This window comes from Rhinolophus sinicus, chromosome 2, assembly GCF_057876585.1.
Source record: "Rhinolophus sinicus isolate RSI-liver-muscle chromosome 2, RSI-T2T, whole genome shotgun sequence".
Lineage (NCBI taxonomy): Eukaryota > Metazoa > Chordata > Mammalia > Chiroptera > Rhinolophidae > Rhinolophus > Rhinolophus sinicus.
Window position 1 is genome coordinate 107,112,398 of NC_142502.1, and position 72,089 is coordinate 107,184,486.

The window sequence follows — 72,089 nt, forward strand, 5'->3', positions numbered from 1 at the left end:
TTCAAACCTCTCATCCTCCGTAGTGGAAAAGGTCTTTTCTACAGTGAAGGATGGAGAAAAAATTCTTACATTAACAATTGCAACCTGAAGTGAGGTCGTCAAATATGGGCTGGTCATAACAGGAGAGGGGAAGAAACTTCAGGGGGGAAAAATCAGCTTAAACTTTATCACATCAAAATGTCACATATACTTACATTGAAATGAACATCTCAAATTAAATTTAAAATAATTCTGGACAACTCTGGAATCTCTGAGACTACGTATGCAGACCCCAGGGGTACTTGCACTCTGATTAAAGAGAAACTGACTTAAGGGGAATTTAAAGGAAAACCTAACCTAAACAACACATACACAAAAAAATGTGCCTCCAGCCTCTATTTTGTTATAATTTTTGTGCCCAAACATTGTGTTGAGAAGCTTATTAAATTTCTTTGGTGAATATCTGAGCATAATTAAACTCTTTATTACCCAGCAAAGGAAGATAAAGAACCCAAGTAAAAGCAATAAACTAGCACACAAGGGACCTTGGCCTGGGGCGGTGATGCTGGAGAAGGTTAATTCCTTTCTCTGGGCCTCTTGCTTTCTCATCAGGAAAATGAAGGATGAGGTAATTAACATCCAGTCTTGCTTTCGACTCTAAGCCCTATGAGTACTGTGTTCTGGCAACTTGGCACGAGGTGGGCATCCTTATCGTGGGGCAATGTGAGGGAAGTGTGAAGACACACACCAGCTAGACGTGCTGTGTGAGGATGCTAGAGAGTGTCAAAGGGGGCCCTGGCTTTCCGGGGAGAGGCGAGGAGTGCTAATGTCACCATTCTGTCTGCAGGTCTAAAGAACTCATAACTAAACCCAGTCAAAGTCCACTTGTCTGAGTTTCACTTTTCAGAGGCTTGCAGCTGATAGGAGGTGAACATGCTATTCTGACTCTGGAATTTGATTTGCAGAGTGGGATTTGGCTCTCTGTTCAGCTTGGGTGAGGCAGCACAAACCCTCCCTCACCCAAAGCCCGGGCACAGGGCCACCTCTGCCCCATCTGGCTGTCTCGCAGTTCTCACCTGCGTCAACACCCCAGCGTCTGACCTGCCTTTGGATACCTGGGTGTGGTGAACGGTACATCTGAGACTGAGTGAGGAGACCCAGCAGCCGCCGCTTTACCCCTGAAGGGGAGAACGAGACACGTGAGTGGGCTGGAGAGTCCCCAGCGGAGGACAGCCGGGGGAGTTGGGGAGGAAGGCTCAGTAAGGCCAGCACTCTGCGGGGAGACTGACACTCGTCCTAACACCTCCCACTTGTGCTTTATACTCATCCCCACTGTACATTTTTCAAAGTGCTTATGTGAGTCTCACAATGTCGCTGTGAGTCAAGCTGGGTGAGGGAGGGGCACTAAATAACACTCAGAAAACCAGGATCACATTAGTGGTTTGTTAGGCGTGATGTTGTGCTTGTCGCTGAGACTTGGTTGCTCTGTCTGTCACATGGCGATGACACAGCTGGAAAAATGTGGGGAATAATTGTCTTTATCAGAGAGGAGAGAATGGGGAGTTTCAAGAAAGTATGATAAGATTCTCTAGGTCACAGAAGTAAACACAAAGTCACCTTGTCTCTGAGAATTCTTATTTTACTTGGCTTTCTCTCTCTAAAAATGTGTTGTTTAAACATGTGATAAACTGTATCTGCTTTTGCTTTTGAAGTTATATACATATATATAAACTTCAAACGTTGTGAACTGACTTAATGTATTCTCACCAATTAATTACTGAGGTTACTTGGCATTTGAGAATTTAAGTTTTGAGGATTTTTCACTTGGGAAAAGAAAACCTCTAATGACCCATGACATGTAGTAATTTGTACTTTTCTTTGGTGTGAATTTTAATAGTGTATGCACAGACGTTGGAATTCAGAATTGTCGTTCACCTAACACCTAAACACAAACCACCACTCATTACATCTTAACACTAGTATTTCATCCAGAAAAAGAAATGAAACAGGTTTCTGAGATTTGTGACACATAGACATATTAGATCATATCTCTTGACAATATCAAACTTTCCCATATTGAACATCAATGGTAGTTTCAGAAGATTCTTGGCCTACATTGAAATAGTAAAAGGGAGATGTTAAAAACACTTATAATTAAAATGCTTTGTTCAAAGCTTACCCAAAAAGACCAGTTATTTACAAAAAATGTGCCAAAGTGGCAGCCAGGTGGTTCAGGCGGTTGCAGCACCGTGCTCCTAACCCCGAGGTCGCCCTTTGGATTTCCACATGGGCCAGTGAGCTGCGCCCTCTACAGCTAAGATTGTGAACAACAACTGGACTTGGAACTGGGCTGCTGGGAGCCGCCGGGGCGGGGGAGAGCTGCCCTAGGCTGCCAGGAGCTACCATGAGTTGTTGGTGGTGTGAGTGGCTGGCAGCCAGAGCAAGTTGCTGGAAGCTGCCAGTAGCTGCCATGGGTGGCTGGCCGAGGGCCGGCGACCCACTGCCTCAGCCGGTGGAGTACAATGCTCATAATACCAACATGGGCCAGGGGGCTGGGGGGGGGGGGGGGATGTGCCAAAGATTTTCAGCACGTGGACAGCTGGTTGTCTGTGGCAGTGTTTTTCCTCAGCACTACTGGCATTTTGGGCAGGACAATTCTTTGCTGTAGGCACTTTCCTGTGCATTCTAGGATGTTTAGCAGCTACCACCTATGAGATGTTCCCTCCCCTGTTGTGACAGCCAAAACATGTCTGTAGACAGTGCCAAACGTCCTCCAAGGTCAAAACTGCCCCCTTCCCCATCAAGAACCCTGGTCTAAGGCAGTTTTTGTCCTCATTTATGCTCATGCATGGATCTCTCTCTGAGCACCAGTGATGGTTAAAATGCATTTTCACAACTTCCTTCAAAAGCTTCATTAATTTGCACAATTTTTTTTCTAACGTGCATTTGTAGATTCCCCCTCTGCTTCAACATAAAAGACCTAAAGGAACACAGACCTATAAACTGGTCTGCAGCAAGTGTGGGTCCTTCTTATTTCCCATGACCAATCGATGGTGCTTTGCATGTTCTGGCGGCCGCTCTTTGCTCTTGGTGGGAAAAAAATGTTTCTCCTGTCACAAGGGGAGTCAAAGAGGCATCAGCCATTTCCTTCAGCCTAAGGGGAAGTGACTGATACGTTTCAAAGTGCTCAGCCTCATTTTCATGTAAATATGATGGTGCTCTTTCATATCTAGGCATTGTGACTGGGCTTTTATCAGTTTCTAGACGCATTTTGATGAAAGAAAGCACCATTTTTGATAGCAAATAGAGTCATAATAGAGTAAAAACAATCCCCTGAACCACTTGATTCATAGTCTCCATTTTGCCTGCTGGTGATCTCCCCCTGCCCTATAAAATCTTGCCGGTGTCAGTGTCTGGAGACAGAGAAGCAGTAACCATCTTACCATTGCTGCTGAGCACGTTCTTCTACTCAGTGTGAAGCAAGTTTTCTTTCAATAAGATACTTGACACATCAGACAGAATAATTCTCAGGCTTCTTTCAGTCTGGCTTTTTCAGTTTTCAAAACTAAAGCTAGCGTTCTATTATTGTCCTGGTAGTTTTAAAACTTTTTAGCTGTGAAGAAGTATTTTTATAATGCTGGTACAATGGGCGTGTTGGGTTTGCCAGTCTCTGCCGGTTGGGCTATTTCTTTTATTCATTCTTACGTGTCTTCAAGATGATACTGAAGGACCATTTAGGGTTATTTCCTTGGCCATCTCCTTCTGTAGCACCGTTTCCACTACTCACTCCTTCACTTTCCAAGCATCCCCTTGCCTCTGGGTTCTCCTGAGGCTGCAGCATGAGGATACAGAGACTTCCTGCTCGTTCCTCTACAGCAAGGAAACTCAAATGACAAAAGAATTTGCAGGTGGGAATGGGAGGATTAGGACAAATATTTGACACCTGCTCCATCATTTCTGCATGCTCAGAATAGATGGAACTAAGGAGATTTTTTTTAATGTAAATATTATTGTCCCTTTAGCTCAGGTGAGCTTTTTATATCAATCAGAAATCTTCCTTCAGGCCTAAAACATAGTTTAAACTACAACACATTTGGTAAGGGGTCAGAAATGCTCTATAACTGCTGGGAAATGGTGCCGGGTCTATTTTGTGTTTTGATTGCGGAGGCGTTGATTCCTCGTTCTGACCACAGGACCCCTGGACACCATGGAGTGTGCTTGAGGTCTTGCAGCCTCATTTAGGTATGATCATGTTTGCTCTTGTGTTTGCTCCAGGAGGATGGTGGATTTTCCAGGATACAGTCTGTCTGGTGCAGTTGCCTCCTTCGTGTTTGTACTGCTCACCATGAAGCAGTCAGGTAGGATGCCCTTCCTCCCTTGACTGTCCCAATGTCCAAGAGATCTGGCCCAGATGCAGAGGTCCAAATTCAAAAGGGCTAGTACAATATTAAGAGCGGGGGTCCAGGGGCAAAAGCATCTGTGTTCCGAAAAGGGTTCCTCCAGCTGTGTCACCTTTCAACAGTTACTTGAAGATCTCCTACCTTAGTTTCCTCATCTTTGTGATAAGAATAATGGCATGCCTATATCTCAGAGGCTAGCACAGGCTTTCGGGTTAAGAGAGGGTGTACATGGAAAGCACTGAATCACCATGTGGGACAGGTTACCTGATGCAGCTGCTCTCCTGCGTACATTCAGCACAGCACTCTGGGGGCTAGGAAACTGGCTGCTTTGTACCATAAACTAAATAGCATAAAAAATACTTGGAAATAAGAAACTAGGAAGAGGGACTTCCAAGAAATGGACATGGAAATCTCAGTAGCCAAATTTCGTTGGTCAAAATATTGTACCTTGGAAAAAGATTATGAAAATTCAGTGTCAGTGGGTAATATCAGAGCCCTAAGGAACATGCAGCCCAGTGAAGTGGGGAAAGCCCTGGACAGGAAATGGGAAGGCCCAGGCTCCAGACCCAGTGCTGCCGGAGCTATGAGATGTGCAAGGCCACGCTCCCCTCTATGCAGCGCACTTTCTTTCCCAGGCTGTAACAGCTGTCAGCTGACAGTATGACAGCCGTACTGGCTTCATATTTACACTCCATCAGTGAGCAATACAAGCAGATCTCCACTTAAGTTCCACAGGGACCTTCTGAGCAGCAGCTGTCGAGCACCAGCTAAGCAAGATGAGGTTTCTTCTGAGGAGGATTGAATCTGCACAGAGAAAGTGCAGATGGCCCTGGGGCATTGTAGGATGAGAAAGACACAATACACACCATGTATGAAATTAGTAAACACCAAGCAGAATTATTAAACATCTCTTAAATTTGCAGATAATAACAAAGAAGTCAAAATTTTACTGGAAGGCTCAAAATCTCTCAACAAATCACTGCCTTCAACCCACCACAAGACATCCTTGTAAAAACTTCATTGTGTAATAACCACAGTAACTGGAATCTTGCTTGCTCCAGACAAAAAAGAAAAAAAAAAGGAAAGAAATAGAAAGCTCAGTCATTTTACCTAGGACAAGAGCAATCCTGAAAAGTTGAGAAATCTATTGAGTAAATGTATTGCTTTAATTTTAAGAAAAGTGATTATAAAGTCAGTCACTAACAATATAAAGTGAAATCACTATAAAATATAAATCACTAATAAATTTTCCTATTACAAAATGGATTTATACATTAACTTATTTGAGAATAAAAACAACCCAGAAATGATGGTTTTAGTATCTTAAAGATGAAACAAATTGAGAATCCAAATCTCAAATCTCACTGAAATAACAGATTCGTCCCCCAAATTACACAGCTGGTAACAGTTTCAGCATGTTATTTTCAGCACACAAAATTGTCTCTGTAGCAGCCAAATGTGCGAATCATCATGCTGGGCCTCTAAAACATTGAAAATGAAGCCCTCCCTCCTCCGGCTGCCTCCATTTGGATAGGGTGGGCATTCCAAAGCAAGCATATTAATCTTCCATTTGGCATTTCCTGCCTCCTCTTTTTCACTCACTTTTGTAGATGACTTCAGAGTGATTGGTCCTGCCCATCCTATCCTGGCCAGGGTCGGGGAAGATGCCCTGCTAAGCTGTCAGCTGCTCCCCAAGAGGGCCGCCATGCACATGGAGGTGAGCTGGTACCGCTCGGAGCCCGGCACACACGTGTTGCTTGCACGCCGGGACGGAGCTGAAGTGACCGAGCAGCAGATGGAGGACTACAGAGGCCGAGTAGAGTGGATAGAGGACCACATTGCCGAGGGAGGTGTGGCTCTGAAGATGCACAACATCCAACCTTCTGATAACGGGCAATACTGGTGCCGTTTCCAAGAGGGGAACTATTGCGGAGAAACAAGCTTGCTGCTCAAAGTAGCAGGTAAGTATCTGGGAGAAGACATAGGGTCTCAGAGGGAGAAGTATATTAATTTCTGGTAAGCTAATAGCAGGTTGAAGAACTCCCTTTAGTCATCAAGGCAATTCCTAATGCCCCGCCCTCACTCTGATTCACTTGAAAGCAAGCAGTTCTGAAGTCCTCAAAGCAAGCGCACATAAGCAATAGCCTCAAATTCAACTTACATAGTTTTGACTATTCTTGACAATTATTTGAAAACCATTACATGTGGTCATTAGCAATTTTGCTGAGACACAAATTTGTGCCACATAGGCTGGCATGCAAGGGCCAGTGGAGTTGGTTGTTCTCTACCCAACAACAGTAACTGAGACGTAAACACGTAGTGCAGTGCCTCCAGTTAGAAAGCTAGTGGTGAGATGAAGAAAGTTAAGAGCGTTGTGCTTTTACGGAGATTATCTTGAACTGTGTTCAGTGAACTGAGGACCTACAGGTGGTTTGGACATACTGTGAATGACAAGGCCCTGCATGACATTTTGTATTAGCAAAGTGGGAAGAAGGGGATCACTGAAGAAAGGGCCTGCCTTAAGGGAGAACAAATATCTGAAAAGTAAACTATCGTATGGTTCCTGGCAGGAATAACTCCTCCAGGTGCTATAGAGAAAATCAGGCAAATCCATTTACCTTATCAGGGAACTAGTTCTCTGGAGATGATAACAGCTCTGGCTGATACGGCTTCCTTTTTATGTCCCTATGAGGCTGTTTCCTAACACCTTTTTTATTAACATTCATAATTATGATTATTGTTGTTGTTTGTTATGTTCAAGGTGATTCAAGATGGATGAAAGAATCCTTGTGTTTCCGAGATGTGGAGATGGCAGGGCACATACTAAGGCATTTCTGTATCAGGGACATTTGAAAATAGGCCACACATTTTCTAAGGCTCTAGGTGAAGGGAGTGGGTCTCTGTTCCCAGCAAGTGACAGAGACAGAATTACCATTTAGGGAAAATATAATCCTTTTGTTTGAGTTTGAGAGTTGTGTTGAATAGAGAAAGAATTTCATGATTATATAAAAGTAGGATGTCTCAAAAATATTTTCCCATTGAATGGAATATTTAGATACAGGATTTCCTCATGCAGTTTCCCATTTTATACACCCCAGGTGATCTACTTACACCCCAAGACACAACCATCAACAAAAACAATGGGAAGAATAGTCCCCATAAAGGAGATTTCTGACTTTATATTAAGTATGTAATCTATTTAAATTGGATTCAAGATGTCATCCAAATGTCAGACTACGTATATTAGTATTAAGATGAAAAAGGCAGAGTTTGTGGTATGGGGGAGTTCATGAATAAATTATAACACATCTTTGTTTACAGTACTAGAGACATAAAAAAATGTCATTATGTCCTTTGCTCTTATTCTCCTGTCTGAATCTGAAGAAAAACACTGCTTTAAATTTGTACTAAAATTTAAAGATCCAGACAGGGGGGCAAATACAGTGTATGTGAACTCCAATTTGAATGGGAAGAAGACTTTGGAGTGGGTTTTGCTCCCCAAACCCATGAACTCCTGCCCTCTCCCCATGAGCAATGTCACTGGGGTCAGTCTCCATGGGCTGCAGACTCAGGCCTATGTCTTCCCTCCACAGGTCTGGGGGCTGCCCCTCACATCCACATGGAGGGATCTGTGGAAAGCGGAGTCCAGCTTGTATGCACTGCAAAAGGCTGGTTCCCAGAGCCCCAAGTCTATTGGGAAGACATCACGGGAGAGAAGCTGCTGACTGTCTCTGAGTATCAAGTCCAAGATGAAGATGGCCTGTTCTACGTGGAAGCCACACTGATGGTCAGAAATGCCTCTGCAGAGACTGTGTCCTGCTTCATCCACAACCCCACCCTCACTGAGGAGAAGGGGTCAGTCATCTCAATCCCAGGTGAGCGCCTGCCTCTAGGACCAAGACGTTCAGGTTAGCAGGAAATCTTCCAGGACGGTTCCATAGCACCTAATATTTTTTTAATCAAGGAAAGTACCTGCAACAACATGGATGGACCAAGAAGGTGTTATGCTAAGTGAAATAAGTCAGAGAAAGACAAATACTGTACCATTTCACTTATATGTGGAATCTAAGCTAAACAAATGAATAAACAAAATAAAATAAAAAGACTCATAGATATGGGGAACAAACTGGTAAATGCCAGAGGGCTGAGTGATGCGTGGGATGGACAAAAACGGTGAAGGGGATTAAACGGTGGAAACTTACAGTTATAACATAAATAAGTCATGGAGGTGTAGTGTACAGCATGGGGAATACAGTCAACAGTATTGCAATAACTTTGTACAGTAAAAGTTGGTCACTAGACTTCTCATGGTGATCACTTCGTAAGATATATAAATGTCGAATCACTATATTGTACACCTGAAACTAATATAATATGTCAACTATAATTGAAAAGAATTCATTTTCCAGAAAAAAGGAAAAATATCTAACAGTTAGTAATATGTATTAAAAGCTATAAAACATCTATGACTGAAAAAAAATATACACTACATTTTAATTGAATAGTTATTGTTAATGGTAGTCCAGTTATTTTCAACTTCAAGAATCTTTAATCATAAGTATGCATCATGTTGTAAAGAAAATAAAATTATATTCTTTCAACGGAAATATTTTCCTAGGCTGTATCGTGCTGGTTACTTCCAGGAATCTATCATAAGAAGATAATCAAAGATGGCGAAAACTATTTACATAATAGCATTTTAATTACAGCTTCATAGATAAATAGCAACAAAAACAACAGCCAGTACGACAGTAAAGTGTTAAGTGTCGTATGTGACTATAAATTATAGCATTGATTGAAAATGATATTTTCAAATGATTTTAATGATTGAAAAACTCCTCATGTTGGACTATTTAATGATAAAGATTACATCTATTTATTTATCGATCATGTATCTATCTACCTATCTATCTCTATATACACATTTCTAATCATGTAAACAGGTTTGGCTTTAAATAACTTACGACTGCACCAAGATGTTTAGGACACCTTCTATATTTAGATATAAGGATATAAATATATAGTTATCCTCATTATTATAAGTGTATATAGAAAAATTAAGTGTTATATTAATATTAAAATGAGCCTGTGTGTGTGTGTGTGTGTGTGTGTGTGTGTGTGTGTGTGTGTGTATATATATGTATAAATATATATATACCGGGGGTGCCAAAAAATGTATATATGTGGACACTGGTCAACGTTGCTCAAGCAATAGTTCGCCAACATCAGAAGAGTCTGGACGCTGATGGTAACCACTTTGATCAGAAGTCAAATGTGACTTGTATTCACCTTTTGTTATCGGTATATATTGAGTATTACAATTTAATACAGTTTTCCTTTCTTAAAATGTGTATACATTTTTTGGCACTCTATGTATTTTGCAAAACATATATATATATATATATATATATATATATATATATATATATATACATATATATATATATATATATATACACATATATACACATATGTGTGTTTTATCTCTCAGTTTGGAATTATAGATGATAATTGTCTATGTCCATAATTTTTATACTTTCTGTGAATTGATTAAAAGAATATGTATTATTTTTATGACATAATTAAATATCAATATGTTAAATAGCAGAAACAAACAGAATTATGGGGTGGTAGAACCGAGAGCATTTTTGTTGCACAGACAAAAGGAAAAACAGCTGGACTAACAGGTGATCCATGGGAAAGAACCAATATTTTTCTGCATTTATTATATTTTCTTTTCTTATGAGTCAAGCTTTCCAATAAAAACCTAGGACTTGCTTTTATTTTTTTAATATATTATCTCCTTTCCCTTAGAACAAATTGCTTAATATATTCTTCGCATTCTTTTTCCAGAGAAAGTCCAGACTGAGCTCGGTAAGTAGAGCTGGCGGCAAGCACGAGTGTAGACGAGCCTCTACGCCCACCAGGGGGAGGCCGGCTCCCTGCACCACGCGAGCGCGGCTACCGCGATCACCCCGTGATCCTCAGGAGAACCTGAGGACTTGCCCAAGACTCAGGTTCAGTGTCACCTGCCACTTTCAGTGTTCACGGCAACTCCAGTGATCCTCAGATGTGCCCAGTAAGGGGCACAGATATAATCTTTGCCCTGTTGGGCGGAAGGAAAGGGAACTGCCTCACAGTGCGTAGGGGTCAGCACAGGACCGCTGGTGGGCTCTGGGGGGAACTTTTAAAACACTTCCAGTGTGAATGAGGGCAATGTCATCATGATAACTGGAGGTCACCACCCACCACCTCCACCCCCTGGTTCTGCTATGGTTTCTGCACCTGCACCAGTAGGTGCCAACCTCCCCACTATTGGGCGGTTACTTTCACAGATGACCCATTGCTGCCCGCGCTGACAATTTTCCTGGGTTTTGTTGTTGTTGTTGTTGTTGTTTTGCTGTTTGCTTTTTTTTTTACTTAATTGTTGTACTGCAGGTATTATTTTCTGAACCTAAGGTGAGTGGTTTAAAAAATAACCAACTGGTAGTTGAAACTTTCGATTTCTTCTTTACCTCTTCACCTTCTTCCTCCTTTCTGTGACCTCTTCTCCCAGCCCATGACAGCCAGCCTGCTCCCTGCCCAGATGCTTATGAATGTGTAACACTCATTTTCTCTTCCATCTACACCCTGCTGTCCCTCAAGTCACCTGTTACAGGAGTGTACATGTGTGCGTGAGTGTGCCTTCAGCACACTTTTCAGCCCCTGTAGTAGTTTTTTGAGGAAAATCAAGGTCGCAGACACATCCCAATATTGGCCAGAGTCTAGTGTGACACTTTCAACCCCATTGGACCATAAAGATAAAGGGAAGGGCCCCAGGAAGTTCAAAGGTAGCTCCATAATCTGAGAGCAGCACACCTGTGAGCCTTACCTTCCAAGTCAGACCCTCTTCTGTCTCAGCGGCACCTGCTCGTGATCAGACAGAAACCTTAACCAGCAGAGCTTGTTTGTTACAGACGAGAAAGCCAAGGGCAGATTAACACAAGTCTCTGCCCATTAGGAAGATTTTAGGTGAAGAAGTATCTGAACCAACTTGATATGTTCATTGGAGACCCAGCACACAAAATACAATCTGATGTCAGGTAGTTCCTACGGTGTGCTGACCTTCGGGGACCGCAATAAAACAAGTGAAAAGACAGAGCTTCCCTTGGCTCCCTGTCAGGTGGGGGAGGAGGGCTGTGTCCTCAGGAGCTTTGAGGGTGTGCTGTTGATTGGGGAGATGAGAGCTTCACAGCCCCCTCTGTGTTATTCTCGTGAACCAGAACTCAGAGGCCAGGACCCACCACAAAGGGCTGCTGGCAAACGGAGCTCTCTGTGGAAATCCTGAGACTGAAATCCCAGTTCCCACTCTGGCAAATGATGTTACTGGTTTATAAAAATAATGACTAGTTCTTTGAAATATTAATTATATATATATATATATATATATATATATATATATATATATATATATATATATTAATTGTATGTCCGGCAGTATGCTAAGTGCTTTACAGGAACATTTTTTCTTATGATAATTATAAAGGTTAATAGATTTATCCTCATTCTATAGTTGGGAAACAATCTTAGAGACATATGTCTTTCCCAAAAACCACCAAGAAATTGTGATGTTTGCTTTCTAATCTATGTCTGACTTAATAGTGCAAGTTCTTACTTATTCAAGTAAATCATTGGTCCCTATTTTTCTCATCTTTAAAATGAACATTGAATTTAATCTCTAATGTACTGTCAGGTTCTAAGAGTCTAGATATGATTTAATGTAATATAATGTAAGTATTGTAATATAATATAATATACATAACAATATAACTTAGCATATTTGGGGAGTGAGACAGCCCACTTAATTGAATATGCTGATGGAAGGAGGATTATATGATATGATGATGAGATTATCAGGTTTCAAGGAATTAGTGTGTAAGTCGGTGTACTTCACACTCCAGAAAGAATTTAATTTTTCAGTCGATATTCAGAAGGCATTTCAGGAACAGACATTCAATACTCAAAAAGAAAACAATAAATGTGAACACAGATTGTGTATAAGGCTGTGTGCAAAGCTGTAGAAAAAGGAGATTATGCAGAGCTGCTCTTAAGGAGCTCTTAACTGAGTAGAACAGAACATTAATTATTAACGAGTAGGGCTGCATGGTTTTTTCCCAATACTTTAAACTTTATTTTCACTTGGATTCTGGAAAAAAAACGGTAGTTTCATATATCTATAATGCACCTAATTAATTAAATCTCCAAACTTATATTTTTCTTTTAGTCTCCATTAAAATCAATTTTAGCTCTTCATTAACCCATGCCTGGCAGGGTAATTTAGTTTAATATGTACCACGGGTCACGAATAGGGGAAAAGTCCTCATGTCGGTAATAGAGATGTTTTCCTAACAGTCTGTTTTGCTAAGTAATTTACTATAAGATACATGGAGAAAAAGCAGCAAACTGTTCCCTCGGTCATTTTTTCCTGACTCATATTTCTTTTTAGATTTTAACAGATACATATGGAATGGAGATAATACTGTTTTAGGTAAAATTGAAGGACAAAGAAAACAAAATGCTAGAAAGAACTAGAAGTCAAATTTTAGCTAAAATATAAGGGAATAATCTGAAAATTAGAGTTATGTTGACAGCATTTTTTTCCCCAGAGAAATACCTAGCAGATTTTGAATAATTGCATAGTGAGGGCATTTTGCCTTTGGTCGTTGACTCCCATCCAGACAATACACAAATTTATTTCTGTTATAAATGATCATAACATATGTGAAATCATTCCTGCCACTTGATGGAAAAGGATGACTCTCAATTTAGGACAGAGCAAAACTGGTGTGGCGAGGGCGTAATGAGGACCGGAAGCGGATTCAGGAAAGCTGTCAGAGAAAACCTTCCATTCTCTGCAATGGGAAGAGCAGATTCCTTTTGTGTATTCATCGTTTTTTGCATTTTGTGTTTGACCAACCTCCCCAGTTCTTGATCTTATTTTTCTTAAAATCGTCTGAGGACATTGAGCCTCGTGTGTTTAGAGCCCTATGTATGTGGGACCCTGGGGAACTAAAATACGATGGTTGATCAGACTCATAGGATATTATAATGTTTCTTCACATTTCTGATTAAAAATCCACCTGAGACTCATTTTCATCCACTCCCCATTATCAGGGCAGAGGGTGGGATTTTCTCCATAGCCCTCTGGTCACACAGTCTATGCCTCCACACACACTGCATAGTCATCCAAGAGCTTTGTATAGATTATTTTAACTCCAGAACAATCATGATTTTGATAATGGTATTTTTGCTTTATAGTTTGAGAAACTGAGGTATTCACCAATTAAGAAGTTGTTTAAGGTCATGCAGATTTGAAGTGACAAATATTAATTTTATTCCAGGAGTTTTAATTGCAAAATTATTTTATTGGGGTGTAATCTGAATGAACTTATAGTTAGGGGCAGGTGAGGTTTCCATTAGCGATTTTTTTCAGACTGACACACATGATGGGATGGTTCTGCCTTGGGACAACCTCTACATTGATTACACCAAACTTCCCCTTCTCCAAAGTGTGACCTTGAGCTTCAGAGCTCCCCTGGAATGCCCATGGGTTCTTCTTAAACTCCACTTGAGATGTTCCTGCTGATGACAATTTGCTCCATTTTGAGTCTTTCATTGTTTTTTGTCTGTTGTATTTAATAGCTTCCTTAAAAGTGATTGGACCTTCCCAGCCCATTCTCGTCAGAGTGGGAGAAGACATACAATTAACCTGTTACCTGTCCCCGAAGGCTAATGCACAGAGCATGGAAGTGAGGTGGGTCCGATCCCACCGTTATCCTGCTGTTTATGTGTATGTGGATGGGGACCATGTGGCTGGAGAGCAGATGGCAGAGTACAGAGGGAGGACAGCACTGGTGACTGATGCCATTGACGAGGGGACACTGACCCTGCAGATACACAACGCCAGAACTTCCGACGATGGGCAGTACCGCTGCCTTTTTGAAAAACATGGTGTCTACCAGGAAGCCAGTTTGGATCTGAAGGTAGTAGGTAAGAATTCTAGAGAGATGTTTTGGATTCAACATCTGTTCCAACTGTTTAAACATGCTAGTTCCTGGAAAATTTTCCTGGAACCTGAAATTTTTTTTATTAAATTTATTGCGGTGACAGTTGTTAGTAAAATTACATAGATTTCAGGTGTACAATTCTGTATTACATCATCTATAAATCCCATTGTGTGTTCATCACCCAGAATCAGTTCTCCTTCCATCACCACATGTTTGATCCCCCTTACCCTCATCTCCCACCCCCCACCCCCCACCCCCCTTACCCTCTGGCAACCACTAAACTATTGTCTGTGTCTATGAGTTTCTGTTTCTCATTTGTTTGTCTTGTACTTTTGTTATTTTTGGTTTATATACCACATATCAATGAAATCACATGATTCTCTGCTTTTTCTATCTGACTTATTTTGCTCAGCATTACACTCTCAAGATCCATCCATGTTGTCACAAATGTTCCTATATCATCTTTTCTTACTACCGAATAGTACTCCATTGTGTATATATACCACAACTTCTTTATCCATTCATCTATCGAAGGACATTTTGGTTGTTTCCATGTCTTGGCCACCGTAAACAAAGCTGCAATGAACATTGGAGCACACGTCTCTTTATGTATAAATGTTTTCAGATTTTTTGGGTAGATACCCAGGAGAGGGATTGCTGGGTCATATGGCAATTCTATTCGTAATTTTTTGAGGAACCTCCACACTGCCTTCCATAACGGCTGCACCAGTCAGCATTCCCACCAACAGTGTATAAGTGTTCCTTTTTCTCCACAGCCTCTCCAACACTTGTTACTATTTATCTTGTTGATGATAGCCATTCTGACTGGGGTGAGGTGATATCTCATTGTGGTTTTGATTTGCATTTCTCTGATGATTAGTGATGTTGAGCATTTTGTCATATGCCTATTTGCCATTTGTATGTCCTCTTTGGAGAAATGTCTCTTCAGGTCCTCTGCCCATTTTTGAATTGGGTTGTTTGTTTTTCTGGTGTTGAGTTGCATGAGTTCCTTGTATATTCTGGATACTAGCCCCTTATCGGAGGCACTGTTTGCAAAAATCTTCTCCCATTCAGTAGGTGGCCTCTTTATTTTGTCAATTGTTTCTTTTTCTGTGCAGAAGCTTTTAAGTTTCATATAGTCCGATTCGTTTATTTTAGCTTTTACTTCCATTGCCTTTGGAGTCAAATTCATAAAATGCTCTTTGAACCCAAGGTCCATAAGTTTAGTACCTATGTTTTCTTCTATGCAGTTTATTGTGTCAGGTCTTATGCTTAAGTCTTTGATCCATTTTGAATTAACTTTGGTACATGGTGACAAATAGCAGTCCAGTTTCATTCTTTTGCACGTGGCTATCCAATTATCCCAGCACCATTTATTGAAGAGGCTGTCTTTGCTCCATTGTATGTTTTTAGCTTCTTTGTCAAAAATTATCTGTCCATATTTATGTGATTTATTTCTGGGTTCTCAATTCTATTCCATTGGTCTATGTGTCTGTTTTTCTGCCAATACCGTGCTGTTTTGATTATTGTAGCCCTGTAGTACAAGCCAAAGTCAGGAAGTGTGATACCTCCACCCTTGTTCTTTTTTCTTAAGATTGCTTTGGCTATTCGGGGTCTTTTCTGGTTCCAAACAAATCTGATGATTTTTTGTTCTATTTCTTTAAAATATGCCATTGGGATTTTGATGGGGATTGCATTGAATCTGTATATTGCTTTAGGTAATATGGCCATTTTAACTATGTTGATTCTTCCAATCCATGAGCATGGAATGTCTTTCCATTTCTTTGTGTCTTCTTCAGTTTCTTTCAAAACCGTCTTATAGTTTTCAGCATATAGGTCTTTCACATCCTTGGTTAAGTTTATTCCTAGGTATTTTATTCTTTTTGCTGCAATTGCAAAAGGAATTGTTTTTTGTATTTCTTTTTCTGAGATTTCATTGTTAGTATATAGGAAGGCAATGGACTTTTGTGCGTTGATTTTGTAGCCGGCAACTTTACTGTATTCGTTGATTGTTTCTAATAGCTTTTTGGTGGAGTCTTTAGGGTTTTCTATATATAGCATCATGTCATCTGCAAAGAGTGAGAATTTCACTTCTTCATTCCCAATTTGGATGCCTTTTATTTCTTTCTCTTGCCTGATTGCTCTGGCAAGGACTTCCAACACTATGTTGAAAAGCAGAGGTGATAGGGGATAGCCCTGTCGTGTTCCTGAACGTAGAGCAAATGGCTTCAGTTTTTCACCATTAATTATGAGATTAGCAGAGGGCTTGTCATATATGGCCTTTATTATGTTAAGGTATTTTCCTTCTATACCCATTTTATTGAGTGTTTTAATCATAAATGGATGTTGTATCTTGTCAAATGCTTTTTCTGCATCAATTGATATAATCGTATGATTTTTGTCCTTTATTTTGTTTATGTGATGTATCACATTGATGGATTTGCGTATGTTGAAACATCCTTGTGCCCCGGAGATGAACCCCACTTGGTCGTGATGAATATCTTTTTAATGCATTGTTGTATTCGATTTGCTAGAATTTTATTTAGGATTTTTGCATCGGTATTCATCAGAGATATTGGTCTGTAGTTTTATTTGTGCTGTCCTTACCAGGTTTTGGTATCAGGGTAATATTGGCCTCATAAAATGAGTTAGGGAGTATTGTCTCTTCTTCAATTTTTTGGAAGAGTTTGAGCAGGACTGGTATTAGATCCTCTTTGAAGGTTTCGTAGAATTCACTAGTGAAGCCATCTGGTCCCGGACTTTTGCTTTTGGGAAGGTTTTGGATGACTGATTCAATTTCGTTACTGGTGATCGGTCTGTTTAGATTTTCCAGTTCTTCATGGTTCAGCCTCGGAAGGCTATATGTTTCTAAGAACTTGTCCATTTCTTCTAGGTTGTTGAATTTGGTGGCACATAGTCCTTCATAGTATTCTTGGATGATCCTTTGTATTTCTGTGGTGTCCGTGATAACTTCCCCTTTTTTGTTTCTGATTTTGTTAATTAGTGTCTTCTCTCTTTTTATCTTAGTGAGTCTAGCCAAGGGTTTGTCAATTTTGTTAATCTTTTCGAAGAACCAGCTCTTTGTCACATTATCTGCTACTCTGTGCCTTTTTATTGGTGAGTTCAGTCTATTTACATTTAGGGTGATTATGGATATGTGAGGATTTCCTGTCATTCTATCTTTAGTTTTCTGGTAAGGCTGCGTCTCCATTGTTTCTTTGCCTTTTTGTTGTTGTCTATTATTTCTGTGTGGTGGTATTCTATGATGTTTCCCTCTGTTTCTTCTTTTATTACAGTATATATTTCAGTTGTGGATTTTTTTTGAGTGGTTACCCTTAAGTTTATGTAAAAGAAAGTTTGATATTTAGCGTATTCCATTTGCTTCAGCACGCTTACTTTCTCCATTCCCGTATTCCGGTTCAGGCCTTTACTCTCCCCCTTTTTGAGTTGTGCTTGCCACAAATTGTCCCTGTTGATGGTGGTTGAATAGCCTCCTTTAGTATTTCTTGTAGTGCAGGTCGTGTATTAGAAAATTCCCTCAGCTTCTGTATGTCTGGAAAGGTCTTTATTCCTCCTTCATATCTAAAGGATATCTTTGCTGGATATATTATTCTTGGCTCATGATTTCTCTCTTTCAATAGTTTGAATATTTGGTTCCACTCCCTCCTGGCTTGTAGAGTTTTTGATGAAAAATCTGATGATAATCTAATGGGCTTTCCTTTGTAAGTTACCGTCTTCTTTTCCCTGGCTGCCTTGAGGATTCTTTCTTTGTCATTGATTTTAGACAGCTTCAATACAATGTGCCTTGGAGAAGGCCTGTTGGGATTGAGGTAACTAGGTGTTCTATTTGCTTCTTGGATTCGAGGGTCCAGTTCTGTCCACAAATTTGGGAAGTTCTCATCGACAATTTGTTTGAATATATTCTCTGTTCCCTTCTCTCTTTTTTCTCCTTCTGGTATGCCCATTATTCTTATGTTGCTCTTTCTGATGGAGTCAGAAAGTTTGTAGAGTTCTTTCATTTCTTTTAAGTCTCAAGTCTCTTTCTTCTTCCATCTGTGTCATTTCCAGGTTTCTATCTTCGATGTCACTGATTCTTTCCTCCATCTGGTACTCTACTACCTAAGCTGGTTATTTCAGTCTTAATTTCTTCTTTTGAGTTCTTAATCTCCAGAAATTCTATTTGGTTCTTTTTTAAAATTTCAATCTCTTTCGTAAAATGCCCATGCTGTTCTTTGATTGTGTTTCTGAGTTCATTTAACTGCCTATCTGTGTTTTCTTGTATCTCGTTGAGTTTTTTCAGAACTGCAATCTTGAATTCTCTGTCATTCAAGTCACATATTTCTGTATCTTTAAGTTCCTTTTCTGGAGACTTTTCACTTTCTTTCTAGGCTACCTTGTTGCCTTGGTTATTCATGACGATTACTGGTTTACTATTTCTCTTCCTAGACATCTACAGGAGTGACTTCTGCAACAGGTTGATAGGAAGCGGTCTTTTTGTTTTCCAGTACTTGTTGGTAGAATGTTTTATTTTTTCTCCAACTGCAGTTTATTTTTCTTCTCCCACGCGGTAGTGCTATGTTTTCTCTGCACTATTCCAGCTTCTCACACAATGGGGGGATTCCCTGGGAGACGGGCTTCTCCTCTGTTAATAGTTCGTCTAGGTCACAGGGCGCAGTGTCCCGGTGGGTATGCGGAGAGCTTTTGATGTTCCAAAGCTCTTCCAGCTCCTGATTCAGAGCCCGTATGTTTCAGCAGTTCTGTTTACTCCTGCAGGGATCCGCCCAGATAGGTGGGGCCAGGGGCGGGGTGAGTTGTGAGAGGTGGCCCAGAGCAATGGCGGCAACCACCACCACAGCCGGTCCTGCTTCCACAGCTCCCTCCCCTTTGCCGGAACTAGTTGGGCTGCGAATCTGTGTCTGTGGTCCACAGTTCTCAGAACAGCAAATATTCTGTTGTTATGATCTGACACTGCTACTGTTTCGCTTCTAGCACCGGGCAGGTGGGGGCGGGGCGAGCTCTGGGAGGGTAGGGAGGGGGCGGCTAGTCTCAGTGCCTAAGGCTCCGTTCTCTGCTCGGCAGTGAGGGCTTAAACCACTGTTTTCAGCCTTCTTCCCTCAGTCTTTTCTCCGAGGTCTCTGCCATGAGCGTTGGGTTCAGCCGTGTTATATGCTGCCCCCTCAGCCCTGTGGGCCATAAGCAGAGCCCTAGCAGTCCAAGTTCTTCCCTCTCCCGCAGCTGCGGTAGTTCCGGGAAGCAGCAAGCTCGGAGCACTGAGCTAGGTCTGCGTCCTGCGCCCACAGGGCTCCGTCTCAGCACACTTCTCCCTTCCCTCCTCCTCCCACTTGCGCGAATCTCCCACCTGTAGGTGATTTCGGCAGTGGGCCTCTTCGTCTTGCCTGTCTGCTGTGCAGGGAGTCCTTTGTGGAGTTTTTGTTGTTCAATTCGTTGTAAATTAAGGGGAGCTTTACAGAGGCTCACCTCACGCCGCCATTTTTCCAGAAACTCCTGAAATTTTCTTAATGTCCATTCACTCATCAAACTTATATTGAACCCTCAAATGTACAAGAACTGTTGTATATACTTAAAGTCTATGAACTCAAATGGATCAAATTTAATTCTTTGGGTATAGAATTTTTTATCTTTCCAACGATCTCCATAAAGTGACCCTACGTTAGGAAAATTTGAGAATTTTACTCTATAACTTAACTCAGAGCTCATTATTTCACAAACTGTTATAGAAATTATGGGAAATGTGTGGTTTCTAAGAAGTGTAATGATTTGAAGACTAAACTGATCCACATATAAACAAAAATAATAAATACTGACACAATTGGCAGGATGGAGAAAAGACAAAATTGCTCCCTTCATCATAATTTCCCACTGTCTACATCTGTGAGTGAGAATTGATTTTTCCAAGCTAGCAAATGCCATTGAAGTCAGAGGCCAACATCTTGGATATGCTATTTGTTTCCCCTATTGATTTTGTGTCTAAATTAATAAACATATTTAGGAAATATCTACAGGAGTACGTGGTGTGAACTTAAATGGACTCCATCATTTTCTACCATTGGACATACATATTTATAAGATTTTGATCTTTAAGCCCATTCTCTTACTCACTTACTTGCTCACTTCCTGGCCCTGTGATCCATGCCATGGTCAAAGCTATTTTGTTCTCAGGTATAGAAAAAAAAAAGATTGAATTTGAGATGTATTGTATTCCTTAATCTGTCCCTCAATGATTTTAGAAATAAAAAATATAAATAAATAAAAATAAGCAAACAAAACAAACCAAGAAATAATTCTAGCTAGTCTCATCCTTAAGTGGAATATATTTCCCCCACAAGTTTTGCTCTCTTTCCCAAGCTTCTGAATCCCCTTTCCTCTCAGGGAAGTCACTGACCATACAGCCATTGGCAGAGATTGTAGGTTTTGTGTCTTTATTCTGCAGGACTGGGTTCTTCCCCACTGATCACCATGGAGGGACTGAAAGACGGAGAAATACAGCTCATGTGCACTTCAGAAGGGTGGTTCCCACAGCCCCATGTGCAGTGGCGGGACATGGAAGGAAAGGCTATCCCATCATTTTCAGAGGTCCTGACTCAAGACAGCCATGGACTGTTCCATGTGGAGGCATTTCTGTTGGTCACAAACAGCTCTGTTGTGAATGTGACCTGCTCCATCAGCAACCCCCTTCTTGGGGAGGAGAAAATGGCAACTTTTTCTCTCTCAGGTTTGTGCTTCCATGTATTCCTCTCATCTGTGGGAAATAAAAATGAAGACCAGCCCAGACTCACTCACTGTATTGCTGTTTTCTCGTATTTATCTTCATCTCTCTGATGAAGTTTCCTGCAAAGCTGGTGTTCAGGACACCTAGGGATCTTCTCCCTGACATCCCAAACTGAAGCCCTAGGGTTATACTATCATATACTAAATTCTAAGAATTAACTCTATCATCATTGTATCTACAAGCTCTTTTCTTCTGATGTGAAAACAATGGCATCATTTTGTTTTCTTCTGGATTAGAAACTAATTTTCCTTAGTGTGAACTGTGGACTGGGTAATTTTAGTCTTTGCCACCGTCATTATTCCAGTGATTGTGGTGATATAACTGGAAAGAGAGGGGAAAGAATGTGTGTGTGTGTGTGTGTGTGTGTGAGAGAGAGAGAGTTTCTGTGAGAAGCAAACAATAAAGCTAGCATGAATTTTGAGTCTCTACTCAGTGTCTGCAGAGCAGGGAGAAGCAGACGAGCTTCCTCCCTGAGAAGTCCAGTTCTACCCTTCTTTCCAGCTCAGGAGCTTTTCAGATAAAATGGACGATCTTGCAATTTTTCCAGTTTCATGATTTAATGGGGTTTTGGGGTTTTCATTTTAGAGTCCAGGATGACTTTTGCATGGAAGATACTGCTCATTTTGGGATTGCTTCTCTCAGTGGCTATAGGCCTGATCAGGAGGAAGAGCTCCAGAAAAAGGTAAGTTAGGTAAAGAGAAACGGTGTGGAGAACACGTGTGGTGGGAACTTTACTGAGCACTTTCCCTAGCCTCTCTTTTCAGCAGTCACATATGACAGTCATTCAGTGAACATTCAATAATTACTGAAACATGAGAGTCCATGACTTACAGTCATGCAATTGAGGATCCATGCTGAATCAGAATGGTGTTTACAGTGATTATAGAAGCAAAAGCATTAAAAGACAGTAATTTGATCCCCTAGTGCACATTCCCAAGAAACCTAGTTAAGGGAGAGGAAGAAAAAACATAGCCATCCTTGCTTTCAAGGCTGAAAGCCGAGACTTCCCTGGGGTTATGTGGGCGTGAGCATTTCACTGAGACCTTTAACAATATGGTGACTTATTTATTAGTGACTCCTGCTCTGCCAATGAAAGACTTCCGACTTATTGATAGAAAGTCTGTTCTGAGTGCCCTAGAAAGTTCTTTCACTTTAAATTTCTTGTGTAGTTGTAACTGTTATTTGCCTGTTTGGTTGTTAATATCATGAAATTAACATTTTTCAAGACTTCCACCATATTGATTATTATCAGAATGAATTTTCTTTCTCTGCAGTGAATGTGACACTGTATCTAAATACAGTTCACCCAGACCTGATCCTTTCTAAGGGAAACAAGCACATGACCCATGGACATTCATACAACCAGATGTCCCGCAGAGATTGAAGGCTCTCTCAACGTTCCAGGCCAGGAGGGGCTCATGTCAAGGAGGTGGTGGTGAGGAGGGGAAGTTGGGGACAGGACAGGACAGGAAGGGTCCTAGGTATTGCCAAGGACAATGTGAGGGGTCATCTCTCTGTCACCTGAGAATGGTTTGGAGCAATTGGTTGCTATGGACATGAGTACTGGGCCATTACCTCCTCTCCAAGCCTCCTCTTCCTGAAGACGGCCCCAGGATGGGTCAGACTCTCCCTTGACTATGCATTTGGACACCTCTCCTTTTATAACATGACCAAGTACCCTATCTACACCTCTCCCTCAATTTTCTTCTCAGAAACTGCACACCCTCTTCATTCTTTGGTCCCTGAATATAGGTTCTCCTGACACCATTCACACATCCAAGGGAGCTTCTGCAACACCTCCAGGGAAAACAACCTTGGATTCTGGATGCCAGGATTAGATTTCAAGCTCCAGCTTGTTTCTGCTTTCATCTTGAAAGGGAACTTACAAGACCATCCTCAGTCCAGATCAAGGGTGCTTCAAACTCACTCTGGCTTCAAATCTGACCTGGTGACTGATCCCTTCAGAGACTTAATTTATCCCAAGCCCTCTGATACCCTGCCTACTGATCACAATCAGGTATCTGATGACCAAAGACCCTTTCAAAAATCCAGTGGGGAATGCAATTTAGCCTAGAAGAGGACATGCAAAGAATGATTTGATTGGTTTCTTTAAGAAGAACTTGGACAATTAATTATCCTTGTAGGGCTAAGAAAATGAAAAATACAGCTAAAAAAGAATAAGAAAAAATACAGCTGAATATAAGGAGAAAAATATGATCACTAAGATATAATCTAGAAAATAATATGAAGTGTGGAATCCCTGCTCCAAACTTTTTTAAAAAGTTAATAGAGAATGTAGAGTGAGGACAATTTTTAGAAATTCTTGTCCAAGAGAAAAATTTGCATATAATTATGCAAAAATTATATAAAAATGTCCATTTTATTTTAAGAGCAAAATAAAGCACACAATTTAAAAGTAATAATTATAAAATAAATGAACATAAGTAATAAATGCAACACAGTAAAATATTTTAAAGTCATACTCAGTTAAAGAAGAGAAGCTACATGTTGAAGAATAAAGAATGTGAAAAAAGGACAACAGGAAATGTCTTAAAGTTTTCTGAAGTGAGAATGAGAATGCACTCTGCTGCTTTCCAGGATGGCAAACATCACAGAGTTTTCACTGTTTTTTGAAGAATATTTATCTACAGCATTCTGGAGTTTTTCTTTCAGGTCTTTTTTTTTTCTATTTTTGAGTTAATAAATTTATGTTTGAAATTATGTATTATTCTCCCACAAGTATTTACACATTTATTTTTATTTAGTTCTTAATTTTTTTTCAATTGTGGTGTAATACACATGACATGAAATTAATCATTTAAACTGTTTTAAAGTGTACAATTTAGTGGTATTTATATATTCACAATATCATTATCCAGTTCCAGAATATTGTCATTATTCAAGAGGAAACTCCATACCCATTAAGCAGTCACTACCCCTTTTTCTCTCTCCTCAGCCCCTGACAACCACTAATCTACTTCTTGTCACTATGAATTTGACTAGTCTGGATATTTCAGATAAATGAAATAATAAATTTTTTTTTGTCTGGCTTTTTAAATTCAGCAATGTCTTCAAAATTCATCCATGTTGTAGCATGTACCAGTACTTCATTCCTATTATTATTATTATTATTATTATTATTATTATTAAAAGACTATTCTTAAAAGCTTTTTTAGGTTTACAGCAAAACCAAGTGAAAAATCCAGAGCATTCCCATATGTCTCCTCTTTCTCCATAGTTTCCCTACTATTAACACCTTGCATTGGTGTGGTATGTTTGTTACAACTGATGAACCAATATTGATGCGTTATTTTCAACTACAGCCCATAGTTTACATTACAGTTCACTTTTTGTGTCGTATATTCCATGGGATTTTACAAATTATTTACACATATTTGATACATTGGTATACTGTATTTTGTAATGCGCACTGTTTTGCCCAAATTTGTGAGGAAAAAATAAGGATGCACATTATACATGGGTGGTACAAATTCCATATCTAAACATTTTTAATTATTTTATTATGCTTATGAGCTAAAAGTGTAACTCTAGAAAGCAATAACGATATCTATATGCAAAATAATACCCTGGAATACAGTAATCAGTTTTGTTGACCTTACAACAAACTTGCAATGAAAGTCATTTCAGCCAACAATTTAGCGAAATGAAACAAAGAGCAACATATTGTCCACAGAGTAAGTGACTCTGACTTTACAAGATAGATGACGCCTACTTTATTACCAAAGGCGACGTTTCTCTTCATACACTTTAGGTGGGAGCTAGCAATCTAGCTGATATTTTTACAAAAATTATTGGAAAATCCCTTGGAAAATTAAAATGAAAGATTTTTTTTCCCTGAAAGTTTGGGCCAAAAATGTGGGTGCACTTTATACATGGGAGTGCATTATACACGGCAAAATATGGTACCTTTATACATCTTATATATTCTTTATATTTTTAAAGACAAATTTATAGGTAAATATGTTACCTCTGCCTTAAAATATTTTTGACATAACTCTATTTTGATTCAATGTAATTACAAATGCTTTATGTAATAATATCTGAATGTTAACTGTCCTTTTTTTCTTCTGATTTTTTCTTTTTTGGAGGGCGGCAGGGGATATTTTCACCTTCCTTTCCAGTCAATCGAACTCTGTTAGTCTTCTATGCTTGTATAGGCACTATATATAAATATATAGGGTTTCCCTAGGAAAGTATCATGAATGTGCTTTTTATCAAATTCTTTTACTATGTATTAAGAAACACATTTTTCTTTAGCTTCCCAAACTGGGGATTAATTTACTTTCTCAGTTCCAATTTCAGTTAGGAAAACTATAGGGAAGGAGAGTGATGGCTTGAGGAAGCTGCCTCAGTCATTAAAACAGTCACTGTGGTTAATGGATGAGTAATTGCATTGGTCCATCAAGGATCCAGTTCTCTCTTAACTCCTGATGCATAGATAGCTGGCTGTAGTCATGTAAATCATGGCAACTCAGAATAGATGTAAAGATTGGATGGACTCAGTTTCAAGAAGAGGACTGGAGGAAACAGGGAGACTACATTTGTTAACACCTCTGCAGGAATTTTTCCTTACTTGTCAATAGCCTATAAGTTCCATTAGGATAATAATGTTTTTCTTTTTTATGTATCTTCACAACCTAGAAAAGTGGCATAAGTTAGTTGATCAATAAACATTTGTAGAAAGCATGAATAGATTTATAAAATAAGCTATGTATTGAATCCTTATTTGTAGAATGTACTGTACTGGGATCTAGAGATAAAAAGCTTAATAAGACATAATTCCGGCCCTAAGATACTTTTTATTCTATTGAAGTTTCTTTGTTTTTTGAATGTCCTCTTATACCTTCATAAACTCTACTCAAAATGGGATTGCCAGAGTAGTTTAGCAATAAAGAATTGATGGAGTCAGGTGGTAAATTAAAGGCCATTACTTTGCCGGAAACCATAGGCTACTTGGAGACCCGTTTGTTGATTTACCCACAGGTAGAGATGAGGATATGATGGAAAATATCATCCCTGACATTTCTACAACTTTGATTCCAATAGAACATTAACCTTCACATTTTCTTTCATTGTCCACCTCCAGCCTAAACTACCAAATCTCTAAGCTTAGAAGGATAAAAACCCATTCAGAAAAGTGGAGAAATGACACGTGGAAAAATCCTATTATAGAACAAAATATGAATTTAGTTCCTGCAGGAGAGATACTAAAAACTCATCTGAGAACCTCATGCTGAATGTCCTGAGTATATAACAAAAGAAAAATATCCAAAACTGAACCCATTATCCTTCCTAGTCTATATCATTGTTCCAGTGCCATATGTTCCTGCTTTGTTGTTATCCCCATATATAGTGTTCTCATGTCCGGAAATCCCTTCTCATCCACCATATAATTAATTAAGCCAATTAATGTTTTTCCACTGTTCATTTACCTCTCTCCTGCCTTTATTATCTCTTGCTTGTTGTATAAGTCCCCCGGCCCCCACTGTCAGTAAAGTTAATATTCTGTGCTCTTAGGTTTATTCTTCCTGGGTTCAAATACTGGTTTTGCCACTTAGTGTGCCAGGGAAATTTCACTAAAGAGATACATCTTCCATGAGAGATTCCTAAAGGGACTTGTGGTTTAAAGATCTGTCGATACGGTAGAAAAATCTAAGTGGAACTCTTCTATCAACAGAAAGAGAGTCTCATTTAACAGGAGAAGCTCATATTTTATATCCTTGAAGACATAAGCATGGTAATAACAGCTAATGAAGGCTGATTGCATTAAAAGCAAAGGAAACCCTCAAGGAGGGGAGGGGAAACACCGTCAGAAAGAAAAAAAAAAAGGCCAGTGTTATCAATGACTCACTCCATGAAGGATGCAGATATTTCTTCATTCCTATTTGACCAGTTTTTTTTCTCTGAAACATAAACTGCAACATCAATTTCTTTGTCATTCACATACTCACGGAAGACAAAATTCTGGGTTTGCTGGCCAATGAAAACTTTTCTTTTTTTTAAGGGCTCTTGTTTCCCAAAAGGTTTGGTCTCCTGCCCAAATGGTTTAGTGTCATCTATTAGACATCCCCACCACTTGGCAAATTCCAGGTTTAAGTAGATGGACACTAGCTATTAACTTTCAAAAGGCTTCAACGGATTTCTGTGTACTTTGAACAATAGTAACACGTATTGAGAATTCACTCAGCTGTTGACTGTTCCTTTCAAACACCACCCCTCCTCCATATCTGATAACACAAGCAGTAAGAGAGATTTTCCCTTTAAATGTAGTTTTAAAACTATTTATTTCAACACACAGTGAGCACCAGAACAGAAGAGAGGCCATGCATTTGTTTGGAGTTTTCTTGTGATAAATTGTTGCTGCTCCTAAAAATACTGTATTTCCCCAAAGATAACACTAGAGGAAATCCCTCCAAATCTTTTCCAGTTGTCCCACTTCTTTTCTGCCTTTTCTTCTTTGAAAGGGGCTGAAATGATACCTAGTGAAAATGACATGTTCTGCACACAAGGGCAACTTTCTTGGAGCTTTCTTCATAAGAAGCTTCAGTGGAGGCAGCAGAGATACCCAGGGGGCTGATTCTCCTTTTGGAGGTAATAGAGTTAGCTCCTTGGGGGAAACCCATATCACAACTCCTTAAGTGAGTTACAGAGGTCTTTGAGAATAATCAGGAAAATTTTCAGTGTGATCTGAAGTTAAGAAGATGGTCACAGATGTGCCAGCACCCTGAAGGCTAAAATAAGGATGCCGGGTTCAACAGAAGGTGATTCTAGTAAAGGAATAGATGTGAGACCCATCAACTATGTTGTAAAAGGACACATGCCCAGCCTCCAAGTCCAGGAAAATGCCTATATTATGGGGGCACTGACTCAGCAGCAGAGACTTTGGCTGGGAAGTGAGAGCCCTAATTTCTCTTTCCTTGTACACCACCACCCAGAAATTCTTCTCTAGACTTTCTGCAAACCACCCGTCTCTCTTCACTGTATCTGAGCAAATACCCAGAGCCCATCAAGTTCCAGGTCCAACTTCTGTTGCCACGTTTACCTCTACATCCCAGTAATGTCTCCCCAGGGTAAAGCAATTCCGACCCAGAACTCTGAAGGTGCTTTCAGATGCCTCTTGCCCTTGGTGTGTGAAGGCATTATCATTCTGAGGAATATCTTCTATTAAAGAAACAGGTTTTCCAGCACAAAAGATCAATGAAACCAAAGCTGGTTTTTTGAAAAGATAAACAAAATTGACCAACTTTTAACCAGACTCATCAAGAAAAGAGAGAAGACTCAAATAAATAATATTAGAAATAAAAGATAAGTGACAACCAACACCACAGAAATACAAAAAAATTTAAGAAAATACTATGAGCAACTATATGCTAAAACGTTAAACAAGAAATGGATAAATTCCTAGAAGCATACAATCTTCCATGGCTGAATCAAGAAGAAACAGAAAATCTGAACAGACCGATTACTGCCAACAAAATTGAATCAGTAATCAACAAGCTTCAAACAAACAAAAGTCCTGGACCAGATGACTTCACAGGTGAATTTTACCAAACATTCAAAAAGAATTAACACATATTCTCCTCAGACTATTCCAAAAATTCCAGGAAGACGGAAGTTTCCCAAGCACATTTTGCGAGGCCACTATTACCCTGATTCCAAAACCAGACAAAGACATTACAAAAAAAAAAAAAAAAATCCCCAACAAAATATTTGCAAACAAAATTCAGCAATACATTAAAAAGATTATACATCACGTCAAGAGGAATTTATTCCTGGTATGCAAGGTTGATTTAATATCCACAAATCAATTGATGTGATACACCACATTAACAAAATGAAAAATAAAAATTATATGGTCATATAAATAGATGCAGAAAAAAGACATTTGACTAAATCCAGTATCCATTTATGATAAAAACTCTTAGCAAAGTGGGAATAGAGGGAACATATCTACCACAATAAAGGCCATATATGATAAACCCACAGCTAATATCATACTCAATGGGGAAAAGCTAAAAGCATTTTCCTCAAGATCAGGAACAAGGCAAGGATGCCCACTTTCTCCACTTCTATTCAACATAGTGCTGGAAGTCCTAGCCACAGCAATCAGACAAGAAAAAGAAGTAAAAGGCATACAAATTGAAAAGGAGGAAGTAAAATTTTCATTATTTGCAGATGACATGATACAATACATAGAGCACCCCAAAGAGTCCACGAAAAAAACTATTAGAACTGATAAATAAATTTAGTAAAGCAGCAGACTATTAAATTAATATTCAGAAATCAGTTGCATTTTTATACACCAATAATGAACTATCAGAAAGATAAATTAAGAAAACAATCCCACTTACAACTGTCTCAAAAAGATAAATAAATAAAATCCTTAGGAATAAATTTAACCAAAGAAGTGAGACCTGTACTCAGAAAATTATGACATTGAAGAGAGAAATTTAAAAAGACACAAATAAATGGAAACATATACCATGCTTATGGATAGGAAGAATTAATATAGTTAAAATGTCCATACTACCCAAAACAATATACAGATTTAATGCATTCTCTATCAAAATATCAATGGCATTTTTCATAGAACTAGAACAAATAATCCTAAGATTTATATGGAACCATAAAAGACCTCAAATAGCCATGACAATCCTGAGAAATAAGAACAAAACTGGAGGTATCACACTACCTAATATCAAATTATACTGCAAGGCTATAGTAACAAAAAAAACATGGTATTGGCATAAAAATAGATACATAGATCAATGGAACAGAATAGAGAGCCCAGAAATAAATCCATGCCTATATGGGCATTTAATCTGTGACAAAGGAAACAAGAATTTACAGTGGGGTAAAGACAATGTATTTAATAAATGGTGCTGGGAAAACTGGACAGATACATGCAAAAAAGAAAGAAAAGAAAAAAAAAAAAAAAGAAAACAAACTGGACCACCTTCTTACACCATATACAAGAATAAACTCAAAATGGATTAGAGATTTAAATGTAAGACCCAAAACCAGAAAACTCCTAGAAGAAAACATAAGAAGTAAACTCTCTGACATTACCCTTAGTAATATTTTTACTGATATATCTCCTTGGGCAAGGGAAACAAATGAAAAAATAAACAAATGGGACTACATAAACTAAAAAGTTTTCACAGCAAAGGGCACCATCAACAAAACACAAAGACACCCTACTGAATGGAAGAAGACACTTGCCAACAATACATCTGGTAAGGGGTTAACATCCAAAATTTATTTAAAAAAAAAAAAAACCTTACACAACTCAACACCAATTAAAAAATGGGCAAAAGACATGAATAGACATTTCTCCAAAGAGGACATACAGATGGCTAATAGACATATGAGAAGATGCTCAATGTCACTAATCATCAGAGAAATGCAAGTAAAAACCACAATGAGATACCATCTCGCTCTTGTCAGAATGGCCATCATCAATAAGTCAGGAAGCGACAAGTGCTGGCAAGGATGTGGAGAAAAGGAAACCCACATGAACTGTTGGTGAGATTGCAAATTGGTGCAGCCACTATGGAAAACAGTATGGAGGTTGCTCGAAAAATTAAAAATAGAACTACCTTGTAACCCAGCAATTCCTGGGTATTTATCCAAAGAAATCCAAAACATTAATTCGAAAAAATATATGCACCCCTATGTTTATTGCAGCACTATTCACAATAGCCAAGATATGGAAACAACTGAAATGCCCATCAATATACAATTAGATAAAGAAACTGTGGTACATTTATTCAATGGAGTATTTATCAGCCATAAAAAAAGAATGAAATCGTATCATTTGTGACAACATGGATGGAGCTAGAGGATATTATGCTAAGTGAAATAAGTCAGACTAAGAAACACAAATATCATATGATCTCCCTTATATGTGGAATCTAAAGAACAGAATAAATGAACAAACAAAACAGAAATAGACTCATAGATACACAGGAAAAACTGATGGTTGCTAGATGGGTGGGGGATGGGAAGAAAGTGAAAGGATTACAAAGTACAAATTGGTAGTCATGAAAAAGTCATGGAGATGTAAAATACAGTATGGGGAATGTAGCAAATAATGTTGTAAAGATTCTGTAGGGTGTCAGATGGGTATTGAACTTATTGGGGGGATCGATTTATAGATGTAAATGTCTAACCACTGTTGCTGTATACCTGATACTAATATAAAATAATAATGAATGTCAATACACACACACACACACTCACACACACACACACATCACGGGATGTAAAGTACAGCATAGAGAATATAGTCAATGGTATTATAACAGCTATATACAATGTCAGAGGGGTAGCAGACTTGGCAGGTTATCACTTTGTAAGGGGTGTAAATGTCTAATTATTATGTTGTTTTGTACACCTGAAACTAACAATAAAAATAATAAAAATTAAAAAATAAAAACATTTTGCTAACATCACATAAAAGAACACTCATAAAATAAACAGAATTTCTCGTAAAAAAATTTACTTTATGGAAAAGAAAACTAGGCAAGAAAGCAGAAAACGTGTATTGGTGAGTTCTCTGTCTTTATCAGTTTTCTATTGTAAAAGTAATTCTCTGTAACAAACCACCTTAAAACTCCCCCCAAAAGTTAGGACATGGTGACCATTAAGTCAGGAGAGTGGTTACTTAATGTGGAAAGAGGGAGAGCACTCGGAGGGAGGCACATGGAGAGTCGGAGGGAAGTCTCTTCAACATACACAGAATTTGAAAATTGGTATCTTTCCTCTTCGTTTTTTGGCCCTCCCCCTAAATCCTCTTTTTCTCTTTTCTTTTCCATAGTCAACTCTAGTTATTAGTTTTTGTATGTTCCAGAATTTTCATGTTCTTATTTTAAGGGTGAAACTATTTATATCCAACAAAATTATATAAGAAAAATGAACACCATTTCTATTTAAAAAAGTCCTATCCCTCCAAAAAAATCCATTATATGGCTTTAATATGTTTTATCTCATATATACAGTGGCATTCATGTGTTATCAGGAGCAAGAACAAAATCAGACAGCAAGAAAAACGTCTTGAGAGAGGAAGAAAAAAGAGGCTGTATCTCCTAACTAGATTCAGTACACTCAACATGACGCTATGAAATTGGAAAAGATCATTAAATGGTAATCACAACTACTCGTTTTTAACTTCGTTGAGAATAGATGGATGTAGGCATAGATTAAAGGAGGAGAGAGAAATGGGAAAGCAATTAGGTATGAGCATATTTTATTCACCCTTCATGCATTCGAAAGTCATTACTGAAAAAAGATAATTTTTTAGTGACTGTATTAAACCAGGTACTGTAAAATTCACTGAAGTGCCAAGAACACTAGAGAAAATTCTAATAAACAAATAATTACCCAATATGGTCAACATATTATTCTTTTAGCAAATACAAATATTTTGTGAGATATTACTCTGTGACATCGCTATGTGTTTGGTGCCCTTTATATCAATCTGTCCCCCAAACATGACTGTGACTGAAAGGAAAGCAAAAACTTGCATTCTTGAACTTCAAGTCCTCACTCGATGCCGTGGAAGTCCTACAAGTCAAAGGAGTTAGCCAGATGTGAAAAACAGATACAATAAGGACGTAAAATACTGGCTCATCTATTCTAAAGTTTATTGGGGTAGGGGGCATGGGGTTGTAAGTAGAGCAATAAACCAAGAAAGATATTGATATTTTAAATAAATTGATTAATTTAAAAATTATATTAAGTCATGTTCTATACACACACTGTGAAAATAGAGCAGTGAAGGGAGCAGACACAAATCCTTACCTTTGCGAGTTTACATTCTCAGGGAGGGGAGACAGTTACATTTAAATAAGTTAAATATGGAGAATGTTAAATGGTGATAAATACTAAGGAGAAAACAGAGTAGCAATGCTGTATAAGGGTAACAACATTAGACAGTTTTTCCAGGAAAGTCTCACTGGAAAGGTGAATAAAGACCTAAGAGGGTGAAGGGAAGTCTTGTGAAAATCTGGAGGAAGAGTATGCAAGACAGGAAAGAGTAAGCACAGAGCAAAAGCTGCTTGGGGGGTGCAGGGAACCACAATTTCCATTTGGTTAGAGCAGTTAATGACGTGGGTGTGAGATAAGGTCAGTGACGGAGTCTGGAGAAGGCACTGAAGAGCCTCGTGGGCCAGTGGAAGGACCTGAGACACACAAAGAGAACCCATGGGAGAGTCTAGGTCCAACATAGCAGGCGGGGTTCAGAATGTTGCCAAATCTGAGGACAGAGGCCGGTACTGAGCTTGGACTGCAGAAGAACAGCCTTGGGGCGAGGAGGCTGGAATCAGTGGATAAAGTTTTGTAAAAAGAAAAAGAAAAAGAGGAACCTACTTTGTAACAATCCTGGCTTGGTTTTATTGGTCTGTGTAAACTATCAGGTGAACAAAAAATTTCTCCCTTCTTTTAGCAATAGACAGTCTCACTGGGGTTGACTGAAGAGAAAAATAAAAAACAAATCTAGTCTTCCATTTATCAACTGATCTTTCTGTGTCTATGTAATTATTTGTGCATATATTCAAGTGAGCAAATGAACAACTGCAACTAAAATGTTGTTTTATGATCCTATGAGGTCCAGAGTCCAGAGTCTCCTTCCCTGCTTCTGGCTTAATAACAGACTCCACTTAGCTACGGAGCTCAGGAGCAAGAAACCTGGTTCATGCAACTGAAGCTTCTCTCTGACCCTGGGATATTGCTCCAGCGCTTTAGTCTCTTCCCCGTGTGCTTGTAAAGGGAACACAAAGACATTTCAGAATCCTGCCAACTCAGCTAACCACAGAGTTGGGAATTTCCTTTGGGCTACGAGTTAGAGGCCTGAAACAGATTCCTTCCTGCGATGGCAACTCAGCCAATATATCAGTATAGAAAATTAGGTACGAGGAATAATAGTCATGAAGGTGAGTTGTAATTTTGTTACTGCTGTTATTGTGTGTGAGTGTGTGTGTGTGTGTGTGTGTGTGTGTGTAGTGCCGCTAAGAAAAGTATTTGAGCCACAACTTATATTAGGTATTTGACCCACAGAGCCTAGGATATAAGGCCTAAAAGTTGGATCTGTTACTTTCTCAGTTCTGGTTGACTTAATTCTCAGTTATTTTCTTTCCCTATTTAGCTACCCGAAAGGAGTTCTCACCTCACTAACATCTCTCTTATTAAATATTCCTTTCTCTTCCACCTCATTTGCCTTCCTCACTTCTACCAGTGCCCTCTAATTTGGGAATACCATCTCTCTCCCTATATTTCTCCTCTTTCTACTTGTAATGATTCTGAATAATATCCTTTCTGCATATTCTCAATTTTGTTCTTCTCCCTACTTTCACCTTACAATTCAAACTCCTGAGGTAATCTCCCTTCAATCCACCCTTTCCTATATGTCATTAGAATTTCAATATATGTCATTTATTTCAAAAAGATAACCAGAAATTAGCAATAACTGTGATGTATATTAATACAATCTAAAAGTTAAAAAAAAATGATCTTATAAGATTGAAAACTAACACTCTGATACTGGCCGCCCTGTATAATAATAAAATAAAAGCTTCTTTTAAACACACATTGCTGTGGAATTATAAGAGGCTATTAATATTCGTGGTGAATACATTTTAATGTGTACTAACTGGGGGTTTTAAGAATGGAGTAGAGATCCAACTTGTAGTGGCTATGGTTTTGATTCATAGTAAGTCCTAAAAAAAATTGAGGTCTAATGTGACGATGGGTAAATAATTAACCTTTTCTATTTGAAAAAAATAAACAGCGAGGTTGTAGGAAGAGTGGGAGTAACCTGGGGTTCTGTCTTTATTGGCATAAGGGTGGGATGCCTAGGGTTTCATGGATTCAGTCTTTATTGGTGAATTTAAAACATTAGAGCAAGAACTAAAGCATGGGAAGGGAAAAGCAGAGTCACTCAAGCAGTCAGTTATCTGGGTGACCCAGGGCTTTCTAGAAGGGGAGCTTCATGGGTGGAGCAGCCTGGCTCTCTATCTGGTTGTGTAGATGGCAATATGTGTGTTTGAGGTGGATGCATTTGAGTAGATGCCATGCCAATCAAAAGCTTAACGTCAGGCACTTATAATCCAAAAAGTAAATTGTCTGATACTACAGGCACTGACACTGCACTGTCTATAGGGGTTTACCACATGGATAGGTTGCATACATTTAAAAGGTGGAATTGGCAAAAAGTCAAACATTTACCAGTATCTGCATTGTATTTTTACCAACAAAGACACACTAGTGACATATGGGAAATCAGTTGTGGTAAATTTTTGAACTCTTCAGTGTGAAGCAGAGCAGTATTTGCAGCTCAGAAGACTGAACAAATGTCTATTAATTGCTCCAATTCCAAAGAAACCTAGGTCATTAGTACCCAGAGGTTTTTTTATTTGTGCAGTGATGGTAGTAGTGGTCATGGTTTGTCTTTGTGTCTGTCTGTGTGTAATCTCCAAATAAAATTAGAGTCCGTATACAAAAATATCGAAAAATGTCAAGAGTTAAGACTTTGTGACTCTCGGCTGATCACATATTAGTCTCATTTTCGACATTCACTGCTTTGCTTCCTCTAAAGAGACCAAACCAGGAGACAATCTCTTTCAGTGCCTCCTGATACCTTCCTTTCTTTTACCTTGTTCTCTTTCATTTGCAATGGAATTCACCTTCTTCTTCTCCCACTTGCTCACATTGGTTCTTTCTGCATACCTAAGTCCCATATTATCTCAGTTTACAAAATTATCCAGGACCCTTTTTCTATCACTGTCACTCTTGCAGAGTCTATTTTCTGTGAAGTGAGGACAACTTTGGTCCATTTTATTCCTTCATCCTATATGGCAACCCACAGCCTGCATGCAAATGATTCCAGTTCACCTTCCTCTCTAAATCTTTAATAAGCAATTTCATTTAAAAATGACTGAATTATTTAATTTCCACATATTTGTGTTTTTTCCAGTTTTTTTCCTGTAGTTGATTTCTAGTTTCATGCCATTATGGTAAAAAATATGCTTGATATAATTTCAGTCTTTTAGAATTTATTGAGACTTGCTTTATGAACTAGTATGTGACCTAGCCTGGAAAATGTCCCATGTGCACTTGAGAAAAATGTATAACCTGCAGGTTTTGGATGAAATACTGTATAAATGTCTATGAAGTCAAACTGGTCTAATGTAGTATTTAAGGCCATTATTTCATTATTAATTTTCTGTCTCAATGATCTATCCATTGAAGTAAGTTGAGTATTAAAGTCTCCAACTCTCATAGTATTACTGTTTGCATTGCTAAAGAGGGCCATAAATAAAACCTCACAACATTTATCCACTCTATATCCACCAAATTTAATCTTCTTTACATGTTTACATGAAATATCTGACTCAGTATTAAAACATTTTTCCTTTTAATATTTGCACCATTAGGGCATTCTAGATTCTCTTCATTCTTAAGAAACATTCTTATAGAAAACAAAAAATGGATGTTTGTGAAATGAGAATTTGGAAACAAGCTCATTCACTTCTATGTATAAAATTCATCTGTGTTTCAACCAAAACCACACGGTTCTAGAGATATGCATGTGAGTCCATGTGGTACGGCAAAAGTGTGTCTAACTAGAAGCCTCATCCGTTGATTGCATCTTCAGGTTCCAACTTGAACGGCACCTCAGAGGAGTTAAGCTGTTTCATTCAGGTAGAGTCCCTCCAGATCAGAGGTCAACAAACATTACATGTAAAGGAGCAGATGGTAAATATTTCAGGCTTTGCAGACCAAGAGGCAAAATAAGAAATATTAATTCGGTACTTACATAACAACAGAAAAAACAAATGTCCACAAAAATTTTATTAATGAACATCAAAATGTAATAATAATTATTGAGTACAATTTTTGCAATGCAGACTTAAAAATGAGAAGAAATGGAATTTGGGGAGGAAATAAGATCTTGCTTAATCATGGCTTAAAGTTAGTGTTCCTTAAAACACTAACAAAGAAACAATTGTAGGTGTTTATCTGTTAATAATGTTCTGTAATAAGATTTATGTATTTTGTCTTTGAAAATATCTTTTCACACAAATAGCACTGCTAAATACTGATTCAGTCCATGAGCATGTGGCTTTAATTGAGCTTGAATCACTTGAAAGATGATGTTTGATTCTTCTCGTACTATTTGCTTTAGAAGGTCGTTACATTGCAGATTAGCCATTTCCAATTAAAGAGTAGTTAGAAGCCCCTCAATTGCACAGTTAAATGTGTGGTATCCATCATAACTTCTCCTCTTTCATTTCTGATTTTGTTTATTTGTGCCTTTTCGTTTTTTGCTTAGTGAGTTTTGCCAAGGGTTTGTTTATTTTATTAATCTTTTCAAAGAACTAGCTCTTCGTTGCATTAATTTTTTTCTATTGTTTCTTCGTTCTCTGTTTAATTCTGCTTTAATTTTTATTATTTCCTTCCTTCTGCTGACTTTCATTTTTCTTCTTTTTCTAGTTCTTTAATATCTAAAGTTAGGTTGTTTATTTGGGATTTTTCTTGTTTTTGAGATAAACCTGTGATGATATAAACTTCCCTCTTATTACCACTTTTGCCGCATCCCAAAAGTTTTGGTATATTGTATTTTCATTATCATTTGTTTCTATGCATCTTTTGTTCTCTCCTTTTATTTTTTCTTTGACCCAGTTGTTCTTTAGTTGCATGTCATTAAATCTCCACATGCTTATTTGTGATTTTCCCACCTGCTTTTTGCAGTTGCTCTCCAAATTCAAAGCACTGTCGTCAGAGAGTATGCTTGGTATGATTTCAATCTTCTTAAGTTTGTTGAGGCTAGTTTTGTGTTCCAACATATGGTCCATCCTTGAGAATGTTCCATACGTACTAGAGAAAAATGTATAACCTGGTGTTCTGGGATGAAATGCTATGTAAATCAATTATGTCCATTTGGTATAGTGTGTCACTTAAGGCTGATATTTCCTTATTGATTTTCCATTTGGATGATCTATCCATAGCTGTCAATGGGGTACTTAAGTCCCCTAATATCATTGTATTTTTATCAGTTTCTCCCTTTATGTTTGTTAGTAGTTGCTTTATATATTTTGGTGGTCCGTTATTAGGAGCATATACACGTATATTGATATGACTTCTTGATGTATTGTCTCCTTTATCATTATGAAATGTCCATCTTTGTCTTTTGTTATCTTTTTTATCAAAAAGTACTGCTACATCCCCTTTTCTCTGGATGCCATTTGCTTGGAGTATCATTTTCTACCCTTTCACTTTGAGTCTGTATTTGTCATTGCAGCTGAACTGTGTCTCTTGAAGGCAACATATGGTTGGGTTTTGTTTTTTGATCCACTCTGCTATTCTGTGCCTTTTTATTGGTGACAAACACAATTTAACTCACCATTGGTCGAAGGTTTTTCTTGTATGACTAAGAAATGAGCCCTTGAAACCTTAGTTTGCAGTCTCATTTTTAATTTTTATGAAGAAATTATTCTGTTATGATAAATTTAATTTTATAACTTTTCATACAGTTGTTTTACCATAATTTGAGAACACTGTAATGAGTGTTAGTCTGGCAATGCCAGTGTACATTGTTATCTTTTAATGCAGCTACAGTGTCGTTACATAAATAATACATGTGATTAAATAATAAAATAATCCAAACTCCAATTTACCATTTTAACCTAAGTCTATTTTTTTCTTCTTATCTTTTTCTTTTGACGTGATTGGTGTTCTCTCATAATAAAACAAAGATTCAGAATGACTGTTGCCGTGCTGCAGGAGTCAAGCCACTCAAGATGATGCTGAGTTATAACTGCATCACTGCACTGCAAACAGTCTGGATTGCAACTAGTCATCTCTACTATCGTAATGAAAAAGCAGTTATAGACCATACATATATGAGTGAGCAGAGCTGAATTCTTTGGAACCTAAAATTTGAATTTCACATTATTTTTGTGTTACAATTAGTATTCTTCCTTTCATTTGTTTCAACGATTAAAAATATGAAATCACAGCCTTTCAAAAATATAAGTCAGACTTGATTTTGTTTGTGGGCCATCATCTGCCTGTCCCTGCCCTCGATCATATCTGGTTTCATAGGCAATAGCAAAGTGATGAGGCAAACCTGGGACTTTGAAGAGATTCCCTCATTTGCTGTGAGGTGTCCATACTCTGGTATCCTTCACAACCTATGGGGGAAGCTTCTTCCTAATCTTTGTCCTATGCTGAGATATTCAATCCGAGACCGTCCCCTGAGTGGCTGCTGAAGTCTATCCCTGTGGTACAGAGGAGTAATGGGATCCCTCACCTTTATGTATGAAGAGTGAAACTTGACCATAGACTTACAACTTACTTGAAATGTAGAATAAAATTTCTATTGTAGAAATAGCAATAGAATTGGTCTGGATGCTAATAAGGAAATTCTTTGGCATTTCTTTTACAGGATCCTGCCCCAAAGAAGATGATGTAGACACCTTGCCATCACCTCACTTTCTCCAATGCTTAGTGATATGCTTTATTATTTACATGTACAGAAAGGAACGTCCCAAAAATGGTACGTTAGTAAGTATGTAAAGTCATGATATCTTAAGGGAACTGTCCATTACTCTGTCTGATTTTGACGTGGTTCCTGAATGATGATGATAACAGAGATGAGCAGGATCTGACCTTCCTATTATAAAAGCCAAATTGGAGGCAAGAGATGTGACAGTCTCACTCTATTGTTTACTTTTCACTTTTGATGGGAACTCATTTATTTAGTTCTGGACACCATATTTTGAGAGAGATTTTGACAAACTACAATTCATCAAGTGCGCCATTCCCAAAATTGTGAAAGTTCTGAAAACACTTCTTTAACATTAACAGTGTAAATAAATAATATGTTTAACAGGAAAAAGCAAAACACTTGAGTTACTACACTTTTTAGAACAGCTAAAAATTTTTTAAGTAAATAGAAATTTATTATTTGCAAAACTCTTTCACATACATTATTTTGTTAATCCTTAGGTCCTTTCAAAGCCCCACTATAAATCAGTGTTCTAAGTTACAAAAATGGATAATGATAAAAAAGCTTTCACCCTATTTTATTTTTCTTTATTTTAGTTTCTTTGTTTTTAATTAAATTTATTGGAGTGACATTGGTTAATAAAATTATATAGGTTTCAAGTGTACAATCTATGATACACCATCTGTATATTCCATTATGTGTTCACCAACCAAAGGCAGATCTCTTCTGTCACCATATATTTGATCCCCTTTACCCTCTTCTACCTCCCACCACCACATTTTCCCTCTGGTAACCACTAAACTATTGTCTGTGTCTATGAGTTTTTGTTTGTTTGTCTTGTTCATTTCTTGCTTTCAGTTTTATATTCCATATATGAGTGAAGTCATATGATTCTCAACTTTTTCTGACTTATGTTAATTAGCATTATAATCTCAGGATCCATCCATGTTATCACAAATGGCAGTATTTCATCTTTTCTCATGGCTGAGTAATATTCTATTGTGTGTATGTACCACATCTTCATTATCCAATCATCTATTGAAGGACATTTTGGTTGTTTCCATGTCTTGGTCACCATGAATAATGCTGCAGTAAACATAGGGGTACATCTATCTTCACAAATAAATGTTTTCAGATTTTTTGAGTAGATATTCTAAAGAGGGATTACTGGGTCATGCAATAGTTCTAGTCTTAATTTTCTGAGAAATCTTCATACTGTTTTCCATAGCAGCTGTACCAATATACATCCCCACCAACAGTGTATGAGGGTTCTTTTTTCTCCACAACCTCTTCACTACTTTTTATTACTTGTCTTTTTGATAATTGCCATTCTAACAGGTGTGAGGTGGTCTCTCGTTGTGGTTTTGATTTGCATTTCCCTAATAGCTAGTGAAGTGAGCATATTTTCATATATGAGTTGGCCATTTTTGTGTCTTCTTGGGACACGTTTCTGTTCAAGTCTGCTGCCAATTTTTTTTTAATTGGATTGTTTGGTTTTCATTGTTGTTGAGTTGTATGAGTCCTTTATGTATTTTGGATATTAGCTCCTTATTGGAGGTGTTGTTTGCAAATATTTTCTCCCCTTTGGCTTGTTGCCTCTTCGTTTTGTTGATAGTTTCTTATGTAGAACAGCTAAAATTTAAAAACAAAATGGAAAATTATCCAGTGCTGGTGAGAATGTGAGGCAACTAGATTTTTAACATTGCTTGTGGGAATGTAAAACCGTACAGCCATCTATTAAAATTTTGGCATTTTCTTCAAAAATAAATATGCAATTGCCATATGAATCAACAATCACACACTTAAGCATTTATTCCAAAGAAATAAAAATATGTGCACACAAAATCTTCTATGCAAATATCCATAGCAACTTTACCTGTGTTAACAAAAAACTAGAAACAAAACAAACACCCTTCAATGGAAGAAAGCCTAAACAAACTGTGGTATACGCATACATACAATTAAATACGATTCAGCAATAAAATTGAGTAGTGTATTGAGTCATACAACGACTTGATGGAATTCAATGGCATTATGCTTAGTGAAAAAAAATCTATCACAAAAGATTACATATGTATGATTCCATTTGTATAACACTTGAAAAATGACACAAATATAGAAACAGAGTATAGATTAGTAGTTGCCAGGGTACGCGGGGAGAGCAGGGGTGTGGAGGGAGAATATAAGAACATTGCAAAAGAGATTTTCTTTGTGGTTATAGAATAGCTCTATATGCTGATTGTGGTCAGTTACTTAAGTCTATATATGGGGGAAAACTGCATAAACACACACACACACACACACACACACACACACACACACACACATTTTTATGGGATAATGGTGAAGCCTGAATGAGGCATTTTGTATAGTTAGCAGTATTCTATCTATGTAAATTACTTAGTTTTAATATTTTGCTACAGGTATACAAGGTGCTATCTATCATTAGGGGAAATCTGGGTGAAGGATATACAGGACTTTATATGCAATATTTTAAACAGGAAAAGAGACTGCGCTGTGTTACGTCATGTAAAGTTAAAGAGACTAAAAATGAAAATTCACAGCACAGAAATAGAAAAAAATAGCCAAATCAAAGTTTTAGAACTGACAAATATAATATCTGAAATTTAAATATTACTGTATTGGCACAAGAGTAGAATGTAGATGACAAAGACCAGAAACTGGAGGACAAATCCATAGAATGTATCTGAAGAACAAAAAGGAAAAATATATTTAACCAATGAACAGAGCTTTGGAGGACCTCTGAGATAATATCAAAAGCTCTAACAAAAATCACGAGATTCCTAGGAGTGGAGAATGATTAAGGCACAAAACATATTTGAAGGACAATGCCAAAATTTTCTTAAGCTTGTTGAATGATTTAAATTTAAGAATGCAAATTCTTGGCAAAATAGAAGCAGGATAAACTCAAACAATACCTACATGCCTATTACAATCATAATTCTTGCAAAGCAAAGATAAAGAAATAATGCTTGAAAACATCTAAAGGAAAACAGTAGAGGAGAAATGATTCAAAGGAGGTGGTTCTTGCATCAGAAATTATAGGGACAAAAGTACAGTGAAGCAACATCATTAATGTGTTGAAAGAAAAGACTGTCAAGCCAGTGAAAATAGACTTCAGCAATAAAGACATTCATGCATGGAAGAAAGAAAAGTCAAAAAATTTGCTACTGGGATATTTGCTTAATAATAAATGCTAAAGGAAGTTCTTGAGGGAAATTATAACAGGAAGTAAATGAGAATAAGAGAAGGACACAGTGGATAGAAATAAGATTAAGAGTTTATCAGGGGGCCGGCCCGGTGGCTCAAGCGGTTAGAACTCCATGCTCCTAACTCCGAAGGCTTTCGGTTCGATTCCCACATGGCCCAGTGGGCTCTTAACCACAAGGTTGCCATTTGATTCCTCGAGTCCTGCAAGGGATGGTGGGCAGTGCCCCTGCAACTAAGACTGAACACAGCACCTTGAACTGAGCTGCCTCCCGAATGGCTCAGTTGGTTGGAGCGCATCCTCTCAACCACAAGGTTGCCAGTTCAATTCCTTGAGTCCCGCAAGGGATGGTGGGCTGTGCCCTCTGCAACTAGCAACGGCAACTGGACCTGGAGCTGAGCTGCGCCCTCCACAACTAAGACTGAAAGAACAACAACTTGAAGATGAACAGCACCCTCCACAACTAAGATTGAAAGGACAACAACTTGACTTGGAAAAAAGAAGTCCTGAAAGTACACACTGTTCCCCAATAAAGTCCTGTTCCCCTTCCCCAATTAAAAAAAAAAAAGTTTATCAGGTCTGAGAATCAGAAATTTCTTCTATTTTTTTTTTTATTTTTTTTTTTGGAAAGCATGAGGGAAGAGAAAGGTGTTTTAGCTTCATCCATATACTAAAGATTTAATTAATTATTAACCTAATCAATTTGAACCTCTTAATTCATTTGTGAGTTATGTCAATTTATTTAAAACAAATGAATTTGTCTAATGTGTTTATTCAGAGAAAAGAAGTAAAAGGGGAAGTTTTCTCCACCGAGAGAGAAACTATACAATTGAAGGAAAACCAGTGCTGGATTATATGAAAGCAATGGTCTTGGTACATTGGCATTATGTAGAAGTAGAGTTTTGCCCCTTAAATAACTAATATTTGATCATCTGCAATTTTATTTGTGAATTACTTCAATTATGTTATCTAACCAATATCTGTCTTGTTTGTTTTGCAGAGAAAATGACAGAAAATGGTGAGTTTCAAATCTTGATCTCTTACAAAGGATATCATTACAGCAAACCGAGTTTCAGACAATAACAAGAAAAGGGTTTCAATAGCTTCACATTATATAGAATAAAACTTTCCCCTAGTATATTAATCTATTTGAAATGCTATTACTCCATTTGCAATTTGCTTCAATTTAATCTGTAATAATATTTTCCTTTTTGTTTTTCCAAATTGTCCAAATTATTGTCTAAATCTTTTTCAGAAACAACGAAGACAAAATATAAGCAAGCACAAGGTATGTCTTTTATCTTCACATAAATACAAATTATGTAATTAAAGCAATGTCAATCCTTGACTCTATGAAAGCAATACTATGGGTATCTGGGTATTTTGTCAAACCAAGGGCTTTGCCCATGAGTAAACTAATTGATTTGACCCTTCCTACTACATCTGTAGATTATTTCTATTGATTTATTTTTTTACTTTTATTGAGGTAAAATTCATGACCTTAAATTAACTATGTAGAAGTGTACAATTCAGTGGCCTTTAGTACATTCACAATACTGTATAACTATAATATCACCTCCATCTATTTCCAAGAGTATTTCATCACCCCAAAAGTAAACTCTATATTCATTAAGAAGTCACTTCTCAATCCCTTCCAACCCTTAGCCTCTGGCAACCAGTAGTCTGTTTTCTGTCTCTGTGAATTTACCTATTCTGGTATGATCTCCATGGGATTGTACGATATGTGAATTCTTGTGTCTGCCTTCTTTCACTTGCATGAAGCTTTCGAGGTTCATTCATGTTGTATGAGTCAGTAGTTCATTCCTTTTTTATGGCTGAATAATATTTCATTGTATGGGTATACCACATTTTCTTTATCCATAATCCATTGGTGAACATTTGGGTTTTTGATACCTTTTGCTATTGTGAATAGGGCTGCTTTGAAAATTCTTGTACAAGTATTTGTTTCAATACCTGTTTTCCATTTTAAGGGTATATACTTAAGAATGGAATTGCAGGGTCAAATGGTATACAGGTACTATGTTTAACTCTTTGAGGAACTGTCAAACTGTTTCCCACAGAGATGGCACCATTTTGCATTACAACCAGCAATATATTAGAATTCCAATTTCTCCACATCCTCACCAACACTTGTTGTTTTCCAATATTTTTTTCTTATACCCATATTAGCACTTGTAAAGTGATAGCTCAGTGTGGTTTGGATTTATATCTCCCTAATGACAAAAGAAGTTGATCATCTTTTCAAATGCTTTCTTGGCCTTTATGTATCTTCTTTGGAAAAATGTCTTCAAGTTCTTTGCTCATTTTTTAAGTGGGTTGTTTTTATTTTTTGTTACTGAGTTGGAAGAGTTCTTAATATAGTCTTGAGACTAGGCCCTTGAGAATGTATAATTTGCAAATATTTTCTCCCATTTAGCAATTGTCTCTTCATTTTATCTTTTAATGCACAGTTTTCAATTTTTATAAAATTTAATTTATGTTTTTATTTTTCCTCTTCTTGTTTACGCATTGGTGTCATTTCTAAGAATCTAAAGTCATGAAGATGTACCTCTACATTTTCTTTTAAGAGTTTTATAGTTTTAAACTCTTGCATTTATGCCTTGATCCATTTTGAGCAAATGTTATAAATGCAGCAGAACATAAAAAAATGAATGAGAGGCCTGTGTACATGATTTAATAGTTGAAGGTTTTTGCTGACCTTTTTCAGAGCACTTTGTGTCCTAATAAAAGAAATGTGATGTTAAATCGCTCATTGGATTTTCAAATAAAGTGGTTGAAATAAGAAAAAAATGTATGTAATATACTATGTTTAATTTTTTGAGAGTCTACCAAAATATTTACATGGTATTGCTATGTATTACATAGTGTTATGTAGCACTACATAGTATTAGGAAAGTGCCGCTTTACCCTAATGCTTTTTTCTTCTATTAAAAATATCTTCCCCTAATAATGAAATACACAGGCAAATTTGTGCCTTATTTTCTCTCTTCTATCACATATTAGGTTACATTGAAAAAGTAAATTGTATTTATGGATCATTATAGTAACTTGGTTAAAAACAACTAACTATATACTTCAAACTTCTCTACAAGGGAAACCTGGTAATGTGAAAATTACATTAGAATGAAGGTCAAAACAAACAATAGCAAAGGGAATGAGAGAGAGGCCATAAGCAGACAAGATAGTTTTAAAATTTGTAGAAAATAGAAAATGGATGAAATATTAGCACAAATGGGCGCAACTGCACAGGACCATAAAACAGAAGAGGACGTCTACTCTCCCATATAAACTCTTCACAGGTCCAGACATCAATGTCAAAGGCAATGAAGAATTAGAGTGCACTTGGAGTTGAAAATAGGATGTTAATGGAAACAAGTTATATGAATTTTCCCAGCATGAGTCCTACTACTGTGTGCTCTTGATAATATAGGAAACCACACATCACACAAAAGACAATTAATACTTTACTTTTAAAAAACTGAGTTATTCTAAAGGAAAAAATTCTTCATAATCCATTACATAGATGTTCCCAAAAATAATGGCTAGCTCTACAGCTTATCAACCTAAAGTGAAACTCACTTTTTATCAAACCATATCCAGGGACAGTGGCTGTCAAATTTACTTTTAAATGGCTTTACTAAGCCTCACCTATCATTTGACATGTTGTTCAACACAAAAGATGAATGTTGGAGGGCATAGAGATAATAAAGAAAACAGTACAGATTATTTTATTGGATAAAAACATCAACTTTGATGACAGACTCACTCTGGATAAAATTCAAACTCTGAAATAAGCAACTATGGGAAACTCAGCAAGTAGTGTATCCTTACTCGAATCTCAGTTTACTCTTCTGTATAAGTGTAATCATTTAATTCTGAGGCAATCTGATGATAAAATGTGATGCTGCTAAAAAAAAAAAAAAATGTGATGCAGCTTGCACAAAGCATGTGTCACAGAGCCTGGTACAGAGAAAACACTCAATGAATGTCGATGGTAATGGTGGTGGTGGTGGTGGTGGTGGTGGTGGTGGTGGTGACAATGACAATGATATCATGTCTACAGAAGCCTTCAGGAAATCATTTTGGGGGATTTTAAGTTCAGTCACATTAAATTTAACATTTTTTAAATCTATTTTACCATTTGACTTAAAGCAATGTAGGCCCCCATATATTTTTTTCAAGTAAAACATCTAAAACACAAATATATATTTGTTTCCTCTGAAGTGTCTAATCTATTATATACAGAATAGGTGACAAGATCTTTTTTGTTTGTTTTATTTCTGTTTCACAGTGATTCTTATATTACTCTTTTTATTTTTCAGATCAACTTAGGAAAGAAAATGGTAAGCTTTAATGACTATTTACAAGATATTATCTTCCCATTGTCTGTTTCATAGTGATTCTTATATTACTTTTTATTTTTCAGATCAACTTAGGAAAGAAAACGGTAAGTTTTAATGACTATTTACAAGATATTATCTTCCCATTGTCTGTTTCATAGTGATTCTTATATTACTTTTTATTTTTCAGATCAACTTAGGAAAGAAAATGGTAAGTTTTAATGACTATTTACAAGATATTATCTTCCCATTGTCTGTTTCATAGTGATTCTTATATTACTTTTTATTTTTCAGATCAACTTAGGAAAGAAAATGGTAAGCTTTAATGACTACTTACAAGATATTTTCTTCATCTAATGATTTTTGCTTACTTCCTCCTTCTGTCGTTCCCTCCACTTTCTCTGTATAATTTTCTCTTTTGTGATTTCATTCATTTTATTGTATTACAACTTCTCTTACCTATTTCACCTTTTGTTCTTCTCCCATTCGTTAACTCATTTTCCCCATTTACCCTTCTTTTTATCTAACATATTATCTGTATTATCTAACTCCTTCTTGGGGCTCTGAGATGAGTGAAATTCTAATGAGAATGCATTTGAAAAAGTTCTATGGTGCTTGCTGTGCCCACATTCTAAATCAAAGAAAGACTCAAAAACTCTTCCATGCAAAAAGACACTCTTTAAAGAAAAGAAAAAAAAAAGTGTAATACATGTTCCCTGTAGAGGATGCATCTATTCCCACCTTGTGATTGAAGCCTCAGCTGACTGGACCAAAAGTGGCATAGTGATTAGAAGCCTTCATTTTGCAGTTCAACATATTTCAGGTTCAAATAATTGATCTGCCCATTTACCAATAGAAACTCTGCCATGTTATTGACCTCTTCAATTCACAGATCTTTATTCTGTAAACAAGAGCACTACTTAATAGCTATTTTTTAATTTTTATTGAATTTGTTGGGGTGACATTTGTTAGTAAAATTACATTGGTTTCAAGTGTACAATTCTATAATACATTATCTATATATTGCATTATGTGTTCACCACCTAGAGTCCTCCTTCCATCACCATATATTATATTTGACCCCCTGTATCCTCTTCTATGCCCTCGCCAACACTTACCCTCTGGTAACCACTAAACTGTTGTCCATGTCTATGAGTTTTTGTTACTTTGTTTGTTTGCCTTGGTCATTTATTGCTTTCAGTTTCATATCCCACATATGAGTGAAGTCATATGGTTCTCGGTTCTCAACATGGATGGATCTTGAGATTATCATGCTAAGCAAAATAAGACAGAAAATGTCAAGAACTTAATCGTTATTTTGCTAACATTCAATTGAGTAATTACATGAAGCCCTTAGCAAATACCTAACTTATAGGAAGCATTGAAGAAATTGTAGCTGCTGTTGCACAGATGCTGTGCCCATGACAACGTTGCAAGTGATTATATTCTTTAATACAAGTATTCTAAAATAGTTCAAAAAGAATAATTCATTGGGGAATTTAATAATTTCCCTCTTGAATTTCAACTGTAAAATTGTTTATCTATGTAAATATGTGATATGGTTTTTTCCTTTGTTTTTCAACAAGTGTTCTAGAAGAAAAAAGCGAGTTTTTAATCCTTAGTAAGTTAATTTATGTCATTGCCTGGAATCCTTGTAAGCAAGTTTAATTTTCCTTTTTTCTGTGACATTAAAATGGGGTTTTCACTTTTGTTTCTCAGAAAATTTGAAAAAGGAATTTGGTAATTGTATTCCAATAGTTAAAATATTTGCAAGATTATGTCATCCTACGGTGATTCCTTGTTTCACTTCATCATTTCCCCCGTCTTTTACATTTCCCTATGGCCTCTCATATTGCAATTAGCATGCAATTTACCTGTTTATCTTGATTAAGTCCTTAAAATCAAACGATTCAATTTCATTTTATCCACGAGAAACAATTTCAGAACCGAGCAATGTGTGATAGTAAGATCAATGTGATAGCAATGATTATGATAAATCCCTGAGATGAATGCATGTCTTTGTTTCTGCATCTTTATCTCTTCGATAAAGTCTTATGAGTGCATCTCTTTTCAGATGAGACGAAAGCTCAATTTAGGAAGGGTAAGTAATTCAGTTCTTTCATGGATCAAATTCCACAAATAAGATGCCTAACCCTTCTCTAAACCCCATTCCCAGAAAGCCATGCATAGTGTACCATTGCCTATGTTCACTGTGTAGGCGCATAAATGGAAGAGATCTGTAAAAGTTACTTAACTCATTTTGTTTTCTAATTTGGAATATCCTTTTATTAAGATGGAAAATTAAAAATACAGTTGTTTTAATGAATATTTCCCAAACTTTTCTTCTTTTCTCTTCCCTTCCCTATGACTTTCCTGTTTCACTATGTCTCACTTCTTTCTCAATTCTTTATTCCTTCACTGTGTTCTTCCAAATTCCTTACCTTTCTTCCTTCTTTTCTTCTTCTTCCCCCCTCTTCCTTCCTTCCATTTTTTTAATGCTTTTTTTATCTCCATTTCTCAAACTATCCATCTTTCTGTCCATCATTACTTTATTTTCTATCTCCTTTTTTTTTTTTTTTTTTTTTCTTCCTTCTCTTGCTTTTAGCTTGTCTTTTCTTCTGACTTTATATTTTTGCACACACATACACAAACCCAACCATTTTCAAGTTCAGGAAAGGAATGGTCACATGTTTGTGAGAAAAGAAAGGGACCGAAATACACACACACACACACACACACACACACACACACACACACACACATATACATATATATGTGTAACTGAATACTTAGAGAATGCCATTGATGGGAAGAAAGGAAAAGATATGAGAAAAGCCAAGAAAGGTTAATATTTCATCATTTTGTTCACTTGCAGACTGGCAGAAGACATCATTGTACACTGGTGAGTACATTGTCCTGACCATAATAATTCTCCCAGATTCTAAGATATATAATTAAGCTCTTAAATAGTATAAAACATCATGCTACCAGCTACCACATGATAGAGAAAAATATATAGTATATAACTGCTGTTCCATAGAAAACTTAGCAAGAATGTAACTTTTAAAGTACACTTCTTTTCATCATTTGCTTACTTGTATCTCACAAGACACTTACAAGTTAATTAACATAGATATTATGAAATAATGAGATTATCTTTTCAGGTTAATGGATTTACTTTTTCTTTTTTTTATGAATCCAAGGAGGTTTTATATTTATGTTAATTAATTCTAGCTGTTCTTTCAAATGAACATCAAACCATAGTGGTTTAGCAAGCTAGAGTGTTTTTCTGATGTATACACAAATATTCCTGTTCAAAAATCTCTACTTGTTAGATGTCCTCCAAGCAATTTCTTTGATCTGGACTCTTTCCATGTGTAGTTTCTCAATGGTCTAGATGTCCTTCAATTCCAGCCAAAATTTTTGGGGAAGAAAAAAATGTGGAGATCCCCAAAGAAGAATGTTTGTGGTGGAGGCTGAAAGGGCATTCATCATTTCTGCCTACATAGACAAGTTCTCAGTCACATGGTTTCACCTAAATACAATGGGAGCTGAGAAACGTTTGTTTGCCCAGAAAACAGAATGAAAGTGAATATTATTAGAGTCTACCAACCTCTACAACCTGCCGTCTTTCTGGTCATCTAAGGCCAATTTAATACTTCTTCCCAGATAATGCTTCTTCATTCAATCCTTCCTCAAAAAGAGAAGCCAAGGGTCCATCCAGTCACTGTAGCTAACTCAAAGGCCAGGATCTCTAGGAGACACCTAGTCTTCCTCAGGTCTGGATGGAACTCTTCTGGAACTTGTAGCTTATGTGCTAGATGAGAGGAGTTGTCAGCACCCTCCATTCCATACTGAAATGAACTACAATGAACATGAAAGAAAAATTCTATTTAGAATAAGGAAGGAGAAAACAGAAGAGGCATCATTTGCCATCAGCAGTAAGGAATCCCACCAGGCAGATACTGTGAAGGCCGTCTGTTCTGAGGGTAGAAGAATTTTCCTGATTATGGAGACCCTTATCTTATTCTTGAGGTGTAATTTGCTTTCTATTGTCTTTAGTGACCCTTGGCTGTATCTCACTTCAAATGCATAGTGTCACAGCACACTTCTGGCTTGTGAAAATTCAGTGTCACAAAACATGCTCTGTAACTTTCACACTTAGAATTTTTTAGTCTGAGCTTGTTTTCTGTGTAATTTGTATACCATGCACTCACTCATTGTGTTCATTCTTTTTTTTTAAGTCAATTCAATGATTTTTAATACTTTTACATAGTTGGACAACCATCACCAAATCCAGTTTTAGATTTCCATCACACCACAGAGATCTTTTGTTTCCATTTTCAGCCAACCTTTGTTTGCAGGACCAGGCAACCACTAGTCTATAGACCTTCTGTCTCTATAAATTTACATTTTCTGGGCATATACAATTGGAATCATATAATATACGTTGTTGTTTTTTATCTCTGGTTTCTTCCACTTAGCATAAAGTTTTGAAACTCATGTTTTAGTCATGTTTCAGTAGGTTGTCCCTTTGTGTTACCATACCGTACCCCATTGCGCGTATATGCCACATTATGCCTATTTACTCCGCACGTATAGGCATTTAGAATACTGCCACTTTTTATGTCTTAGGAACAATTCTGCTAGGAACATTCATGTATACATTGTGATGTAGAAATGTGTTTCATTTCTTGGTTATATGCTTAGGAGTGCAAATTCTAAATCATATGGTAACTTTATGTTTAATATTTAATGAAATTGTCAAATTGTTTACCAAAGTGTCTGCATCAGTCTACGTTTTGAGCAGCAATATATGACATTTGTTATTATCTATAATTTGTATTATGACCATCCTATTGGATGTGAAGTGTATCTCATTGTGGTATTAATTTGAATTTCCTTTACGTATAGTGATGTTGAGTGTTATTTCATGTGGTTTACAGTCATTTGTATATCTACCTTAGTAAAATGTCTATTTAACTATTTTGCCATTTTTAAATTGGGTTGTTCATCATCTCATTATTGACTTGTAAGAAATCTTTACGTATTTGGTTACATATCCTTTATCAGATAAATGATGTGAATGTATTTTTTTCCCAGTCTGTGTATTGTCCTTTCATTTCATTATCGGTGTGTTTTGAAGTACACAAGTTTTTATTTTGATAAGGTCCAATTTATCAGTTTTTTGTTTTGTTATTTTAGCTTTGGTGTCACATTTCAGAACTAATTACATAACTCAAGTTTACAAAGACTTTTCTTCAATTTTTTATAATGAGAGTCTTACGGCTCTTAACTGCAGGTATATGACATATTTTGAGTTAACTTTTTTGTGTGGAGTGAGGGAATCACATAGAACATCTTTTTGCATGTGGATATTCAATTGTGCCAACACAAACTATTAAAAACACGATACTTTTCCCCCACTGAATGCAAGCATAGGGCATATAGTCAATAATATGGTAATAACTATGAAGTCTATCCAGATTTTCTACTTTTTAAGTCATTTTTAGTAATTTCTGTATGTTAAGGAATTTGAACATTTCCTCTAAGTCTAATTTATTGGCATAGGGATTTCTATAAAATTCCCATTTGGGCCTTCTTCTAATTTTGTGGAGTCGATAGTGACGTCTCCTCATTCATATCTGATTTTGATTACTGTACTTCTCTCTTTTTGTAATTGAGCAGTCTAATAAACTTAGCTGACTTTTTCTAAGAAGCAACATTTGTCCAATCCATTTCCTCTACTGAATTTTCATTGAGTATTAATCTAATATTTATTATTTCCTTACTTTTGATTGCTTCAAGCATAGTTTACTCTTTTCAGTCTCTTCAGGGAGAATCTTAGGTTATTGGTTTAAGATAACTCTCCTTTTTTACTACAAACATTTAAAGTTTTAAAGTTCCCTCTAGCCATTGTTTTTAGCTACTTCCAATAAATTTTGGTATGTAGTGTTTTAATTTTCATTCGATTCAAGGTATTTTCTAAATTCTTGCCTGATTTCTTTTTTTATCCATAGATTATTTATAAATGTATTATTTAATATCCAAATTTTTGTTTATTTTTTTAAAGTTACTTCTGTTTTCTTGTTTCCAACTTAATTCAATTGTAATTAGAGAACATCTTTTGATGAACACCCTTTTATTAATCATCTTCAATAGTTTTTCTTAAATGAGCATTTATTTGATATGTACTTTTGTCAATTTCCACTGTTTTAAAGTGGTCATTTTGACAATTTTTCCAGTGATATTATTGATTTTGGGGAGAGGATTTGCCAAGCTATGCACTCAGCCATTCTGGAAGTCCTCTTCATGTTATTTTTGACAACATTTTCCTTCAAATTTAGTAGCCATCTCATATATTTCCTTCCAGTTAGTTTCATGTTTCAATAACTACATACAAAGTACACCTGTAGATGTGTTTTTCGATCTTGTTTATTAACCTACACATCAACTTTTATGGTTCTGTCTAGAAGTTACCTGAAACAGTCGTGCAAAGTCCATCACCTTAATCTGTTCTTTCCACTAAGTCACTTTGCTCAATAAAGAAATTACACTATTCTTTTGTGCTAAAAATGCACGTCTTAATTTTATCTTTTATTTTCAGTAGTCTTTAAAAATGATTGCCATACTTGTTCTATAAAGGGTCAGATTGTAAATACTGTAGGGCTGTAAAATATTTGTGGGCTCTATGGTCTGTGTCACAATTATTCAACTGTACCCTTTTAGTATAAAAGCAGGCGACACATAATTAGCATGGCTGTCTTCCAATAAAACTGTATTTGCAAAAACGGGTGGTGGACTGGACATGGCTCATAGGCCATAATTAGATGACTCTTGGTCTAGAAAATAATCATCTTTTTTAACTCTGAAAGTTACCCGTTTTTTTTATTGTTTTTATTTATGTTTGGAAAAAGGTGAATAACTTTCAAAATGAATGGGTTTTGTTTGTTTTTTAGCAGGATGTTAGTCACAGATTCAATGAATGCTCTCTTTCTTTAGATCTACAGTCTATTTAGGGCATATTATGTGCTTTGCAAATACTCACAAGCAACAGTTTTAGCAACAGTGTTGTCACTGCTTGTCACGGATGTTTATACATTTAATCAATCTCATCTGCCTTGTCACTCCTGTTGCCTAAGCCCTAAACCAAGACCACACATTTTCAGTGTTTATTCAGTACTTCATTTTCATTTTATAGTGGACCTTTCTGCACGGAGCAGTGTAACTAACTTTGATTTTTATAAAAAGTAACTCTCGTATTTCCGTGGCTTAACACAACTGCTTGAAATTCCTCACTCATGCAAATTATAATATGAATATGCCTGGTTCAGTGGCTCTTCTGGGCAACTCTCTTCAAAATGGTAACTGTGACACTGAGGGTTTTTCCAGTCTTCTGTCTTCTTCATTTTTAGGGCCTTTGCTTCCAGTGTTGTGGCCCAGGGGGAGGCATGGGAAAGGGTTATAGTTAGAACGAGAAGAATAAAAATCACACAAACCAGTTTATTTTGAATCCTGGAAATGGCGTGAATCTCTGCTGTGAACCCTTGATTGGCCACAAGTCAGTCACATAGTTTCAGCTGAATGCAACAGAGGTGCTTGTGGGGAACATGTAAATTTGCTGTCTGTTCAAGAAGAGGCTAACTCTACCTTGGGAACACCTGTAGTATAAGTTACAGGAATTAATTCTTATGGTTAATAAGAAAAGCAGTAGAAACTTTAGATCAAGCAAAAATTGCAAAATAAATTTAGGACATTTAGCCAAAGATGTATTAGAAAGAAGAAATTACCTCTTGTGCCAGAAAATTCAAATACTCGGTCTGATAATGCATATTTATGTTCTTTTTCAGACTGGAAGAAAGAATTTTTCCAGGCTGGTGAGTCATTCCCTGATGGTCCAAGAGGAACTCTACTCCTTAGTCTACTTACGCTCAGGCTCAGTCCCAGGAGAGATTGTTACAGGAGGGCGGGTGACAGACTCCACACCTCCCACCAGCACCAAGATATCTCAGGCCGATACAGATATCCCCAATTCCAGGATCACTACATTCTTTTCAGAGATTAAAGGGGTTATTGTCTTTGCAGTGAATATTACTCTGGATCCAGCCACAGCCCATCCTGCCCTCATCCTGTCTGAAGGGAACAGACGTGTAACCTTGGGAAAGAAGTCTCAAGATCTACCTGAGAGCGCACAGAGATTTCGTACCCTGCCTTGTGTGCTGGGTTGTCAAGTCTTCACTTCAGGGAGGTGTTACTGGGAGGTGGAGGTCAAGGACAGTGGGGCCTGGGACCTGGGAATTTGTAGGCTTAATGTAATGAGGACGGGGAAGATTTTCATCAAACCAGAGGATGGTTTCTGGGCCATCCGATTTTATAAGGATGAGTACTGGGCACTCACCTTTCCAGAAAGACAGCTTATTCTAAAAGAGCATCTTGCCAAAGTGTGCATTTTCCTAGACTATGAGGACGGACTTCTCTCATTCTATAATATGACAAATAAATCCCACATTTACACCTTTTCTCAAGGCTCCTTTGATGGGTCCCTAAGACCTTTTTTCAGGCTTTGGTCCAGTGATTCAGGACATCTGACCATCTGTCCAGTGCCCGAAGCAGCACCGCCTGCTGATAACCTGCACCATGTTCTCACACCTGCGCTGGGAACATCGTGAACCTGCAGATCAGTGCGGATTGAAGCATCTGGTCACAACATGAATTCTCTCACGCAACAATCTTTCCTTATGGCTGCGTAGTATTCCACTGTGTATATACACTACATCTTCTTTATCCAATCATCTATTGAAGGACACTTTGGTTGTGCCACTTGTGACAACACGGATGGCTCTTGAGATTACTATGCTAAAGCAAAATAAGTCAGGCAGAAAAACATCAAGAACCATATGACTTCACTCATATGTGGGATATAAAACTGAAAGCAACAAAAGGAACAAAACAAACAAAGAAAGAAACAAAAACTCATAGATACACACAATAGTTTAGTGGTTACCAGAGGGTAAAAGGGGAGAGGGGGGTGGTAGATGAGGGTAAGGGGGACCAAATATATGGTGATAAAAGGAGAACTGATTCTGGGTTGTGAACACACAATGTGATTATATAGATTACGTGTTATAGAAATGTACACTTGAAACCTATATAATTTTACTAACCATTGTTACCCCAATAAATTTAATAAAAAGAAAAAAAATTCCAAAAAGAAAGAGGCAAATTATTTTCCTTATCCTTTTTTATGGTTCTCCCTAACATTTTATCTCCCTCATAAGTAGTTCCCCAAAAGCATGGTATAGCGTGAAATGTGTGTTGCTTCCGGTATGGTTAATTTGATATACAGAGGGTACCAAAACAATGTATACACATTTTAAGAAAGAAAAAAAACTATTAAAATTACGCTGATGGTAACCACTTTGAGCACCTCTTGTAATTGCAGAAATCAAACATGACTTGTATTCATCTTTGTTATAGATATATATTGAGTATTACAATTTTAATACAGTTTCATCCTTTCTTAAAATGTGTATACATTTTTTGGTATCCTCTGTGTATGTGTGTGTGTGTGTATATATATATATATATATATATATATATATGAGCCCTAACCATCTGAGCCACCCGTCCGCCCTCTCACTGCATTTATATATATATATGTTAATATGTATATCACACATACACTCTCATGTACCATAATCATACTACCACTATAAAATACAAGGAACTGTGACCACGCATACAGTGTTAAAATTTCTACAATATTTGACAAAGGTAAGAATATGGGAAGAATACCTTTTCATTTTATGCTTCTTTGTACTATACTTTTTAAATGATATGCAGGAAAATAAAATTCGTTTTAAGTAAATGAATAATTGAGGGCCAGCCTTGTGGCTCAGGTGGTTGGAGCTCTGTGCTCCTAACGCTGAAGGCTGCCGGTTCGATTCCCGCAAGGGATGGTGGGCTCCACCCCCTGCAACTAACAACAGCAACTGGACCTGGAACTGAGCTGCGCCCTCCACAACTAAGATTGAAAGAACAACAACTTGACTTGGAAAAAGCCCTGGAAGTACACACTGTTCCCCAATAAAGTCCTGTTCCCCTTCCCCAGTTAAAGAATCTTAAAAAAAAAAAAAATCAATAATTGAAATGTTCTCAGTTGTCTAACTTCGCATGACATTCAGAGGGAAGCAAATGTTATCAGGTTTATCCTTCAGCTTCTTGTACATGAACTTCATCTACATTACATTCTTACATTTTTACCCTCTTTATTCTCTTATGAGATATTGATTTAGTCCTGTCTTTTTTTTAACCATCATTTATATTTTACAAGGATATTTCCTTAATGCACACGAAATAAAATCAACTTTTTTAGTACATTCCTATGAGTTTTAACGTGTGTAAACTCATATAGCCACTGCTACATTCAGATACAAAATGATTCCATTATCCCAATAAACTCTCTGATGCTATCCTTTCTTGTTAAATCTTTCATAAACCTAATCTGGCAACAATTAATCAGATTTCTGTCCCTATACTTTTGCATTTTCTAGGATGTCATATAAATAAAATCAGATAATGTCACCTGTTGAGATTGACTTCTTTTGCTCAGAACAAAGCTTTTGATGTTTATCCATGTAGGTATTAACACTTCATTCCTATTATTTACCGAATAGTACTCCAGTGAATTAATATATCACAATTTGCCCATTTCCCAATTGAAGAATATTTATGTTACTTCCAATTTGGGGTGATTATGAATAAAACTGCTATAAACATTCAAGTAAATATTTTTGTGTGAATATCAGTTTCCAATTTTCTATGGTAAATATCTAAAAATGGAATTGCTGGGTCATATGTTAAGAGTTGTTTCAACTTTATAAGGAACTGCTACTCTTTCCAGAATGGATATACCATTGTGCATTCCCACTAGAAATTTGTGAGAGATCCCGTTCCTCCACGACCTTATCAATACCCGCTATTGTCAGTTTTCTTGTCTGCTTCATTTTTTTTTTTTATTTAATCCTGTCCATTGAATACCATAGTGGTATCTCACTGTATTTTTTTTTTTTTTTTTTAAGATTTTTATTGGGCAAGGGGAACAGGATTTTTTTTTTAATTGGGGAACAGTGTGTATTTCCAGGACTTTTAATTGGGGAAGAGTGGTGTGTTTTTTCCCAGGCTCCAGCCAAGTCAAGTTGTTGTCCTTTCAATGTTAGTTGTGGAGAGTGCAGCTCAGCTCCAGGTCCAGTCACCATTGTTAGTTGCAGGGGGCGCAGCCCACCATCCCTTGTGGGAGTCAAATTGGCAACCTTTTGGTTCAAAGCACACGCTCCAACCAACTGAGCCATCTGGCCACCCTGGAGCTCAGTGGCAGCTCATTGACTTCATTCTGGTTGCGGAGGGCACAGCTCGCTGGCCCATTTGGGAATCGAACCGGCAGCCCTGTTGCCCAGAGCCAGCGCTCTAACCATCTGAGCCACCCGTCTGCCCACAGACAATAGTTTAATGGTTACCAGAGGTTAAGGAAGGAGTAGGTGGTAAATGAGGGTAAAAGGGATTAAATATATGGTGATGGAAGGAGAATTGACTCTGGGTGGTGAACACACAATGTGATATATAGATGATGTAATACAGAATTGTACACCTGAAACTTATATAACTTTACTAACAATTGTCACCCCCAATGAACTTTAATTTAAAAGAAGAAGAAGGGGAAGAAGAAGGAGAAGGAGAAGGAGAAGAAGAAAAAGACGTCCCTTTAACATTTCTTGTAATACTGGTTTGGTTGTAATTAACTCCTTTAGTTTTTCTTATCTGGGAAGCTCTTTATTTCTCCTTCAATTTTTTTCTTTAAAATATGTCCTGCAGTTTTTTCTTTTTCTTTTTTCCTTTTTTTTTATTTTTATTAGATTCAGATGTACAAAACAACATAGTAATTAGATATTTATACACCTCACAAAGTGATAACCCCAATAAGTCTATTACACATCTGACACTGTACATAGTTATTACAATATTATTGACTATATTCCCTATGCTGTACTTTATATCCCCAGGACTATTTTTTAAATTATAGTTGACATTCATTCTGTAAAATCCAAAACATTAATTTGAAAAGATATATGCACCCCTATGTTCACCGCAGTGCTATTTACAATAGCCAAGATATGGAAATTACTGAAACGCCTGTCAATAAATGATTGAATAAATAAATTGTGGCATACACAATAAAATATTACTCTGGCATAATAGAAGAATGAAATCTTACCATTGCAACAACATGGATGGACATAGAAGATATTACACTAAGTAAAATAAGTCAGACTGAGAAAGATAAATACCATATGATCTCACTATATGTGGAATCTAAAGACCAAAATAAATGAGAAAACAAAACAGAAACAGACTCATAGATACAGAGAACAAACTGATGGTTACTAGATGGGAGAGGGATGGGGGGCTGGCTACAGGGATTAAGAAGTCCAAATTGAACGGAAGCCTTAGACATGAGACTAGCCGCTCCCTCCCAACCCTCCCAGGGCTCGCCCCACCCCCACCTGCCCAGATCTAGAAGCAGAACAGTAGCAGTGTCAGATCAAAAGAACAGAATATTTGCTGTTCTGAGAACTGTGGACCGCAGACACAGATTCGCAGCCCAACTAGTTCCGGCAAAGGGGAGGGAGCTGTGGAAGCAGGACCAGCTGTGGTGGTGGTCAAAGCCATTGCTCTGGGCCACCTCTCACAACTCACCTGGTCACTGGCCCCACCTATCTGGGCAGATCCCTGCAGGAGTAAACAGAACTGCTGAAACATACGGGCTCTGAATCTGGTGCAGGAAGAGCTTTGGAACTTCAAAAGCTCTCCGCATACCCACACGGACATTGCGCCCTGTGACCCAGGTGACCTATTAACAGAAGAGAAGCCCATCTCCCAGGGAACCCCCCCCCCATTGTGTGAGAAGCTGGAATAGAGCAGAGAAAACATAGCACTACATTGTAAGAGAGAGAAAAAAAGGCTACAGTCTGAGAGAAATTAAAATATTCTACCCACAAGTACTGGAAAACAAAAGAAAGACCTCTTCCTATTAACCTGTTGCAGAAGCCACTTCTGTAGATGTCTAGGAAGAGAAATAATAAATAATTGCCATGAATAACCAAGGCAACAAGACAGCTCAGAAAGAAAGTGAAAAGTCTCCAGAAAAGGAACTTAAAGGTACAGAAATATGTGACTTAAATGACAGAGAATTCAAGATTGTCTGAAAAAACTCAACGAGATACAAGAAAACACAGATAGGCAGTTAAATGAACTCAGAAACACAATCAAAGAACAACATGAGCATTTTATGAAAGAGATTGAAATTTTAAAAAAGAACCAAATAGAATTTCTGGAGATTAAGAACTCAATAGAAGAAATTAAGGATGAAATAACAAGCTTAGGCAGTAGAGTTGACCAGATGGAGGAAAGAATCAGTGACATCGAAGATCAAAACCTGGAAATTACACGGATGGGAGAAGAAAGAGACTTGAGACTTAAAAGAAATGAAAGAACTCTACAAGAACTTTATGACTCCATCAGAAAGAGCAATATAAGAATAATGGGCATACCAGAAGGAGAAGAAAGAGAGAAGGGAACAGAGAATATATTCAAACAAATTGTTGATGAGAACTTCCCAAACTTCTGGACAGAACTGGACCCTCGAATCCAAGAAGCAAATAGAACACCTAATTACCTCAATCCCAACAGGCCTTCTCCAAGGCACATTGTATTGAAGCTGTCTAAAATCAATGACAAAGAAAGAAGCCTCAAGGCAGCCAGGGAAAAGAAGATGGTAACCTACAAAGGAAAGCCCATTAGATTACCATCAGATTTTTCAGTACTCTACAGCCAGGAGGGAGTGGAACCAAATATTCAAACTATTGAAAGAGAGAAATCATGAGCCAAGAATAATATATCCAGCAAAGATATCCTTTAGTTATGAAGGAGGAATAAAGGCCTTTCCAGACATACAGAAGCTGAGGGAATTTTTTAATACACGACCTGTACTACAAGAAACACTAAAGGAGGCTATTCGACCACCATCAACAGGGACAATTTGCAGCAACCAAAACATAAAAAGGGGGAGAGTAAAGGCCTGAACCAGAATACGGGAATGGAGAAAGTAAGCGTGCTGAAGAAAATGGAATACTCTAAATATCAAACTTACTTTGTCATAAACTTAAGGGTAACCGCTCAAAAAAACATCCAGAACTGAAATATATACTGTAATAAAAGAACAAACGAGGGAAACATCATAGAATATCACCACACAGAAATAATAGACAACAACAAAAAGGCAAAGAAACAATGGAGACACAGCCTTACCAGAAAACTAAAGATAGAATGACAGGAAATCCTCACATATCAATAATTACCCTAAATGTAAATGGACTGAACTCACCAATAAAAAGGCACAGAGTAGCAGATTGGATCAAAAAACTAAACCCAAACATATGCTGTCTCCAAGAGACACATCTCAGCTACAAGGACAAGCATAGACTCAAAGTGAAAGGGTGGAAATTGACACTCCAAGCAAATGGTACCCAGAGAAAATCAGGTGTAGCCATAATGATATCAGATGAAACAGACTTCAGGGTGAAAAAGATAACAAGAGACAAAGATGGACATTTCATAATGGTACAGGGGACTATACAACAAGAAGACATAACAGTCATCAATATTTATGCCCCCAATCAGGGAGCACCGAAATATACCAAGCAACTACTAACAGAACTAAAGGGAGGAATTGACCAAAACACAATTATACTAGGGGACTTAAATACATCATTGACAGCTATGGATAGATCATACAAACAGAAAATAAATAACGAAATAGTAGCCCTAAATGACACATTAGATGAAATGGACATAATTGACTTTTATAGAGCACTTCATCCTAAAACATCAGACTATACATTCTTTTCTAGTGTACATGGAACATTCTCAAGGATAGACCATATATTGGGACATAAAATCAGCCTCAGCAAATTTAAGAAGATTGAAATCATACCAAGCATATTCTCTGATCACAAGGCTTTGAAACTGGATATCAACTGCAAAAAGAAAGCAGGAAAAAACACAAATACACGGAGATTAAACAGCATACTTTTAAAGAACAACAGGGTCAAAAGACACATCGAAAGATCAAACGGAGAGATCAAAAGATACATCGAAACAAATGACAATGGAAATATATCCTACCAAAATTTTTGGGATACAGCGAAAGCAGTTTTAAGAGGGAAATTTATATCATTACAGGCTTATCTCAAAAACAAGAAAAATCCCAAATAAATAACCTCATGTTGTACCTTAAAGAACTAGAAAAAGAAGAACAAATGAAACCCAAGGTCAGCAGAAGAAAGGAAATAACAAAAATCAGAGCAGAACTAAATGAAATGGAGAACAAAAAGACAACAGAAAAAATTAATGTGACAAAGAGCTGGTTCTTTGAAAAGATTAACAAAATTGACAAACCCTTGGCTAGACTCACTAAGATAAAAAGAGAGAAGACACTAATTAACAAAATCAGAAATGAAAAAGGGGAAGTTATCATGGACATCACAGAAATACAAAGGATCACCCAAGAATACTATGAAGGACTATATGCCACCAAATTCAATAACCTAGAAGAAATGGACAAGTTCTTAGGAACAGCCTTCCTAGGCTGAACCATGAAGAATTGGAAAATCTAAACAGACCGATCACCAGTAACGAAATTGAATCAGTCATCCAAAACCTTCCCAAAAGCAAAAGTCCGGGACCAGATGGCTTCACTAGTGAATTCTACCAAACCTTCAAAGAGGATCTAATACCAATCCTGCACAAACTCTTCCAAAAAATTGAAGAAGTGACAGTACTCCCTAACTCATTTTATGAGGCCAACATTACCCTGATACCAAAACCTGGTAAGGACAACACAAAAAAAGAAAACTACAGGCCAATATCTCTGATGAATACAGATGCAAAAATCCTAAACAAAATTCTAGCAAATCGAATACAACAATGCATTAAAAAGATTATTCATCACGACCAAGTGGGGTTCATCCCCGGGGCACAAGGATGGTTCACCTTCCGCAAATCCATCAACGTGATACATCACATAAACAAAATAAAGGACAAAAATCATACGATTATATCAATTGATGCAGAAAAAGCATTTGACAAGATGCAACATCCATTTACGATTAAAACACTTAATAAAATAGGTATAGAAGGAAAATATCTTAACATAATAAAGGCCATATATGACAAACCCTCAGCTAATCTCATAATTAATGGTGAAAAACTGAAGCCATTTGCTCTACGTTCAGGAACACGACAGGGATGTCCCCTATCACCTCTGCTTTTCAACATAGTGTTGGAAGTCCTTGCCAGAGCAATCAGGCAAGAGAAAGAAATAAAAGGCATCCAAATTGGGAATGAAGAAGTTAAATTATCACTCTTTGCAGATGACATGATGCTATATATAGAAAACCCTAAAGACTCCACCAAAAAGCTATTAGAAACAATCAACGAATACAGTAAAGTTGCTGGCTACAAATTCAACACACAAAAGTCCATTGCCTTCCTATATACTAACAATGAAATCTCAGAAAAAGAAATACAAAAGCAATTCCTTTTGCAATTGCAGCAAAAAGAATAAAATACGTAGGAATAAACTTAACCAAGGATGTGAAAGACCTATATGCTGAAAACTATAAGACATTTTTGAAAGAAATTGAAGAAGACACAAAGAAATGGAAAGACATTCCGTGCTCATGGATTGGAAGAATCAACATTGTTAAAATGGCCATATTACCCAAAGCAATATACAGATTTAATGCAATGCCCATCAAAATCCCTATGGCATTCTTAAAAGAAATAGAACAAAAAATCATCACATTTGTTTGGAACCACAAAAGACCCCGAATAGCCAAAGCAATCTTAAGGAAAAGAACAATAATGGAGGTATCACACTCCCTGACTTTAGCTTGTACTACAGGGCAACAATAATCAAAACAGCACGGTATTGGCAGAAAAACTGACACATAGACCAAAGGAATAGAATTGAGAATCCAGAAACAAAACCACATAAATATGGACAGATAATTTTTGACAAAGAAACAAAAACATACAATGGAGAAAAGACACCCTCTTCAATAAATTGTTTCAGGAGAATTGGATAGCCACGTGCAAAAGAATGAAACTGGACTGCTATCTGTCACCATGTACCAAAATTAATTCAAAATGGATCAAAGACTTAAGCATAAGACCTGACACAATACACTGCATAGAAGAAAACATAGGTACTAAACTTATAGACCTTGGGTTCAAAGAGCATTTTATGAATTTGACTCGAAAGGCAATGGAAGTAAAAGCTAAAATAAACAAATGGGACTATATGAAACTTGAAAGCTTCTGCACAGCAAAAGAAACGATCAACAAAATAAAGAGGCAACCAACTGAATGGGGGAAGGTTTTTGCAAATAGCGCCTCCGATAAGGGACTAATATCCAAACTATACAAGGAACTCATGAAACTCAACAACGAAAAAACAAACAACCCAATTGAAAAATGGGCAAAGGACCTAGAGAGACATTTCTCCAAAGAGGACATACAAGTGGCAAATAGACATATGAAAAAATGCTCAACATCACTAATCATCAGAGAAATGCTAATAAAAACCACAATGAAATATCACCTCACCACAGCCGGAATGGCTATCATCAACAAGACAAATAGTAACAAGTGTTGGAGAGGCTGTGAAGAAAAAGGAACCCTCATACACCTGGTGGGAATGCAGACTGGTGCAGCCATTATGGAAGGCAGTGTGGAGGTTCCTCAAAAAATTATGAATAGAATTGCCATATGACCCAGCAATCCCTCTCCTGGGTATCTACCCAAAATATCTGAAAACATTTATCCATAAAGACACGTGTGCTCCAATGTTCATTGCAGCTTTGTTTACGGTGGCCAAGACATGGAAACAACCCAAATGTCCTTTGATAGATGAATGGATAAAGAAGTTGTGGTATATATACACAATGGAATACTATTCGGTGGTAAGAAAAGATGATATAGGAACATTTGTGACAACATGGATGGATCTTGAGAGTGTAATGCTGAGCGAAATAAGTCAGACAGAAAAAAGCAGAGAACCATATGATTTCACTGATATGTGGTATATAAACAAAAACAACAAAAGAACAAGACAAACAAATGAGAAACAAACTCATAGACACAGATAATAGTTTAGTGGTTGCCAGAGGGTAAGGGGGTGGGGGTTGGGAGATGAGGGTAAGGGGGAACAAATATATGGTGATGGAAGGAGAACTGACTCTGTGTGGTGAACACACAATGGGATTTATAGATGATATAATACAGAATTGTACACCTGAAATGTATGTAATTTTACTAACAATTGTCACCCCAATAAATTTAAAAAAAAAGAAGTCCAAATTGTTATTTACAAAAGAGTCACAAGTATGTAAAGCATAGTATGGGGAATATAGTCGATAATGTTGTAAAAACTAGGTATAGTGTCACATAGGTACTAGACTTATCAGGGGCACCACTTCATAAATTATAAAAATGTCAATCCTGCAGTTTTATTCTTACAATCTTATTTAAAGTTATACGAAAAGAATCCCCCTAAGTAAAACTACATTATATTCAAAACACTTTCCCTTGGGAGAAAGGCTCTGCTCCCTCTTAAATGCAGTGCTTTCAACTACAGCACCAGCCTCCCCTGCTGCTTGGCTTTCAGCCTGATATTCAGCTTCCAATGCATGTACGGCTTTCTTGGTACCATCTTTCTTACTCTCTTCCTCTGGTTTCCTCTTCCTTCTGACAAGGTGGGAGAAATCAGTCACATCATTCGATGAGGAAGCGCCGTCTGTTGGCTTTCTACTGGCCGTCACAGAGACTGAAGTGCCTTCTCCGCTGGGAGTGAAACCTGAAGTACAGTTCTCTCCCAGAGCTGCCTTCCGAGCCAATTCAGCTACATTCCCACGACGCTGGGACTCCTTTGCTTCTTCTCTCCAATTTCAGGTAGCTGTTCCTTCAGCTCCTCAATTTCTTTCTCATATTCGCTAGGTGACCCTTCAGCCTCCTTCATCTTCTCATTTACTACAGCCATTCTCTTCTCAATGACTTGAACCGATTTGCTGTCCTGTGCCACAGCGTCATCATGCTGAGAGCTATACCCATGGGCCAAGCCGAGCTGCTAGTGGGTCTCTGCAAGGAGACAGCCATGGGCGTCCAGATACTGCTCCTGGAGATTTAGGCGAGCCTGGGACTCCTCCACAGCTTGGACGTAATTCTCAGATTCAACACTAACTTCTGCAAGTTTAAGATGTGCCTATGCAGCATAAAGCTGAGCTTCTTTTTTTTTTTTTTTTTTTTAACTTCTTTTTATTAGTTTCTTTTGTTTCTTGCTTTTAAAAACGATCTTTGTGAAATCTAGCATTTCCTAGGCAAGCTCTAGGTTTCCAATCTCCTCTTCATTTTCTTGAGGAGACTTGTTTTCAACACCTGAATCATTTGGTGCTTCTTCAGCCGTCATTTCCTTTATCCTCCTCTTCTGAGCGCTCAGTTTCTATGCCCCTTTCATCTGTGCTCTCTCTCGTGTTTCTTCATTAGCAGCTACCTTAGCTTTAGCTTCACGGGTCTTCTCAGTAGCACCCCAGCTACGTTGGTCTCAACCCCACCCCCAGCTGCCCCAGACTCTTCTATGGACAGCTTAATCTCCTGCTGGTTAGGAACCTACTCTGCCCTAACCTTCTCCTACAGTCCTGAGTCAAGATGTGTCTGTCATCCCTTCTGCATTAGTCCCTGGTGCAGTCGGAGTCTGATCTCCTGCAGTTGACAGTCCGATGACTGCCTCATCCTTGGAGAGAACGGTGGCCTCCTGCACAGGCTTCTCAGATATTCTGATCCAACTTCTGCAGCTGAGGCCTCTGTAGCTTCTGGTGTCACCTCTGGCGACTCTCCAACAGGAGGCTCTTTTATCCCTACCAGCTGCTCAAGAACAGCTTTTCCGGGCTCATTTTCAGAGGCAGCTGCTTGCTCATTTGGCTCATCCCCACACACATCGAGTGGACTGACTGTGGCTCTATAGGCTCTGCCCATACCTCCACTGCAATGTCCTGCTTCTCTAGAGTCACAACAGGCTGCTCTTCTGAAGGTTCTTTTGGCTCCTCCTCTATGCTCACAGTTACTTCTCCCTGCTTCTCCTGACCTCCTTTGTCTCTGTACCCTTCCTGGACGTCAGTTGCAGTAACTGATTTTTCCCTCCTCAGCATCTGGTGCTTTCTGTTCTGGCTTCCCAGAAGTGACCTCAGCTTCATGCAGTTCTGCTGCTGCTGCCGCTTCTTTTGCGTTTTCAGTAGTTTCAGTTAACTGATCTGGGGTTGATTCAACTTTTTCCTGTAGTTTCTCTGCAGGCTCACTTATGTCTATATCTTCTCTTTCACCCTTCTCCACTTCAGTCTCCTGTACTTTATCAATTTCAGGCTTTACTAGAGACATGTCATCTGTGTTTTTGTTTTTGTTTTTTTTGCTTCTTCTTTTTCTCCCATAGCATCATAAACTTGTTCTCTCAGCCCTTCCCTTGCTTTCTCATCTATGTTACCATTATTTTCTACCAGAAATTATTCTGTTTTTTTTCTCCTTCATCCTCTTCCACAGGCACATCTTCCAGGGCATTTCCCAACACACCATTCTCCATTCTTGCCAACTCCAGAAGTGATTTCCCACAGAAAAAGAAAGCTTCTCCAGCTTCTCCACACCATTAGCTGTCTCCATACTTCTTACCTAAAAGACTAGCTGCTTCTTGGAATACATTGACAGCTGCTGGAATATCCCTATCACCAGATGTTTCTGTCCTAAACCAAATAGCTTCTTAGCTTCACTATCCACACCCAGAATCACCACTTCATTGGCAGACTTAGAAAGAGCAGGAGCATCTTCTTTAATTTTGTTGGTGGAAACGGGCTTTGTGGCAATAGCAGCAGTGGCTGTGGAGTCTGTGGCCATAATTTCCCTGAGGTGGTGGGCCATGGCACGGAAGACAGCCTGTGAAGAAAATAGAGGGAATTATTTTGGATGCCAGAGACTTACCTGTGGACAAAAAATACCAGATTTGTCCCTCCAATTTTAAATGATAGCCTTGTTGGGTAGAGTAGTCTTAGTTGGAGGTCCTTGCTTTTCATCACGTTGAATATTTCATGCCAGTCCCTTCTGGCCTGCAAAGTTTCTGTTGAGAAATCATCTGACAATCTTATGGGAGTTCCCTTATAAGTTACTAGTTGCCTGAATCTTGCTGCTTTTAGGATTCTCTCTTTGTCTTTAACCTTTGTCATTCTAATTATAATGTGTTTTGGTGTGGGCCTGTTTGAGTTTGTCTTATTTGGGACTCTCTGTTCTTTCTGAACTTGTATGTCTATGAGTATTTCCTTTGCCAGGTTAGGAAAGTTTTCAATCATTATTTCTTCAAATAAGTTTTCAATCCCTTGCACTTTCTCTTCTCCTTCTGGTACCCCCATGATTCAAATGTTGTTATGCTTGATGTTGTCCCAGAGATCTCTTACACTATCCTCATTTCTTTTTAGTCTTTTTTTTTTTTCACTGTTCCAATTGGGAGTTTTCTGCTACCAGGTCTTCCAAGTCGCTGATTCGTTCCTCTGCTTCTTCTAGTCTGCTGGTGATTCCTTTTAGTGCATTCTTCATTTCAGTTATTGTATTCTTCACTTTTGACTGGTTCTTTTTTATGGTTTCTATGTCCTTTTTTATGCTTGCTATCTCTTTGCTGACGTTCTCACTAAGTTCTTTAAGCATCCTTAAGTACTTTAAGCATCCTTATAACCATTGTTCTGAAGCTTGCCTCCATTTCATTTAGTTCTTTTTCTGGAGTTTTCTCCTATTCTTTCATTTGGGACATGTTATTTTGTCTCTCTGTGTGTGTTTGTTTCAATGTATTAGGTAAATCTGCTACATCTCCCAGTCTTGGCCAGGTAAACTTATGTAGTAGGTGCCTTGTGGGGCCCAGTGGCACAGTCTCCCTGGTCACCTATGCCGGATGTTCCAGGAGTGTCCCTTGTGTGAGCCTTGATTGCTATTGGCATGTCAGTGGGAGGGATTGAGCCTCAGGCTGACTGGCTGGGAGGTTTGGCCACATCCACAGCTTAGGAGCTGCTGTGAGGGGGGCTTACCACATGGAGCGGGATTCTCCCTGGCAGGCTCTGCTGCCTGTTGAGACCACCCTTTGCACATGCCACTTGTGGAGCTAAGTGGGTGGTACTCTGCTGTGGTCTGAAGCCAGTCTCCAGTTATGTTGGTTCTGGGGCCTCTTAGAAAAGGCTCCGGTGAAGGCCCAGGTCACCCATTGCCTGTGACCAGTCAGGGACTACCTGGTAGGAGTTACAATGTGACCTGCACTTGGTCACTGCCTCTGCTGGACCTGGAGGCATGTGGGAGTAGTTATGCTGCAAACATAGGATGGCTGCCACCAGTACTGGGCCCAAAGTAGGTCCACAAAAAGTCCAGGACACCCAGGCCTGCTGCCACCGCTGGCTCCCATAGGCTCAGCCACTGATAGAGCTAGTGGTATGCAAGTCGGGTGAGGTGAGATCTTAAGGACTCTCCAGGGTAGGACAAGTTATGTTTACCAGGTTAAAGCAGATTCTGGTTTGGTGCCAGTGCTGAGCCTGGAGCTACTCAGCAAGTCTCAGAGCACACTGAGGCCACCCGCTGCCCACCTGGGGCTGGCAGACCCCCAGAGTTGTCCAAGAAATAGTGGGGGGGGGGGCGTGACTGCTTGCCAAAAAAGTGCCTCAGGCATTGCGGTTGGGTGAATAAGGGGTCCCAGGGAGTCATCAGGGTGGAACGAGTGGGTGGAGCATGTCAGTTCACCAGGCCAATGTATTTTCAGATTTGACCATCTGGGGACAGGACAGGTGGTGCCCACCTGCCAACTGGTTGGACGAGGCTTCTACACAGGGAAAATAGCAGCTGTCTTTCCAGTCCTCGCCCTGAATCCATGCAATTCAGTTTATCCCTATATGTCTCTGATGCCTCCGAAGTCACTGTCTCTCTGCCAGAGTCCAAGGTGAGTGCCTGCAAGCATGTGAGTTTGTGTGAGGCCCCTTTAAGAGGACCTGGGTTTCCTGCAGCTTTCCATTTCACATGGATGGTCAGAATCCTCACTGTTTTCCACAGCCAGATGTTGTGGGCTGGGGTCCCTCACTCCTCTGGGGGGTACCTCCATGGCCGATATATTCCTCTCGATTCTCACCGACACATGCAAGTGTGGGGCTGGCCTGTTTCACGCCTTTGCCCCTCTTACCAGTGTCCACTTGGCTTCTTCTTTATATCCTTAATTATAAAACTTCTGTTCAGCTAGACTTCAAATGGTTCTCCAGGTTGATTGTTCTATAATTTAGTTGTAATTTTAATGTGGTCATGGGAGGAGGCAATCACAGCATTTACTTACTTTGCCATTTTGGATCCTCCACATAGACTCTTATTAATGGGGTATAAGAACTTATTATGGGGTATAAGAAGTTAAGGAAGATAAATGTTCCAGCTCTCAATGTTATGAATCCAATGTTCTACTTCACTGAATCACATCAGTGTGTATCCCAACAAGAGAAACCTTCATATACATGTTCCCATTAAGAGCCTCTATTATGTGGGTGAACTGGTGGTTTGGAGCAGCTGGTTCAATGGGCTGACCCGTTTCTCCAGGATGATAGCAATCCCGGGCTGATGGATCTGGCAGAAAGTCCACCAGATTCCCGTTTCCTGTGCAATACCTCATAACAGTGCTAGGGGTTTGAAGTTTTTGGTAACTAACTATGGGGGACAGGGTATCCTGAATGACAATGATAAACATTCTGTATTCCTAATTATTGAAACAGCAGTAGCCATTTCATCACTTTAAAGTGCTGTAGATTGAATAAAACAACATCATCATTGAGATACTCAGTGAGACCATCAGGCTCAGATCAAAAATCAGTACCGAGGAAAGTAGGACAAGCAGGCTTTAAGGTTTGCAAATGGTCTACATCGGATTAGAGTGAAGTGAGACACAGGGAAGATAGTGCTACCTCCAAGGGAGTAGACGGCGGGAATACCAGGAAGCCCCAAAAAAGCAATTCTCAAAAGATACAGGTGAAGACTTGGAAAGTTTCACTCTATGAGCTACATGTTTTACTATAAATATTTAACAATTCATTTATCCTGACCCCCTCATTTTAGAGTAATTATAGCAAGGAAGGTTGTCATGCGGGGAGGCCTGCGGGGTCTCTGCTCCCGCTCCCCATACAAGAACGCAGGATATGGTGAGGCCAAAAAGGAACACCCACGGAGCCATAGGTAGGGGAGTCATACCACTACGGTCTCACTGGAGGCTGGGTTCACTGGACGTGCGACCTGCTGTTCGTTTTGTCTGCAACCCACCGACGACTCTCTTTCACTCTCCTCTACTCTCCTCCGCTCTCCTTCGTAGCCGCAGCAGTTATATTAGTGGCCAACGGCTCAATGGCTACAGCTGACGGCCAATCAGCCACAGCTGATGGCCATCTACTACCCGAGCCAGCACCCCTCCACGTGAGGCCGAGAGCCTGTAAACTTTTTCTCTGGGGCTCTGCCCCCACACTCCACCCCTACAGGTTCTCGCCTCACAAGCGTCTTCCGCGAGAGTCCCTGTGTCATATTAGCCTACTGACACCTATGGA

General features: G+C 38.0%; 2 protein-coding genes and 1 pseudogene across 2 annotated transcripts; 2 read left to right on the forward strand and 1 right to left on the reverse strand.

The window, feature by feature from the left end:
* The first annotated feature begins 898 nt into the window (after nucleotides 1-898).
* On the forward strand, nucleotides 899-23,899 carry BTNL2 (butyrophilin like 2). The gene is made up of 9 exons (XM_019715518.3): nucleotides 899-1,178; nucleotides 4,255-4,337; nucleotides 5,990-6,340; nucleotides 7,973-8,254; nucleotides 10,233-10,253; nucleotides 14,061-14,408; nucleotides 20,877-21,158; nucleotides 21,801-21,897; nucleotides 22,490-23,899. Exons 2-9 carry the CDS (start codon nucleotides 4,259-4,261, stop codon nucleotides 22,539-22,541), a joined length of 1,512 nt encoding a protein of 503 aa, XP_019571077.3. The 5' UTR covers nucleotides 899-1,178; nucleotides 4,255-4,258; the 3' UTR covers nucleotides 22,542-23,899.
* A 10,002-nt stretch (nucleotides 23,900-33,901) lies between these two features.
* LOC141571858 (butyrophilin subfamily 1 member A1-like) lies at nucleotides 33,902-56,350 on the forward strand. Its single transcript, XM_088794397.1, has 11 exons — nucleotides 33,902-34,168; nucleotides 39,682-39,792; nucleotides 43,974-43,991; nucleotides 44,229-44,261; nucleotides 47,317-47,337; nucleotides 47,421-47,441; nucleotides 49,054-49,074; nucleotides 49,409-49,435; nucleotides 50,210-50,236; nucleotides 55,185-55,211; nucleotides 55,420-56,350. The coding sequence occupies exons 1-11, from the start codon at nucleotides 34,108-34,110 to the stop codon at nucleotides 56,001-56,003; spliced, it is 951 nt and encodes a 316-aa protein (XP_088650523.1). The 5' UTR covers nucleotides 33,902-34,107; the 3' UTR covers nucleotides 56,004-56,350.
* Nucleotides 56,351-65,984: 9,634 nt separating this feature from the next.
* LOC109436742 (nuclear autoantigenic sperm protein pseudogene) lies at nucleotides 65,985-68,388 on the reverse strand (annotated as a pseudogene).
* Nucleotides 68,389-72,089: the final 3,701 nt, after the last annotated feature.

Excerpts from the sequence above, each read along its gene's own strand:
- BTNL2 (XM_019715518.3), top strand. The coding sequence starts at position 4,259 with ATGGTGGATTTTCCAGGATACAGTCTGTCTGGTGCAGTTGCCTCCTTC. Across the intron at positions 4,338-5,989 it reads GCTCACCATGAAGCAGTCAG|ATGACTTCAGAGTGATTGGT; the intron begins GTAGGATGCCCT and ends TCACTTTTGTAG. Across the intron at positions 21,159-21,800 it reads GGCAACTTTTTCTCTCTCAG|AGTCCAGGATGACTTTTGCA; the intron begins GTTTGTGCTTCC and ends TTTTCATTTTAG.
- LOC141571858 (XM_088794397.1), top strand. The coding sequence starts at position 34,108 with ATGGCAACTCAGCCAATATATCAGTATAGAAAATTAGGTACGAGGAAT. Across the intron at positions 47,442-49,053 it reads TCAACTTAGGAAAGAAAACG|AAAATTTGAAAAAGGAATTT; the intron begins GTAAGTTTTAAT and ends TTTGTTTCTCAG. Across the intron at positions 50,237-55,184 it reads GAAGACATCATTGTACACTG|ACTGGAAGAAAGAATTTTTC; the intron begins GTGAGTACATTG and ends GTTCTTTTTCAG.